This window comes from Canis lupus, chromosome 15, assembly GCF_011100685.1.
Source record: "Canis lupus familiaris isolate Mischka breed German Shepherd chromosome 15, alternate assembly UU_Cfam_GSD_1.0, whole genome shotgun sequence".
NCBI lineage: Eukaryota > Metazoa > Chordata > Mammalia > Carnivora > Canidae > Canis > Canis lupus.
The window spans coordinates 33,929,888-34,000,289 of record NC_049236.1 but is presented as its reverse complement, the minus strand read 5'-3'; the positions used below and the strand labels follow the sequence as shown (position 1 = coordinate 34,000,289).

At 40.1% G+C, this 70,402-nt stretch overlaps 2 protein-coding genes across 4 annotated transcripts; one reads left to right on the top strand and one right to left on the bottom strand.

The window, feature by feature from the left end:
• Positions 1 to 10,847: 10,847 nt before the first annotated feature.
• UBE2N (ubiquitin-conjugating enzyme E2N) lies at positions 10,848 to 45,380 on the top strand. The gene is given in 4 exon segments (NM_001252131.2): positions 10,848 to 10,937; positions 43,935 to 44,181; positions 44,391 to 44,531; positions 45,193 to 45,380. Coding segments are annotated over 4 exon segments (459 nt in total). The 5' UTR covers positions 10,848 to 10,907; the 3' UTR covers positions 45,234 to 45,380.
• A 7,094-nt stretch (positions 45,381 to 52,474) lies between these two features.
• On the bottom strand, positions 52,475 to 69,088 carry NUDT4 (nudix hydrolase 4). 3 transcript variants are annotated; one of them, XM_038558639.1, is made up of 5 exons: positions 68,879 to 69,088; positions 59,069 to 59,179; positions 57,763 to 57,807; positions 55,619 to 55,706; positions 52,475 to 55,359 (listed from the first exon to the last, which is right to left on the bottom strand). In XM_038558639.1, exons 1-5 carry the CDS (start codon positions 68,975 to 68,977, stop codon positions 55,157 to 55,159), a joined length of 546 nt encoding a protein of 181 aa, XP_038414567.1. In that variant the 5' UTR covers positions 68,978 to 69,088; the 3' UTR covers positions 52,475 to 55,156. The 3 variants fall into 3 exon arrangements, with proteins under 3 accessions (XP_038414567.1, XP_038414568.1, XP_038414569.1); XM_038558640.1 differs by having other exon boundaries at positions 55,619 to 55,703; positions 68,879 to 69,086; XM_038558641.1 differs by lacking the exon at positions 68,879 to 69,088 and adding an exon at positions 68,513 to 68,637.
• Positions 69,089 to 70,402: the final 1,314 nt, after the last annotated feature.

Sequence of the window (70,402 nt, the reverse complement as noted above, 5' to 3'; positions counted from 1 at the left end):
CCGTGTTTTCCTAGGAAGCATTTAGTGTTCTTCTTAGGAAGTGTTTGCTTCGCTTTCTTGGATGACGTGTGTACCTTTAAAAACACTGATAAAGGATCCCACCAGAAACTGCTAGATAATCTCCAATATCTCTTTCTCCCTTTCCTCCTTATTAATTGAACCCATAATCTTTGTCTGGCTATAAGACCGCTCAGAATTTAAAACCCCAGGCTTAAAAAAACAAACAAACAAACAAACAAACAAACAAACAGGCTTCCTAGCATCCCTTGTAAACATAGGTATGGTTATGTGACTAAGAACTGGCCGATGAGATGAGAGTAAATGGGTCTTGTAGCAGCTTTGAGTTTTTTTCTTGAAGACATCTGATATGCCCTCTGCCCCTTACTCCATCCTTTCTCCTGGAGTGTAGATAATTGTAGTCACTACCTTAGAACACTAGGATGAGGGCCTTGACTTTGCAATGACGGAGCAGTCAGCTAGAAGGAGTCTGGGTTTTTGATAACTTTGTGGACCAGATTTCCCAGTGCGTAGATTTCTGACTTAGGGATTTCATAAAAGAGAGAAGTAAACTTTTATCTTATTTAAGTCAGTTTTACCTTATGCCTCTTTTACTAAGTGTGGAGCCTAATCCTTCCTGAAATGACAGAATGAAAATAAACCGGAGGCTCCTGGTTGGCTCTGCTGGGTAAGCCTCCAACTCTTGACTTTGGCTCTGGTCAGGATTTCAGGATTCTGAACTCAAACCCCAGTGTAGTGCTCCCTGCTCAGGGGGAGTCTGCTTCTTTCCTCCCTCTCCCTCTGCCCTTCCCCCTACTCATGCACTCTCTCTCTCTCAAATAAATATTTTTTTTAAGTAAAAATTATGAGTCATAAATGAGTCAAGAAAAATAGAAGGGCACCTGGGTGGCTTAGTGGTTGAGCATCTGCCTTTGGCTCAGGTTGTGATCCTGGGGTCCTGGGATCGAGTCCTGCATCAGGGTCCCCACAGGGAGCCTGCTTCTGCCTCTGTCTAGGTCTCTGCCTGTGTGTGTGTGTGTGTGTGTGTGTGTGTGTGTGTGTCATGAATAAATAAAATTTTTTTAAAAAAAAGAAAAATATATCTAAAGCATCAGTATTGGTTAAAAAGTAAGGGCTTCCATAATAAGTACAATATAGACCATGAGTTATAAACTACTTTTCCTTCAAAAGCTCTCTTATCAATGCTCAATATGATTTTTATATTTATGTCTTTTCTACCCATAAGAGCTTGGGCTTCTTGTATATAGGCCCATCTTATTTCTTATCTGTATATCTCATATGCATAGTGTAATATTGAGGAGACAGTAGAGTGTGGAGGTTAATAAAGGGATTCTGAGACTCTCTCTGCCTAAATTTCAATCTTGATTCTCTTATTTCCTAACTCTGTTATTTGGGAAAATTTATTTTCTGAATATTTTTAAGTCTTAGTTTATTCTTTATAAAAGGAGGATAAGAATGATCTTCCCTACTGTATAAAATTGTTGAGTGGATTAAATAAAAAAAAAACTAAATAAAATACTTAGCAAACGTCATAAACACTCAATAAATGCTTGCAATAATTATACCTTGTAAGTGCTTAGTAAATATTCGTATAATAAATTTTTATAAATATCTTGTCCAAGGAGATTACTTATTTCTTAGGCATTAAAATGTAATCCTTCCCTTTTGACTGTCAGAAATCATTTAATGAATGTAATTTAAAATATGGTCTAAAATGGGCAATAATAATTTCTAGCTTTAAGCTGGTATGTCACTTAGGGTCACAGCAGAAAACAGATGACATACTCAAACTGGTATAATTCTAGAAGAATTTATTTACAGAGGGATTCTTAACAGAAGCGTGAGTAGAATTACAAGGAGGAGGAGGAGTATAATCCAGGATTAGTAGCACTGGGGGTTCCTTCTGGACCAGAAGGGACAAAGTGAGGGAGCAGTTACTGGATCCCAGGAGAGAATCCTATAGTTTGCTACCTTGAGAGGAGCAGTAATTTTCTGTCAAAGGGCATAGACAGCCTAAGGTGAACCTTCCAGGACTAGACTCAGTTTATTAATTAGTCTGACCTCTCCACCCTTCCCCAAACCCCCTCCACGAAGGGCTGACATTCAGATCAACTTCCTGGGCAGAGAGCAGGGTGGACAAGGTGAAGGGTAGATCTGAAGGAGCAAAAGGGAGATAACTGGCAGCATATCAGAGTAAGTTATTAACACATCTTTAGTGTTGTGACTGTAAAACCAGAGATTGGTGCAGAATCCAATTGGATGTCACTTAAATATAAGCAATGCGACTCTCCCATATTGATTGAATGTGAAAATAATTCGGAATAATTTCAAGCAATAAGTAGCTTTATTGAACATGTTGGTAAATCAAATGGTGAAACAACCTAGGTAAGAGGTTAGGGGCTCAAATTACACTAAGAATTAGGTAAATGTCTAACCTGAATTCAAGTGACAAGAGCAGTGAGATGAACCTATTCGGTGGGCATGGATTTGGAATTCCTATTGGCACAGCAACCATAAAAGAGGGCTCTGCTTCTCCCTCCAGGTCATTCAGAAGATGATCCCAGAAGTCTGTCCTTCCAAACTTCACCCTCACAACCAGTCTAGAAGGCACCCTCAAATTGCTTCTATAGGTAATCTCAGATTACTTGGCGGTTCCATAACGGTTCCCTTGGACATGACTTTAGTTCCTTAAAGATTTAGAATTAAGTGTAGAAATGACAAAGTATATCAAACCACCTATTTGTACTAGTTTCCAGTTAGATTTGAAAATATAATACATTTACAGACATGTGTATGCCATATTTATATTTAAGTATTTAGAAGATATAAGATAATTTGTGCGATGAGATATGGTTTGTGGCCTGTTGATTAGCTTTGTGATCCTTTTTTTTTCTTTTTTTTTTAAGTAGGCTCCAAGCCCAGCAGGGACCCAAACATGGGGCTTGAACTCATGACCCTGAGGATCAGGACTTGAGCCAAGATCAATGGTCAGATGCTTAACCAACTGAGCCACCCAGGAACCCTTGTGATCCTTTTTTTTTTTTTTTTTTTTAACCCTTGTGATCCTAATTTTTAAAAACGTTTTTGCTCCTCTTACAAATAGAATAAGATTTGCAGTTGAGCATGCAAGCTTAAGGAAGAGTTAGACGTTATTGTTACTTCAATAAATTGAGCATTTATTAAAAACTAATCTGTGAATAATCTCCTTTTCCAGGAAAGTTGCCTCAAGACGCAAACTTGCCTGTTTCATCATAAAGATGTTTTTGCCCTTTTTCTCAGAAACCATCCCCAAACACCAATGAGAACAAGGATGGAAAGCAGCCAATGCAGGATTGGCCCGACTTAGCAAAGTGAAGTCTGCTGGTTGTACCTAGGCTCAAATAATTGGGGGCACCAAGTATTTAGGAAGAGAGAATGAGGAGGGAGCTAAAAACTGATGGAACAGTTGAAAGCCAGTCTGAAGTAGTTAGCGCCCAGACTACCATGTCCATCAGCCCACCCTCGTTGGAAATGGCTCTTGATATCCAAGAGGCTCTGGACTCAGGAACATGATACCTGAGCGAGGGAAGGGGAGAAGTGTCCAAAAGAAAACTGGCCAGGTGGGTCCCTTTCTTGCCCAGCTCTAGAATGCCAGCACCCTCTGTATTTCTGAGCCTGGTCTGCAGCCTTCCCTGTGATCACATGAACTACCCAAGGTCCTCCCAATGTGTGCCTTTTCTGTTAGCCTGAGTCAGTTTCTATGCCTGCAACCATGAACTCTGACTAAAATAACATTTCACACTTACCTTGTATTGATTTCATTCATATATGTCAGCACCTGTTCTCCATAAGGGCAGTTCCACGTCTAATCTGGCTCATCATTTACCTGTAGAAACTAGTACTGTGCCTGGTACTTAAAAGGCACTCACTAAACATTTATTTATTTTTTGTTTTTTTAAAATTATTTATTTATTTATGATAGTCACACACACAGAGAGAGAGAGAGAGAGAGAGAGAGAGGCAGAGACATAGGCAGAGGGAGAAGCAGGCTCCATGCACCGGGAACCCGACGTGGGATTCGATCCCGGGTCTCCAGGATCGCGCCCTGGGCCAAAGGCAGGCGCCAAACCGCTGCGCCACCCAGGGATCCCCAAACATTTATTAAATAATTGAATGGATGAAACCTTCTCTGTATCTTCTGTATACTCTTCATTGTATCTTCTATATCTTGGTTATAGAACTTATCACATAAAATATATTCGTTTGTTTAAATATCTGTTTCCCATATTAGAAAGTAAGTTCAAGATTGTAGATCCTACTCAGTTCATTAAAAAAAACTGGCTCCTAGGGAGGGTCTAGTACATAATAGGTAGAGAATGAAGGAAGGCAGGAAGGCAGGAAGAAGGGAATATGTGTCAGGCATTAGGCTACTGCTGAACACAGAGAAAGAATAATATGGTGCTCCCTGCCTTAGAAGGGTACACAGCATGGTGAAGGAGCTCAGAGTGAGCATTTGTTAGAGCGTACTGTGCAAGATGTTTTGGAGAGGAAGCTGAGACCAGTGGGCAGATGAGGTGGGAAACCATGAGCGAGAAGTCACCCAGATGTGAAAATTAGGGTGTTAGAGTGTAGGTATGACGGATCACAGGAAACTCAAAGCTGAAATGAAATTAGCCAGACTGTGGGCTGAGACAGCCTCTGGGGAGTTGAAAGTAAGCAGTAGGTTAAGAAGATGTCAAGAGGTTTTGTAGACTGAAGCGAAGAGGAATACGTTTTCTGATTGGTGAATTTAAAATAATGAGCTAGGTCTGCTCAGCCTCGTCTCCTCTTTTCTTTCCCTCCTTTTCTCTCTCATTTCCTTCCTCCTCCTTTCTTCTTCCTTTATCTCCTTCTTCCTCTTCCTTCTTTTCCTCCTCTTACTCCTCCACCTTTTCCTCCCCTCCCAACTCCTCCTCCTCCTTCTCTTTCTTCTTCTTCAGCAGACTGTTTTCTACTCTCCAGCATTCCCAGCTCTGCCCTGGCTTGGGTTATGGGGCCTGCAGTGCTAAATGACTGGGTGGCTATGCCTGTAACTGGAGAGCAGGTTGGAGAAAAGTGAGTTAGCTCAAATCACTGCAGACTCAGAGTTGTGTTCCCCAATCAACTTTATTTGTAATGAGAACAATGTTCCAATCTCCATCTCTTGCGATTGGTTGTAGTTTCAGGAGGGAAAGGGGGTTTTATTTCTTGGCCTCCTCAAAACCCAACAATCTGGAATACTGAACACTTGGGCCAACTTGAACACAATCTGAAATATCTAATACCTGGACCAAGAAAATTAGAACAAGCAGAAGGAAAGATATGGGTTTGGGGGTCAAAAAGAATTTAGAAAAACAAGAACAAGAATAGTATAAGTCAAGATTGCTGTTGCAACTGTTTTCTCAAGCAGATCAGATAATATCGGACAGTGACTCTCAAGCTTTGGGGCTCCCAGTTATGCCTGGGAAGTTTGTTAAAAACACAGATGCATGGGGCCTGTGACTTGTGACTTGCACTCAAAGACCTTGGCTGGGGCCCCTGCATCTGTATGTTTAACCGGCCTCTGAGGTGTTTAACCCTCCAAAGTTTGTAAACCTCTGCTCCAGAGTTTATTGGATCCCCAAGTCATTGTTATCGAAAGCAAAACAGTTTTCAAAACATTTCTCATTATGCTGGAACCAGGTGGGTGGTTTCTGCAGAAAGCAAGCAACACCACTGGGAAGCATATGGGAAACCAATAGCAGTGAGAGAGACAGGTGCTGGCTGGGCAAGAAGAAAGGTGAAGGTATACCAGGTGGAGAGAAATGCAGGAACAGTTCAGCTGGTAGGCTGAGTGTGCAATCACAGGCCCAGTTATGCAGTGACTGAAGCCCAAGGTCATGGAATGCAAACAATTCTTTGGGAGCCCGGAAGGGTGGCACACATTTGCAGGGAAAAGAACTTGCTGTCAGAGTTTCTGTTCCAGCCATGCTTCTGGCCAAATGTCTTTTGAGTCACCATCCTCTGGAATAGTTTCCACTGGGAAATTGCCCAGAGAAAGGCATACCCCCTCCATCTACCTTTAGAGAGACATGGGGGAGTCAATGATGGGCTCTACACAAAGCCTCCAGTGGTGCATGCACTTAAATCTCCATGGGTGAGGACATTCAAAAATGCTTTGTAAAGCATAAAGCATCAAACAAAGGTAAACCTTATTGCTCAGATGTTTCTGGGTCTCATCTTTCCTAATGCCTTTCACCCTGAGAGAGTGTCCTTAAGACCCTGGATGATGCCACTCAGCTCCTTCTCCCAGGCTGGCATTGTGTTGGTTAACAGTCTCTATAAGTGCTCTGCTACTTGCATTGACATCTTGAATATGAGGCAGCAGGCATTTTTTTTTCTTTCTTCTTTTAAATCAGTGTGCAGCCTTTGCTTCCTCCCCCACCCACTTCCTCCCTGAGTCAGTGTTCAGGAACCCTCTTCTCAGATACTCCTGTCTTGATGGCCTACAAAACTGTTTTCATATGCTGCAAGAAACAATAGGGGTCCTTGCAAACAAATACTTCCGCCTGATGACTACCGCTCCTGAATGGAAACAGGGCCTCTATTAGGGGTGGTTAACCTACCATTTTCCAAACTCATCTACCATATTTTGTCTCTGCAAAGTGCAAGACAGTTTCTGAAAAAAACAAAACTGTTGCCCTTCAGGAAGTTGAAAGTTTAGGGATGAACATAAACATCCTATGCTTTCTGTAAGCATTCACTTATTGATCACGAATCTACGTGACCTATTCTCAAAGAGGTGTTTATTTTCCCCCCGTAGATACTGGCTCATTCCCTCGACAAACGTTTTTTGAGGACTATCCTGTAGTAGGCCCTGAGCTAGGCCTTGGGGTGCATTGGTGACCCAAATGGAAGAGATCCAAAATGCTGAGGAGCTCAGGTATAAACGTCTCAGGATATTACCTGCAGGGTAAATAGTTCTATGTATCTGCTAGTATAAGACCAAAGGATCTGGGATCCCTGGGTGGCGCAGCGGTTTGGCGCCTGCCTTTGGCCCAGGGCGCGATCCTGGAGACCCGGGATGGAATCCCACGTCGGGCTCCCGGTGCATGGAGCCTGCTTCTCCCTCTGCCTGTGTCTCTGCCTCTCTCTCTCTGTGACTATCATAAATAAATAAAAAAAAATTAAAAAAAAAAAAAAAAGACCAAAGGATCAAATCTGGAATATTTGGAGGTGGCGGTGAGGGTGGTAAAGGAACAGGATACAATAAATAGTGTTCTGGGAGTAAAAGCTTTGCATGGAGTGGAATTCCTGGAATTCCTCCAGTATAGCATTCTTGCTTGTTCCCTTCCTATATCATAATGTAAAGGCACTTGCAGTTTGAGTCCTAGAAGGAGCAGAGGCTGGAAAAAGACCCCAAAAAGCAAAACAAAAAAAAAAAAACCCAACACATTGTTGTGAAGCCTGACAAAAAGCCACAGAAGATTAATTAGCTGAGAATTCTGCATAGCACTATTCAGCTTAGTGGCACTATCTGGTTGCTATAACTTATTCAATATCATGGACCAGCTGCTTTTTGCTGAGTTTTGAGTGTATAGTATATCATCCTCGATCAGCACCGAAAGAACTTTGAATATATCTTAAGACTATTGATATTAGTGTATTATTTAATGTTTTAAATAGGTAACACATTCCCACAGTTCAAAATCTAAAAGGTACAAGAGTGTAAGTGGTATGTCTTTCTTTTACCTCTGTTCTGCAATCCCCAACACCTCTCCCCTGAAGGAATGATTCAATTACTTTGGTGGATATCCTTGTTTCAGCCATATTTTACAGTAAGTATTCTCCACTAGATTTCTAACTTTGGACCTCATCTTGATCCTGTGGCAACCTGTCCTTCTAAGACTATATCCTGTTCTACAGGACTTTTATGAATCAGAAGTTCAGATTTTATTTTCCAGATGAGTATAGCCTGAGTTGTTCTCAAGGGAGGAAAGAATGGGAAAGTGACTAGAGGAGACATGCAAAAATATACTTTAGCATATAAAAATAATAGTCCTTGCTAAGTACTATGTAGTGTTTTATTTATTCATTTATTTTTAAGATTTAAAAATTTTTTTATTTGTTTATTCATGAGAGACAGAGAGAGAGAGAGAGAGAGGCGCAGAGTCACAGGCTCCATGCAGGTAGCCTGATGTGGGACTCGATCCCGGGTCTCCAGGATCAGGCCCTGGGCTGAAGTGAAGGCGGTGCTAAACCACTGAGCCACCAGGGCTGCCCTGTAGTGTTCTATTTAAACTTCACAAGAATCACATGAAGTATGTATAGTTTATAGGTGAATAAAATGAAGGATAGATGAGCAAATGTAAGTTCTCAAACCTTAGACCAGAGCTCTAGTGCCCTCACTCTTAATTTACGTGATACTCATTATCTGTCCTAATAGAGAATAGCCAAAAGAACGCACATGGCGACATTTTTTTGTTTATACATTTTTGTTGCTGTTTATTCAAAATCTTTACTTTCAAATTTTAGGATCAAAATTACTCGTAATATTTAAATGCACATTCCCAGGTCTCAGCACTGAATAAGAGAATTAGAATCTCTGAGGGAAGGGGCTCCAGGCATGCTTATTTTAACCAGCACTTAAGAGTCACAGGCAGATGACACTAAGGCAGTTGGCTGTAAGCATAGTGAAAAATGTCATACCTGTGATGGTTTGTTTTCGAAGGCTAGCCACAGCCATATCTTCCAACACAGGCATCCTATGCTAGTTTCTAGAATCTCTCCACTCCCTTTTCAAGAGGTGGAGTCCATGCCCCATACCTTTGAAACTGGGTGGGTTTTTGTGATTAGTCAACCAGTAGATTATAGTGGGAATGATGCTATGTGACTTCCAGGCTAGGTAAAAAAAAAGACGATTCAGGTTCTGTTTTTGTTAGCTAGAACACTCGCTCTTGGAACCCAGCTACCAGGTAGTGAGACAGCCAAAGCTGCTCCAGCGAGAGGTCCACTCGGAGAGAAACTAATAGCCAGCACCAACTTGCCAGCTACGTGAGCTATCCTGGAAGTGGATCTGGGCCCAGTCAGGCTGCCCAGGTTGACACAGCACAGCATGGAGCAGGGATGTGCCTTCCCTGCCAAGCTCTGCCCAAATTGCAGATTCCAGCGGGAAGTAAATGATTGTTGTCATTTTAAATGGTATGCATGAGCTGCTTTGTTAGGCAATATGTAAGTGGAACAGTGCACTTCTAATATTCACTTTGCTTTCTTCCTGAATTCTGGGCCCTCTCTGAAATATTCCAAAGGTATCCTTGTCCAATGTCATTTTTCCCCTAGATTCTTTTAATCACAGAACCACTAATTTCAAACTTTTGGTTATGTGAGGTTCTTATTGTTACCTCTGAGGCTTGGTTTCTCATCTCAAAAGCAGTCGTAATAAGAGAACCCACCTCATGAACTTTACACTTAGATGAGATAATCCATGTAATCATCCAGCATTGTGCCCAGCACATAATATTCTCAATTTTTACTAGATTTCTTGCATTCATAGTCTCCATTTTAAAACTGCTATATTTATATATTAAGTGCTTTATTTATTTAAAAAATATATTTTTTTGTAGTCCGATGCCATTTACAGGCTATTTCCTATGCTTGACATGCTCTTCGATACTAGGCCAGTTAGACTCTTATTCATCCTTGAGGGCAACTCTTCTCCCTTGGGAAAGCTTTCTCTGACTTTTCAATCAGTTAATGCCTCTCTGGGCTCACCTTGGAGCAAACTCTACTATAGCCCTTAACACACTGGGCTGTAATTAATTACGTCTCTCTTCTCCATTGGCCTGGAAGGCAGTCACGGTCGTCTCTGTAGTCTCACCGTCCAACGCAACACCTGGCACACCTTTACTCACCATCCAGTCTGAGCTGTGCTGGGAAAACACCGCGGTTAAGCAGTTAAGGGGTCCTTGTTTTGGCAGACCAGCCCCGGGGTCACAACCAGCTCCATTTTCTCCTGCATGATCTTAGAAAAAGTCAGTTGACGTTTCTGAGCCTCATTTGTGGAAACACCTTCTGTGAAGATGACGTAAAGTAACACCCGCGGAAAGCCTATCCCATAGCAACCAGCAGTCACCAGAACGCCTCAAAATGCTTCTCCAACAATCCCATTTTCGGGCAGGGCCCTGCGCTCCACGGGGGTCCTCTCAGGGATTACTCTGGGCTCGCGCCTCATGCCTCCGGCTAGCAGCTCTGCCTTCAGGAGCCGACTCCCTGTCCCCTCAACTCTCTCTCCAAACCCTTGCTTTCAGCCTTCTCGGGGCTGAAGGGGCCCGATTTACGTGCGATTCAAAATTCAAAACTCTCCGCCCGGGGAGACCCGCATTCAGGAGTCTGGCCTCTGAGTCTCGGTCTCCCGCCTGCCTCCGAGGGAGCCGCCCCCCGCCGCGGCCGCGCGCAACTGCAGAAACGCTGAAGGAGCGAGAGCGACGGCGGAGAATGAATGGGCTGCGTCCGCCGCGGGGCCTCTGTGACGTCGCCCCCGGCGCAGGCGTGGCCGCGGCTAAGAGGCCTGCGGGGCGCCGGCCGCGCGACCCCAGCGGGCTCGGCCACGGGCGCCGGAGCCCCGCGCCGCCTCGCGCCGCCTCCCCCAGGTCCCTGCCCCGCCGGGGCTCGTCACTTCCGCCACCCGCAGGCCGGGGCTGTGGGGCGGGGAGCGCGGGGGAGGGAGCCAGCTCTGAGGGCAGCCCGCCCGCGCACAGGCAGGGACTACATTTCCCGAGGGGCCTCGGCGGCGGCGGCGGCGGCGGCGGCGGGCGCGGCAACGTCCCCCGGAAGTGGAGCCCCGGACTTCCACTCGTGCGTGAGGCGAGCGGAGCGGGAGTCGAGAGCAGAGGCCGAACTCGGGATCTGACAAGATGGCCGGGCTGCCCCGCAGGATTATCAAGGTAACCGCCCAGGCCGACTCCCGGCTCTGCGCTCGGCCGCTCGGCGGCCCCGGGCGGCGCGGCTCCCCGCGTCCTCGGGCCTGCGGCCCGCGCTGGGAGGCCCGAGGCCAGCGCGGAGAGGGTCTGGCCGCGGCGGCGAGGGAAGCCAGGCGCTGGGGAGGGGGCTCCGGAGAGACTTCCGGCCGCGGCGGGGCAGCCGGGCGGCGGGGCCCGGGGGCTGCCCGGTGGCCGCGCCGCGGGCTGGGGAGGCCTGGCCCGCACCCTGGCGGAGGGTGGGGCCGCGGGGTTGCGGGGCCCTGGGCGCGGGCCGGCGCGGGCCTCCGCGGCCTCTCGGACCACCCGGGAGGAGGCCGCGGTCGCGCGCGAATCCCGGCGGGGCCCGGACTCTGGGCGGGAGTAGCGGCCCCACGCAGCCCCTCGGCCCTGGAGCCTCCTCCCGGGCCGGGCGGGAGCGCGGGGGTGCGGAAGCCCAGGGTTCAGAATGAATGAACCAGGGGAGTGCGGCCGGGCGGGGCCCTGTGCCCCGGGAGGCGGCTCCGGGAGGGCCGCGCGTCCTGCCGCCGGAGCCACATGTCGCCGCCGGCAGCCGGGGTCCGCGGACCTTGGGCTCGGCGCCCTGCTGCCCTCGCTTTCGTGATCACCTCTCTTTTAAATATGTTTCCGCTCGTTCTCTCCGTGAAGTGATGTTACTCTGGTTGGCAAACTCTTTTGAGAGCTGTTTCTCCTCAGAGGAAATAGTTTAGCACGACACTGGGGCGGGGGGGAGGGGCAGCGCAGGTCTGAGGGACTTGGTGAAATCCTTTGCCTCTCGATTTTACGCGCTTTTAACTGTTCTTCGGCTCTTTGTGAAGGCTGTACTTTTAACAAATACACGTGTAGAACTATAGGAAATTCGACGTACTGCTGTTGTAAATTCTTTACGTAATATCAGGTCCTCAGATGTGCGATATTTCTTGCAATACACCGAGACAAACCTTGAAATTTTTTGTCATCTTTAATTTTTTAAAAATTTTTATTTATTTATGATAGTCACACACACACACACAGAGAGAGAGAGAGAGAGAGAGAGAGAGAGAGAGAGAGAGGCAGAGACATAGGCAGAGGGAGAAGCAGGCTCCATGCACCGGGAGCCCGACGTGGGATTCAATCCCGGGTCTCCAGGATCGCGCCCTGGGCCAAAGGCGGGCACCAAACCGCTGCGCCACCCAGGGATCCCTTTTTGTCATTTTTAATGAAGATTTTAGTTGGACCTTTGTGTTAATATGCGAGTTAAAGTGACTGAATTGCAGCATCATTTCCTTGATGTAACCTGGTGAACGTATTTTTAATCTGGCTTGTTGTAAAGTTTGGGGGTGGGGGGAGATGCATCCTAAGCCCAAGATCGTTTAACAGGTGATGTATTGTGTAGTGTGCTTCGTACAGTTACACTCAAATGTATCTGAAATGAGGGGACGTCTCTGACCTAGAGTTGCTTGCTCTGGAGAAATAAGACTTTTTATAAGGTAGAAATTCTTAGAAATTAGAGAAGCAGCATAGATTGTCATTGTGTGCTGCAGTCTAATGTGAAGTGTCATAGTGCACAGTTTGTTGTATTATGGGTTTGTCTCAGATTGTGTCCAAGGCGGTTTAATTGCTGTGTGTGTTGGATGGGCCTTACAATGTGGTTTTCTTCACAGGGCCCCAATCATGTTTATGGAGGCCCCAGTTGAAAATGAGGGATGGAGGATCTAGCTGCACACCAGCTGTCTTCAAATTTTTGTTTCTTGTGTTTAGGTTATCGACCACATAATACAAATTGATATTCGTAATAATTCCCCAAAATACATAGTGAACTAAAGACATTTTTTCCAGTTTTGATTCTGCGCGTAAAAATAAATTCTGTGAAACCTTGTTTAATAAAGTTACAGAAATGATTTATGGCAGTGAATTGAAGTCCTCATCATTCATTTGGCACACAATTTAGCTTACACTAGGCATTTTCGTTTTATTATTTTAACCAAGACGGTGATAATTCATAATATGGTCTTAACTTTACAGCCTCTTGTTGATAGCACCTCTTTAATAAAAGGTGACTTCATTTGGGTTTTATCTTGAAAAAGTTCGGTGGTTTTACTTTGATGCCTTTGGTAGCTTAGCTTAAAAGAACTGTATTTCCAATCCCTAGGAAAGAGTACAAGACTATAATGTGTTTTCTAGTGCCCTTCTTGTATTGTGTATGTTTTCCCAAAATCAGTGAAAAGACATTTTTTAAAAGATTTATTTATTTGAGAAAATGTATGCCACTCGAGCAAGGGGAGGGTCAGAGGGAGAGAATCTCAAGCAATCTCCTTTCTGATCGTGGAGTCCCAGGCTGGGCTCCATCACACGACCCATGAGATCACGACCTGAGGATAAATAAACCAAGAGTCGGACGCGCAACTGACTGAATAACCTAGGCACTTGAAGATGGTTTTTAATCAGAATTTTTAAAAAGTTTGCCTCTTTTTTATCAATCACGGTATAGGGTTCCACGTGGAATGTGGTGGTGGTACAGGGTAGGTAGCTGTACTGTTCTGAATTGTAGGAGCACACCATCCTTCATTGGACAGCTATTAATAGGATGCTTTTTACCTCCAAATGGTCATTATTTACACTTGCAAAATTTTTTTTTTTTTTTTAAGTTAGCTTTACATCCGATGTGGGGGTCACATACTCCCAACTGAGCCAGCCGGGTGCCCCTCCATTTACAAAATTCTTAAACCATATGATAACTTCTGGATCTTGATCTTGTGAAGTAGACTACCTTTTATAGCCGAGAAACGTATTCTTTTTTTTTTTTTAATTTTTATTTATTTATGATAGTCACAGAGAGAGAGAGAGAGAGAGGCAGAGACACAGGCAGAGGGAGAAGCAGGCTCCATGCACCGGGAGCCCGATGTGGAATTCGATCCCGGGTCTCCAGGATCGCGCCCTGGGCCAAAGGCAGGCACCAAACCGCTGCGCCACCCAGGGATCCCCTAGAAACGTATTCAAATGACTTTCTTCGAGGCTTAAAAGTGGCAAGGGACGGAACCGGATCTTGACCCAGTGTTACTTCCCCTTGCTTCTATATGTTATGATGAAATGACATTATGTAAATATGCTTTGATAACTAAATATACAAATGTAAGATAATTTTTTTGAATTACTATTCACCTATTTACTGTCCCACTCAGATTCCCATACATAATCCACTAGCAAATTCTCTAAGGCATCACTTTTTTTTTAAGATTTTTATTTATTCATTTAAAAAATTATTTATTCATGAGAGATACACAGAGAGGGAGAGACACAGGCAGAGGAAGAAGCAGGCTTCCATGCAGGGAGCCTGATGTGGGATGCGGTCTCCAGGATCATGCCCTGGGTGGAAGGCCGCTGAGCCCCACCCCGGGTGCCCCTAGGGCACCACTTTTAAAAAGAAGTCCTTAATCAGCTACATTTATCCATCTCTGAAACCACTGTTCAGTTCATCATTTGTTGCCTAGCCTACTGTTAGCCTCATAAGCAGCAGCTAGTGCTACTTTTTAAAATACAGATGTGTCATTCCCCTTGGAGCTCTACAAAGGTTCTCCATCACACATAGAATAAAATCTTTGACTTTTTCTCCGGTTACAAGGCCTTCTTTGTATCTGCTTACCTCTAAGGTTATTTGCATGACTCTTCTTGAGTCACTCTACCGCAGCCACACTCTTGGTTTGTTCTACCCTGAACAATAAGAAGCTAAGTTTGTTCCAGTCACAGGGCTTTCCCTCTCTTTACTATATTGCTTGTTTTGGTATATGTTCAGTTCTTGGCTCACGTCACCCTTAAAAAAGTCTGCCTTAACTATCCCAAAACAGTTTTCCTCTCCCCCACCCATAAAATTCCTCTTTATTCCCACATTTCCTCTTCTCCTTAGAGCACTTATCACTCTTTGAAGTTCTATTATTTACTGTTATCTCTGCTCCTACTGAAGCTTCATGAAGGCAGAGATTCTTAGGTGACTTGGGCATTGCTCTAATACCTAGAGGATGTAGTAGGCACTGAAATACTGATTAAATGAATGAATGTGCTTCAGTCTCTGGAAGAAAGTTTTAGGAGAGATATTTTATTTTTATTATTATTCATTTATTTATTCATGAGAGACAGAGAGAGAGGCAGAGGGAGAAGCAGACTCCATGCAGGAAGCCTGATGGTGGGACTCGATCCCCGGACCGTGGGATCACGCCCTGAGCCAAAGGCAGATGCTCAATTGCTGAGCCACCTAGGTGTCCCTAGGAGAGTTATTTTATTTTATTTTATTTTATTTTATTTTTTTATTTAAAAAAATTTTTGGAGTTATTTTATTTCATAATTTGTTGTTATTATATTCCATCTAAACCAATGTCTGAGCTGAATTAATCTCTGATTCATTAAAAATTCCAATTTTTTATTTTGTCTAATAGGAAATACATGGAGCATAGCATTTGAAAGGTTCTGACATGTACACAGAGAAAGTTAAGACTCTCTCATCTGTCCATCATTCCAGTTCCCTGCCCAGATGCCATCTTTTTAAAATTGTGTTTTCTTCCAGAAAGACCAGAGAGACTTAGTATGTATATGTTTGGCCTGTTCCCTTCCTCCTGGTACATATACGGTAATCTATCTCTCTCCCAACCAATATATCTTTGAGGGGACTCCTTTTTTAAAGGGATTCTTTGTGGAACCATGTGGTCAGACCATATTTTAACCAATTGCCTATTGCTGACTTTTAGATTGTCTCCAAAATTTTCTATACAAACAATGCTGTGATGAATAGTCCTATAGTTAGTGGTATTTTGAAGACATGTGAGTTATACTGAATCTTGGCAGTTCTATGATTTACTAAAATTTTTAGAATTTGCTTTTTTCCTCTCTTCTGGGCCAGAGCTCTTTAAGGCTCTAAAAGTGACTGAGCAATTAAAGCTTAAAATCATACAGGTTAAAAAATAAGTAAAATAAGAGGTCCTCCCTAATGTGTTTGTCATAAAGAATTAGCGTTACTTTGGGAACAGATAAATGAGATCTATAGTTGTGACCTTAGTCAATAATTTATTTCAGATTTACAGTTTACATGTTACATTAACTGATGTTTTGTCTTTTCAATTTTTTTTTAAGATTTTATTTATTCATGAGAGAGACACACAGAAAGAGAGAGGCAGAAAAACACAGGAAGAAGCAGGCTCCATGCAGGGAGCCCGACGTGGGACTCGATCTCGGGTCTCCAGAATCAGGCCCTGGGCCGAAGGCGGCGCCAAACCGCTGAGCCACCTGGGCTGCCCGGAGTTGACATATTTGATTAAAACCTGGCAAACCAACCTGCTGATATTAGATTTTCACCAGGCTTTCCTAGAATTTACTCTTCTGTTTGGTGAGGTTTATTTCAGATTCTTAAACACTCTATATGGTCTGACTCGGAATTGAGACTTGATTCCTACATACTCTTTTATTTTAATAGTTTTGATTTTTAAAAATACAGATATCACTTTTTTCCTATCACTATTTAAAAGCCATTCATTTGGGATCCCTGGGTGGCGCAGCGGTTTAGCGCCTGCCTTTGGCCCAGGGCGCGATCCTGGAGACCTGGGATCGAATCCCACGTCGGGCTCCCGGTGCATGGAGCCTGCTTCTCCCTCTGCCTATATGTCTCTGCCTCTCTCTCTCTCTCTCTGTGTGACTATCATAAATAAATAAAAATAAAAAAATAAAAAAAAAATTTAAAAGCCATTCATTTGATTTCTGTCCTAGTACATAAGGTAGTTTTTAGTAAGAAAATGATGCAGATAGGGTTAGGGGTTAGGGTTATTTTATTTTAAAGCCTTGAAGGTCTGACTGGTAGTTTTTTTTTTCCCATTTAAAAAGGCATGAAAGTCTTAAATGATTAGGATAGACTTGTTATATGTAATTAAAACATACTAAGGAAACTGATAAACCCTTATAGTAAAAACTTGACCAGAAATAGTATGGTTCTTGGCTTTTTTGGTTGTCCCAATTTAAGAATTTTCTAAGGTACCCAAGTGGCTCAGTTAGTTAAGCATCCAAGTCTTGGTTTGGCTCAGGTCGTGATCCCAGGGTCCTGGGGTTGAGCCCTGCTTCCAGCTCCACACACAGTGGGGAGCCAGCTTGAGATTCTGTCCCTCTGCACATACACACCCCTCCCCCCGCCCCCTGCAGTCTCTCTATCGAATAAGTAAATCAGTCTTAAAAAAAAAAAGAATTTTCTGACCATTCTAGGATAATAAACCGCATTTTTTTACATATGACTTCTGGGATTCAGGTTCTTGACAAGCTTATTTGTTGAATGCTCTTGGTCCCCATGGATTCTAAGTTGAGAATTCCTGGACTGCTTTTGGTAGTGATTAAATTTTCAGGCTCTAAGGATACTGTTTAATTTACTGCCTAATGTTTTGATTATGAAATGTGGGCATAATTGAAAGTAAATTAAAAATAGCAGTTGAATGTTAGTTTTTTTTAAGCTTCTCTTTGTTAAGTACTTTGATTGGTCCTGGATGATCAAGTATCACAATAGAAATTGAGTTTTGTTAATTTACCAAACATTTCCTATCTACCATCCTAATTAATTATGGTATCAGAAATATTATGCATTTGCTTTGCAGAAGTACTTTTTTCATACTGTGACCACTTACAGCCATAGTGTTTTACACATTAGAGAATGCCCATTTTTTTCTTTTTCTGATGAGTATGTAGGTCAAAGTAGTTGGATGACTAGGATTCTGCTACAAGTTGATAACTTTGCTTTTTCCCCTAAACTCTATAGGATGGTTTGTGTGTAAATGGTTTTGAGAAGAAAATAAGTTGTGCTACAGAGTCAGGTAGTATGGATTGTGAACATACATTTAAATCTGTTACTGTGAGTTATAGATATTTATGCACTGTAGAAATAAATACCAGAAACAAGGGAATGAGGGTAGCATCTTCTAGGGGCTTTGGGCATTGCAAGTGTAGTAATCAGTTTGATGTAGGTGCCTAATTATTATATAATTTTACTTTATAAAAACAACATAGATCTGAAAGGCATAATATATGTAGTAATTTTAAATCAGGAAAAACTCGTTTTTTTGTATGAAAGATGTATTGGACTGGTATTTAATCATTCAGTTGAAATTTTCTTTGCAAGTATATATGAAAGACATCAGCATTGATATATAAAGAGATGAAATAATAGGGCATCAGTTAACTTCACCTGAAATCTTAGCAACTTCTAAAAATGCCTCGTAAGTGGGATGTTTTTGTTTTTGAAATGTTAGTTATCTTTAATTTGTGAATTAGATAATATGTAGAATCCCATAGTTTGAGAACTGGCCCTAGCATCTCTGGTGGCAAAAACCACTATTGTGTGATTGGAAGAGCTGGATGAGTGATAAAGAGCCCGCAGTGAATCAACAGAAAGACTTCTTTATTATCCATTCTTTGAAGAGCTATATCACACTTTTTGGGGTATTGTATATTTTTAAAATTCTGGTTGTAGCCATTCTAAAATCCCCTAAGGATACTTAGAAATCAAAATTTTTATTATTCTGATTTGGCCTATAATTCAGATGTTTCTAAATGATTAGGATGCAGTTATAATTTAAAGTGCTTGTATTTTATTTATTGATAAGTAATCTTTATGCCCAATGTGGGTCTCGAACTCATGAACCTGAGATCAAAAGTCATGTGCTCTACCAGACTGGTGCCCCCAAAGTGCTTTTAGACCTTGGTTTCAGAATCTGATGTTGACATATTTTGCTTTTTGACTAATCTGTTCAGATTTTCAAACTCCTTTGATTTTCATTATGCCTCGATCAGTAATTTGGTCAGTTTTGGGCAAATCTGTTTTTATTTTCAAAGTCTTTACAGTCTAGTGATGGCATTGTCAGGAAAATACTAGAAAGAGGCATAACAGATGTTATCTTTGTGTCTTGAGACTATGGGTGCCTTTATTTCTTTACAACTTTAGATTTTTAAAATAATTTATGCTAAGGAAAATGTTATTCCCATAAGGTTTCTGTGTTCTTATGACCCTTAAGGACAATTGGGATTACCACCCCCTTCTCCTCTTACTATAGAGCAGGGACAAAAGTGACTTTACTAGTAAGAGCCCAAGGCCAAATTTCATACTACTATGAAATTGCGATTTCCCTGCCTTTTTATTACCCCTTCTTTTTTAAATCTATTCTTAAGACATGTTTCAATTCAGTTACGTGGACATTTGCTCGATGCATAATATGTATTTAGGACTAAGCCGGGTGAACAAGAAAGACATATCCATATGTAATGGAAAATTCAATCATGAAACAAGAAATTAAAGTGAGGTGTATTATGAGAGAAGATACACATGAGATTTACTGTGTTCTGAGGATGAAGGAAAGTAAGGATGAGGGAATGATTTTAAAGTTGAAGGAGGGAAAATGAGTTTTGGGTAGATAGAATAGCAGATAGGAAAGCTGGAAGGAGAAAAAGAGAGAGACAAAGAGTGCACAAAAGTAAAGCATATTTCAGGAATCCAGTATGTGTGTGATGGGTAGTGTCTTACATGATTATTAAGGTCCCATCAAGAAGTATTACTAAGTTTGGAGAGTTGGAATCAAAAACTGTTGGGCAAAGAAAGCATTGTTGAATTTTGAGTTGTTAAATTCAGACTTAGTGTATTAATCATTCACCAGTGCAGTGTGACAACTGTTCCTAAAGTGAGATGAATCATACAGTTTTTATTATGTAAGGAAGACATCTCTTATTGAGCATTTACTATGTGGTAGGCAGTGTTCTAAGCATGTTACATACATTAACTTATTTAATTCTAACAGCAACTCTATGCTCTGGATATTAGTATTAGCCTTGCATTACAGATATGGAAACCTGCACAGAGGGTTAAGTGGTTGGTGGAGCTGTGAGATGAGTGAACCTAGGAGTTCATGTGGGATGGAATGTGCCAGAGCTTATCTGCTGGTAGATAATAACTGTCAGCGTTTGTAATTTTATGTTTTATCATTTGGACAAATTGACGTGGAAAGACATGTTCATCACAGAATCTAAGTGCTTAGCTTTCTTGGTTTTCATCAGAAGTCTTCTTATTGTAGTTTAATTAGAGACTTTTGCACAAGTGAGTCTCCATTTAGTAATAGTTTCATTTAAGATGGAATAACTTTGATCTGGAGTAGTATATTCCTTTTTTTTTAAAGATTTTATTTATTCATGAGAGACACAGAGAGGCAGAGACATAGGCAGAGGGAGAAGCAGGTTTCCTGCAGGGAGCCCGGTGTGGGACTCGATCCCAGGGTCCTGGGGATCACGCCCTGAGTGGGAGCCAGAATCTCAATTGCTGAAGCCATCCAGGTGTCCCTGGAGTGGTATATTCCCTCCTGGATCCTTTGATTTGGGGAAGTTTGGCGTTCAGGTGAGAAGAAACTAAGGAGCAGCTATTCCTTTCTTTCCTGCTGTTTCTTACCAGCAAAATATGTTTGAGGTATCGCTGCATCAGAGTATAATCTCTCTAATGTTAATTTATTTTTATTTATTTTTATTTTTTTATTTATTTATGATACTCACAGAGAGAGAGAGAGAGAGAGAGAGAGGCAGAGACACAGGCAGAGGGAGAAGCAGGCTCCATGCACCGGGAGCCCGACGTGGGATTCGATCCCAGGGCTCCAGGATCTAGCCCTGCCCCAAAGGCAGAGGCTCAACCACTGAGCCACCCAGGTGTCCCTATAATCTGAGTGCTTAGTTCATGTTTGTGCGACAGAATTATCTGGGGTATTCATATACATTTGACATACAGCAGCCCAGGTTTTTTAAATTATATTTTAAGATCTCCAGATGATTTTTATGTGCATCTTGCAGAAACAATGGCCTTGTATGCTCAGCTTCAATGCAAAGATGGTTAGAATGTGGGAGACACAAGTAAAATCACATAGCCGTAACCTTCTCATATGTAGAAAGCAAAGATGTCGATGGGAATACCAACACCTGACAGTCCATGGTGGGGAAACCATCAAGATTGTTTTAAGGTAGATTTTTAGAGGGGTGACTTTGGAGCTGAATTTTGAAGGCTAAGTAGAAAAGTGAGGTGGGGGGTAAAATGTCATTCCAGGTTAGACACATCAAACTCCAGGAAGAGATAAGTGAGCAGTGCCATAGCTGTAACATGAATCAGCACTTCTTTGCTTGGACCACAGACCCTTTAAATGCAGTCTTAATTTGAAAAACTTTTCTTCTTCAGAAGTGTAGTTTATGAATGTGTCTTCATTATAAAAATTCAGTAAATATACCAAGTGTGTTATACGCTATAATCAAGTAATGTGGATGATTTTTTCCCCTTCATTTTCTTTTTTTTTTTTTTTTTTTTTAAGATTTTATTTATTTATGAGACAGAGAAGCAGAGACACAGGCAGAGAAGGCAGCAGGCTCCAGGCAGGGAGCCTGATGTGGGACTCGATCTCGGGACCCCAGATCACACCCTGAGCCAAAGGCAGATGCTCAACCAATGAGCCACCCAGGTGTCCCCCCCTTCACTTTCTTTTGCTATTTCTGTCTTCAATTCATAGATAAAATAGCTAAAATCTTAACTGAATATGAAGTAAAACATAAATCCTTCATTTATTTTTTTTGAAATATAACTCATATACCACAAAATTAATCCATTTAAAAAGTACAATTCAGTGGTTTTGATTATTCACAAAGTTGTATAACCATTACCACTAATTTCAGAACATTTTCATCACCCCGAAAAGAAACTATGCCATTAGCACTGCTGTACCCCCCAAGTTCCTCAACCCCTGAGAACTGCTTAACTTTCTGGTTTTGTCTATTTTGGACTTTTCATATAAATGGAATCATATAATACAGGGCTTTTTGTATCTGGCTTCTTTCAATTAGCATGTCTTCCAAGGTTCACATTATAGCATGTATTAATACTTTATTCCCTTTTAAAGTTTTTAGCTGAAGTTTTCTGAGTAAGTAACTTAAGAAATGACAATGGTGAATGAAACAAAGCTGTAGTTTTATTAGATAATCTATCAGTTATTCAAAATTAAGTCACATTTGAAACCTGCATTGCTTTAGAACATTTAAGAAATATTCTTAAGCCTTGTGAGCCATTATTTTTTAAAAAATTTGTGGTAGTAAATCTTTATCTTTGAAGATTAGGCTTGATTGCTGGACACTGAGAAAATTAAGCAAATGCTGATGAATAATGGTTTAAGGATCTGCACTAACTTTTATTCTTATCACAAGGACTAAGAAACTTTGTGGCCTTGGCCAAATCATTTACTTTCCCTGGTCCTCAATTATTTCAATTTTCTATGTTAAAAATATATTTTTTAAGAGTTTATTTATTTGAGGGAGAGAGCACAGGCAGGGGGAGCAGCAGGCAGAAGGAGAAGCAGGTTCCCTGCCAAGCAGGGAGCTCAGTGTAGGGCTTGATCCCAGGACCATGGCATCAAGACCCGAGCGAAAACAGGTGCTTAACTGACTGAGCCATCCAGGTGCCCCTCTAATTCCTATTTTAAAACTTAATTATATGATTCCTTTGGGCAAAATTTAAAACAGTGAGGAAAAGCCAGGATCGATGTAATCCCAGAACTTTCTCTTTTGGCGTTTAAACTGGCCCTTATGCAACAACCCCCTGACCTCCCCCCACCAAAGCACAAACGCTGAGTAGTTAGCAGTATTCTGAAATAAATGTATAGTTTTCCATTATAACTAATATGCAGACCTGTATCCTATCAGCTTTGATAGTTTTAAAGCTATTACATGTTTATGTTCTCCTGGGGTTCTGACCTTGGACCTTTTCATTATATATTCTGAAGATTTATTTACTTACCTGGCTTCAGTCCACATTGATCAGTGATTTCCAAACTCTAGTGCTGAATTTCAGATCTCCAAATGCCTACTTTTTATCTCCACTTAGATATCTTGCAGATATTTTTAAAATCAACCTTTTTTTTTTCCATGGGATGTATTCATTTTGCCGTCTCCTCTCATGTGTGTCAGCACTTTTAGTATTTCTTCTTTTTATTATATCAACATTAACCCAGTTGCCTGAGACTTACTCCTCCTTTTCCCTCCCCTTGCTTCTCTTCCACATTCAGTTTGCTAGTAAGTGCCCCCCCCCCCCCCCCCCCCCCCCCGTTGATTCCAGTTGTCTTTGTATGTGGGCCCTTATTCATCCTCTCCTGATTGTTTTTGCAGTAATCTCAGAACTCATCTCTCTGTCTTCACTTGTTGCCCACCCATCTCCTTCTGTTTTCCATGCCATCACATTATTAAACATTGATATGATCACACGGCTTTCCATTGTATATAGGGTAAAGTTCAAACTTTTATTTATTTTTATTTATTTATTTTTTTCAAACTTTTTTTTAAAGATTTTATTTGTTTATTCATTCATGAGAGACACAGAGGCAGAGACATAGGCAGAGGGAGGAGAAGCAGGCTCCCATGCAAGAGCCCGATGTGGGACTCGATCCCAGAACTCTGGGATCACGTCCTGAGCCGATGGCAGACGCTCAACCACTGAGCCACCCAGGCGTCCCTAAAGCTCAAACTTTTTAACTTGGCTTATAAGCTGGCCTTTTTATTGGCATCTTCTTCCTGTCTCCCCTTGTTTATATTACTTCTGATAGGGATACTGCTTACTAGCCAAAATGGTGTATTTTCCAACTTCTGATTTATGCCATGTTTGCAGGGAAGCATCCCTCATCAAATGTGACTGCCCAGCGTTCTGTATTGGTTGGGTTTGTTTCCTTTACTCTCCTGGGAAAACCTTGAGCGTTAATACTGTTTTACGTTCTTAATAACAAGTAGGTTGTGGGGCAGCCTGAGTGGCTCGGCGGTTTGGCGCCACCTTCGGCCCAGGGCATGATCCTAGAGACCCTGGATCGAATCCCACATCGGGCTCCCTACATGGGGCCTGCTTCTCCCTCTGCCTGTGTCTCTGTTGAATAAATAAATAAAATAAAAAAAAAAACCAAGTAGGTTGTGGCTTAAAATTAGAAATACTGTATTGTTATTTTTACAGGTTCTGTGAAAAGAAAATCAGGGATAAAATTTAGGTCATTTGCTTTATTTTCTGGGATCTTGTTAAGGCACTCTGGGAAACAAATGTTGGTTCTATTGTTGAGTCATTAATTATAGTGAAAAAGAAGCTTAATTTTTTTTTTGACAAATACAAACATATATTTAGGGTGTACAACATGATATTTTGATATGTGTATGCCTTTTGAAATGATTACCACAAACTTGTATCTGTTACTTCCCTTTTTCTTTTTTGTTGCAATGCATTATTAACTGTCACATGTGATACATTAGGTCTACAGCACTTATTTTATAACTGAAAGATTTTACTTTTTGATGAGCATCGTCCCTTTACCTCCACCTTTCAACCCCTATGGTAACCACTGTTTTTTGTTTGTTTTTAAGGATTCCACACATAAGTGAGATCATCATGCATATTTGTCTGTGTTTGGCTTATTTAGCAAAATTTCCTTGTCGCAAATGGAAGGATTTCCTTATTTTTTAAAGCTGATTTCCTTATTTTTTAATTTGCTCTTTGTAACCATTGGAAAAAAAATAAAATATTTGGCACTGCCTGGGTCAAAGTTTTGAGCACCATATATACTTTTTAAAAAGTCTATAGACCCTTGCTCTGATGGTTCACACACATAAATACTAGCTTTTATTATTTTCTACTGCTTCATTGATAATGGATTAGCCATGACAAGGCCGTAAAACAAAGGTGTTGGAAAATTCAGTTGCTGCCCCCCATCATGGTAGGGATTACTTTAGCAGATTTTCCTGTAGTAGGATGCAGCTGGGCTTGACAACCAAGAACCCAGTCCTAGTTGGTGAGCAGGCTTTTGTTCCCTATGCCCTACAGGTGTGTATTAAAAAAATCAGCTATTTAGGCCTGCCGTCAATGAAAAAATGAAGGTAAAATTAGGATATATTCCCATTTACGAGTAATCAAGTTATAGCAGGTTTAATATTCTTTACTCCAAAGTGCTCCTTTATTTCTTGAGTTGAATCATCAAGCCAATTTTGGTTATGATTTATGATGTTAATTTATTAAACATTACAAGTATTAGTATGTTTAATATCTCCTTTGTTCTTTATGCTCGTTATAGATCGTTCCCTCTGTTGTTTATGGCAGACTGAAAAAAATACTTAATTCTTTCTGATTGGTATATATCAGCCACTTCATTTTGCCATTAACTGGCATATGTAGTCAGAAAATGATTTAATTTAAATATTTTGTTTTAGTAAAAAGAAAGCAAATGTATGGCTGGAGCAGGAGCCGGAGGGAGAGGGTAGAAACACAATAACATTTAAGAAAAAGGAAGAAAGAAGGTTGTATTTTTTAAGACTCCAAACAAGCTGCATTCCAAGTCCAAAGATTCACTTTAAAATTATAAAACTGTGGGCATCTGGGTGGTGCAGTCTGTTAAGTGTCTGACTCTTGGTTTCAGCTCAGGTCATGATTTCGGGGTCATGAGATTGAGCCCCGCATTGTTTCTGTGCTGAGTGGTCAAAGTTTTTCTATTCCTCCCTCTGCCCCTCCATGCCTCTCTCGTTAATAACAAAATCTTTTTAAAAAATAAAAAAATTATAAAATTGTGGATGTTTCATACTGTTCTCTTTTATATCATAAAGCCATAGCTTCTTTTGGAAAACAAATATCTTGAAAAAGTGTGATTGATTGCAAAGTACAGAAATGTTGCCCAATTCCTTCAATATTAAGAGTCTTGTTCTTATCACTATTGAAAAAGCTTTATGATGGAAGTGAGAGAGATGGGGAAGGGATATTTATATCCTCTGGCAAGGAGATTGCAGGGATTGTCCCTTTCCTTAATCTTGTTTTCTGTAGGTTACCTTTTTCTTTTTTTTTTTTTATAAACATTTTTTTTTTAATTTTTATTTATTTATGATAGTCACAGAGAGAGAGAGAGAGAGGCAGAGACACAGGCAGAGGGAGAAGCAGGCTCCATGCATCGGGAGCCCGACATGGGATTCGATCCCGGGTCTCCAGGATCGTGCCCTGGGCCAAAGGCAGGCGCCAAACCGCTGCGCCACCCAGGGATCCCAGGTTACCTTTTTCTTTAGATTCATTTGACTCCCATATATGTGAAAGTGTTGCCTCAAAGTATTATGTAAGCTGTGTGCAAAATTGCTGTACCCTAAGTCTTCTGTCAGGAGTACTGGAGAAGTGTGGTTGGGGAGAATTTGGTTGTTTGGCAGTTGGAAGTCTCAGAAATCTTTCCAGATTTTGAAATTCTGTTTGGGTCATTCACACTTGGGTCTGGCTTACTTTGAGTATATTATCAGATGGTTCTCTGGAGAGCATCTAGCTGTAGTCTGCTACTTTGAAAAGTGAAGAAGGGTAGATCTTGGTATATTGGTCCTAATGTCTATGAAACTTAATATTGATATCGGTAAAACCACTTTTTTAAAAAATTGAAGTATATTTGACAAATAGTATAACAGTAGTCTCAGGTGTCACAGCATAGTTGAATTGGTCAAGTTTATACCTTATGCTGTGCTCACAAGTGTAGCTAGAGCTAGCATCTGTAACCAGGCATTGCTATTTATATAGTACCATTGACTATATTCTATGCTGTACCTTTATTCCCATGACTTATGTAAGTGGAGGCCTGTATCCCTCATTCCTCTTCACCCATTTTGCTCATCCCTTCTGGCAACCAGCAGTTTATTCTCTGTATTATCTGTCTGTTTCTGCTTTTTGTTTTTGTTTTTGTTTTAATTTCACATGAATGAAATTATATGGTATTCGTTTTTCTCAGTCTGACTTACTTTAATTAACATTATACCCTCTAGGTCCACCCATGTTGTCTCAGATGGCAAGATCTCATCCTTTTTTTTGTAGCTGAGTAATATTCCATGACATATACACACAAACACACACTGCATCTTCTTTGTCCATTCATCTATTGATGGATACTTGGGTTGCTTTCATATCTTGGCTGTTGTATAAATGCTGCAGTAAACATAGGGATGCATATATTTTTTTTTGAATTAGTGCTTTTGAGTAAACCACTCTTTGAATCCTGATTTTGATTATTTAATTTTAGTTATGGCACAATTCAAGTGGCTGGGTTCCCAGACATCTAGGGACCTGAGATGCTTGCCAGCTCTCTGGCATTTCCTTAACTGGCATAACTGCCTTCTACTTCCCAACTGTCCTTTTATCCTTTGCAGAGTGGAGGGCAAGGAGGGTTGGGGTAGTAGTCCTAGGTGGTGTGCATGCAGCTGGGCTTATCCTTACTGTGGCAGTTCTATGAACATGTGGGAGCTGTCATGTACATAAAGTTGTTAACTTGGGTGCTGAAAGGGTGAAGTGAGCTTTAAAGTATTGTGGAGGTAGACTAGGAAGCAGCTACCCCTTCCAAGTTTGGGAAGAAGACAGAGAAAAGATTGAAATTATTAAAATTGAGGAATTTGGGATGCAGAACCCCAACTGGGATGCAGACCTCCAAAGAGGGTCCCACCCTTCTGAGGGACATGAGGATTACACTGGTCCTCTCAGTGTGGGCTGAACTGCAAATTGAATGAACGTGCTGCAAGGAGGTTGGATGGGGCTCTCACAGGCACCCCAGATAGACGAGAAACCTGGAAGAGGCAAGTTTCCTCTTGTAGTTCCTCTTTAGCACCTCTCATCTGCAGTTTAATACTGAGTCCCTGGCAAAGCACAAATGTGGTTTGCAGAATCCCACTCCAGAATCACAAAGTGTAGGATAGGTGAGAGACAGTTACTTTACGTCTGACACAGAGAAATTTCCCAGTGTAGAGGTTTTAGCTAGAAAGCTGCCTGACCTTCTGGGCCAGCTGAAGATGGACAAGGAAGAGCAGAAACCCCTAGAGATATGACAGTATTTGGCTTGAATTAGGGATTTTGAGATTTTTAGAAAATGTTTTTGTTTTGATTAAGCTTAGGGTAAGGGGGCCTCTGCTGCAACTCCCCTCCCACATACGCACCGTTGGTCAGATTTTTTTTTTTTTTTTTTTTTTGAGTAAGCAATGTATGCCATTGAGAAATGCCTTTGTTCCACATCAGTTGAATCTTTCCCCCTCTTTTTTTGGACCAACCTTCAGATCTCAGGACAGACCAGAATTATATGCGTTCAAGCTAGGATGTTAGAGAAGAAAAGTAGGGAGAGAAAATACCAGAGGGGACAAACAGGCAAATGGTACCTCAGGAGTGTACCCTTGCCCCATCCTGGGTGACTGCATCAGCTCTGAGGACACTTCTTTGTATACTATTAGAACAAATTAAGAAACATTTTCTGTTTTTAGCTCAGATATGCTACTTGTAGTTGTAACTCTGTCATTCACCTGATGTGAATGTATAAGATGGAAAGCACTGCTGGAGGCTGAGGATTCCAAGTTCCAGCTGTCAATTATAAAAGAACCCTTGACTGCAGTGTGCTTCTTTCTAGCCCACATTCTGCCACTTGTGTACGTTTCTGGAGGTGGTTCTGAGGCTTAAATGAAACAACATGTGTGAACATCCAGGTTAGTTTTAAGGATTAATTCGGGTGTCATCCCTACACCTTGGAATTCTAACTAAATTTATCTAGCTTTCTAATTAATTGGCTTCTGAAAATTCAGTGTCCTGCCCAAGGTTTGGCCATTTTTCAAGGTCTTGAGGTTTTCTTTTGTCTGTGGTTCTGGGATTGTGTATATGCTTTGTAACCCAAACACACAGTTCAGCCCTTTCAACAGTTTCTGTAAAGAGTGCACTATGTAGTTGCAAGTGTTCTTCAAGTTGACTAATTTTTATTGGTGAGTTAGGAGTTTAGCATCCAGTGGTCATAAGCCATCTCATTGGCTCTTGGTGTTTTTCCTCTACGTTCTTTCCTCCTGCATTGCTCCACTGCTCAAATTCTCAAATGCCTGGTCAGTGTAGCTCTTGCCTCTAAATATCAACAAATGCTCAGGTGAATAGGAGCCCTGTCTACCCAAATTAAGACCCACTTCTTGCCCTCAATAAGCTCAAGACCTACACTACACTTTTTTTTCCTTTTAAATAAACTTTATTAAGGCGTAATTTACATATAAGTAATGCATCCATTTTAAGTATACCATTTAAGTTTTCACAACAGCTATGAAACCACCATCTCGTTAAGATTTGGAATATTCCACCCCAGCACAACACTTAACCAAGAGATTGTACTGTTTTGAAGTGTGTGTTTTCACTTATGTAGAAGGATATTTTTCTTTGGTGTTACATACTACCTTTACAACATCTTTTTCCCATCAGCTTTGGTGTGATCATTATTTCCAGAGCTGTGGTTTTGAACACATTCACAGTTTTTCCTTGGGATAAATTCCAAGACATGAAATTTTAAAGGTTAGGTTAGCTTCTAATCCCACCAGCCATGTATATGAGAGTCAGTTTTCTCCATAACAGTAAGTATAAATAGCATTTTCTTAAATCTTTGTCTATTCTGAGTTTTTTTTTTTTTTAAGATTTTATTTATTTATTCATGAGAGACAGAGGCAGAGACAGAGGCAGAGAGAGAAGCAGGCTCCAAGCAGGGAGCCCAATGTGGGCTTGATCTTGGGACTCCAGGATCACGCCCTGAGCCAAAGGCAGATGCTCAACTGCTGAGCCACCCAGGCATCTGTATTCTGAGTTTTAAGGGTTGTCTTGGTAATGAGACATTGTCACTTTCAAAATATGGTTACTTACAATGCTTATTCAATTTCCTTGAGTGATTTTATTTAAAATAAATAAATTTTAGTAAATAGTACTTGGACATGTCACAAAATTCAACAAAAGGATACTCAGCTGAAGTGTCTCCCACCTCATCTAATTGCTTTCCTCAAGAAAACCACTATTGGACCATTTAAATCTGTTATTTTGTAATTTTTGTTTGAGATTTTGTTATTTTTGTTTAGGTGCAGTTTTACATAATATATTAGTTCACACTGCTAGCAAGCCCCTAAGTTCAGCATTCATATTATGTTGTTGCAAGACTCTGGTTGTCCCACATGAAGTGGGTGAATGTGACCCAGGACTATTGTATACGGATCCTCTATCATATGTCTGCCTTAGTATGTAAATTTGTGCTTATTTCAGTTACATTAAAATCTGAGTTGTCTGGGTCATTTTCTTCTCTGGGTCAGTGGCACAGGACAAAATAGTCCTCTGAAATCACAGAAGAGTATTTGCTAAGTAGTTTATATACTTCTACTGGATCTCTTAAGATAAGACTTTCGAACCAGATTGATACTGTGTGAAATATTAAAATCTCTAATCTCGTTTTCATGAGCAATTTCATTTCAAAATCTTCCAAAAACCTTGAGGTAGAAGACTGAATCTTTAATATGTCAACTAGTTATTATCAAATGATCATTATTAAACTTGAGAAAAATGATTATTAGATTATTGAGGCTACCGGGGCAAAAGCCCGATACTCTGGTGCTTAGTGTTGGCCCTTTAAGTGAACAACTTGTAACGAAAATAGCAAGGGCAAAGTTTTTGAGCAAAAGTGTGAAATAGTTCATGAAGATTGGGCTTAAAACTTTAAAAAAATCCTTTTTTTTCTGCATATTCCCACCATTTATGGCCACTGTCTGGCTCTTTCAAGCCCTGGGCCTATGCTTTTTGGAAGTTCTTGAATTCCCCTTTACCTTCTCAGTGTTTTTCTTTCCTCTCTGGGGTTTCTTTGAGTAGTAAGTAAGTAGTTAGATCTGTTTGTTCGTTCAGCTGGTGTAGAATGTGAGGCACTTTGTGGTACTCAGTATTGAGGCTGCAAACCTACACCCTGGCCTTGACCTATAGGGACTGATGTAGCTGGGGAGTCAGACAGTATGGGGGAAAAGTGTGTAAGAGATAGCTTTCTGCAGAAGGTCACGACCCCTACTGCCCAACAATACTGCTTTTTTAGTCAGTAGCATTGTCAGTTGCTTACCTCTCAAGAAACAGTTGACTTTTCAAAATGGTAGAAGTGCTGCTTTGTGGGCAAAATAATGCTCAGTGTCTTAAATGCCTTAGATCTACTTAATTTTGAAGAAGGGCAAAAGGAATTTGGGAATGGGGAGCTGTTTGGGTTGTGTGCGTGGAGGAGCACAGAATGTGGGGAAATTTTTCTGGGCCTGACTTGTAGCTGTGCTAAGTACTAGCTTATACAGACCATTTGATCTCTACATCTTCCTTTTTCTGTTTAATACACTAATCTAGCTCTAAGGTGGTTGGGAGGGTTAGAGTGCAGAGAAGAGAGCCTGCCATAATACACTGAGACTTATAATATTATTACTGTTTTCTGATTTTGCAAAGATGCTGGCTCACTATAAATCTGGAAAGAATAAATATCATCATCTCAGTGTGGGTACACTTGTGTTCGTCAATTATGTGTCAATAAATGAATAACACAAAATGAATAACCTTTATGGGGCATGGATTTTTTTACAGCACAATGAATGCCCATTTAGCACCAGTGGGTAGGAAAATGGGATATTTGAGGTAAATAATCTGATTTTATTGGAATTACTCTTTTGATTTCCTTAGAATTACCACATAATCCATTTTCCATGAGTTTGACAATGATGTTGATTTGTATAGCTGCTAAACTGAAGTTTTATTCTTTAATCCAAAGTACTTGGAATTTTGCACTGCACAATTTCAGGGGGTGCCATTCATACAGACTGTGATGTGAATGGGCCCCACTTGGAGTGGTGCATTATGGCAGCCTTGCTGAAAGATGCTTATTTTGGGGGAGACAAAATTGCTTCCTAATTTATCTCATAGTTAGTATGCAGTGTGTGAAAAAATAATTTTTTCTTGTGGTTTGGATTTTGGACAAAATTGTGTCAGTGGCACAATTGGATTGAGAATGCAAATCTGGGGATCCGTGGGTGGCGCAGCGGTTTAGCGCCTGCCTTTGGCCCAGGGCGCGATCCTGGAGACCCGGAATCAAATCCCACGTCGGGCTCCTGGTGCATGGAGCCTGCTTCTCCCTCTGCCTGTGTCTCTGCCTCTCTCTCTCTCTCTCTCTCTGTGTGACTATCACAAATAAATAAAAAAATTTAAAAAAATGCAGATCTGGACCAACTATAACTTGTTTTTGTTTGCATCACTGAAATTTCAGCTGCTCTGCTTCCGTCCATCTTACCTATTAATACAAGCATAGGCCTTTCCTATGAGTGGAAACCTCAGGCATTTAGCATTTAAATTTTGTTGTGATTACCACATTTGAAACCTGAAGTAACTATAATCAAGGATTGAGTAGGTAATATATGGTAGTTGTACAAGTGTAGCCATTAGCTTGTAGGCCAATAAAAGTGACTATGCCACATAGTTTGCAATGAATGTTGATTAATTTACCTGTAAAACAACCAGGAGAGTGGGGTGCACTGGCACAGTAGATTAAAAAGAATGTAAAAGTATTAAAACTGCTTTTAAGAGCTGTTGTCTTTATCAGAATAAATATAAACATACTAAAATGTTAACTAGATTTTAGTTATTAGGAGTATAGCTACTTAAGTCGATATTCTATTTTTCTTTAATGAGCAGGTGGGAAAAATTTGGGGAAAACAGGTGGTACCATTAGCAACAAATTTTTTCTTTAGATACTGAACATTGGAGTAGATGCTGGGGATATAGTCCATAATACTTCTTCCCTTCAACAGGGAGGGAGGAATAGTGAACAGTAATAACAAAGTTAAAAGAGCATTATAGGGGTGCCTGGGTGGCACAGTTGGTTAAGCACCTGACTATTGGTTTCTTTTTTTTTTTTTTTTTTAAAGACTTTATTTATTCATGAGAGACAGAGAGAAAGAGGCAGAGACACAGGCAGAGGGAGAAGGATGCTCCATGCAGGGATCCCGATGTGGGACTCGATCCTGGGACTCCAGGATCACATCCTGGGCCAAAGGCAGGTGCCAAACCGCTGAGCCACCCAGGGATCTCCCCACTCCCCCCACTTTTTAAAGATTTTATTTATTTATTCATGAGAGACAGAGACCGACTCTTGGTTTCAACTCAGGTTGTGATCTTGGGGTCTTGAGATTCAGCCCCATGTTAGGCATGGATGGAGTCTACTTGGGACCTCTCTCCCTCTGCCCCCTCCCCCCTGCTCTATCTCAATTTTTTTTTTAAGAAAAGAATTATAAAAGGGGACCTTCTAGTAGAAGGGAGCATATAACAGTAAGATTTAACCCATTCCAATAATAAAATGTTCAGTCAATTTAGTGCTAGAGAGAACCTTTGAAATATTCAAGGGACTAAATTTTAAGATTAGGTAGGTTAAATGAGTGTGTATGGTTGTATAACAAATTGATACAGTTAGAATTGGGATTAGAGATGTTTTAGCTCCAAGTTTTTTCCCTGGTAGGTATATCAGGCCATATATTTGAAGTTAGTTCTCTTAATGTGAAATCAATTTCCTCTTTAAAGACTGTTCAACTATATAGAAGTTCTTTGATAAAGGGGTTAGCCAACTTTGATGTTCTCCTTTGACCTCATTTTATCCCAAAGAGATATTTAGCTTCTTAACCTCTTCATCTCCCCAACTCCTAGTCTGTTAACTCTTACTTTTTCTTCACTTTCTTCTTTATCTAGTTTAGCCTTTGTATTTTTAGCAAGCAATGGAGGTCAACTTTGGCTAGTTTAAGTAGAAATAGTATTTATTGAGTTATTAGATACCTCACATAATCTTCAGGGGTGCCAAAGACATTAGGCTCAGAATCACATCATGGTGGAGACGAGATGCTGTGTACTAGAACCTCTCCCGTGGTAGTCTGGAGGTAACTATTGCTATTATCTCCATAATGGATCTTCTGTATTTTAGCTTTGATGTATATACAGGTTTTGATTTAGCCTAGGTCTCACATGCTCAGTAGAAAGTTAGGAAATTTTCTAAGACTAAAGCTTCTGTTGAGGGAGGCATTATTCCCCAACAAGGCTGTCTGCCTGTCAGGTAGTATAAAGGAATGACGAACATCCACTATGAACCTCATTTTTCTTATGCTGCTAGGCATAATCCTGTGTGACTGTAGATAACTTTTTCTATTTTCTAACAATTACTTCAAACCTTGACATTCTTAAGCTCCGAATTCCAACATTACACTAAGGAGAGAGAGGGAAGATATGAATGAATGAGGAAACTTTACTATTGCTTAATAGTAGGCAAATGTGTAGACAGATGGCTGAAATTACACATATCAAGGCCTTAAAATGGATTATCAACTTCACCTAGTTGAAATTTTATGAAAGAAACCTACAGTCTAGATTAATTCTAACTTAAATGCTGTTTTAAGTACAAGTTCAGTGGTTTTTGCTAATGCATCACTCATAATTTTAGTTTTCATTATACAGAAACAGGCATTTTAAAAAATTGCCTATTTTCATTCAATATGAATACAGAAGACCTTTCCTCCCCCACCTACTAAATTGTATATTTCCCAGAATTTAAGATACGCAAGTTTTTAAAAAGCTTTTTGATGAATTTGTTAATGGTACTTTAAGGACCTTGTAACAGCAGGCAATCTCAATGAAGTGTTACTGTAAGCTAGATTGTCTCTCTCTCTCTCTCTCTTTTTTTTTTTTAAGATTTTATTTATTTATTCGTGAGAGACAGAGAGAGGCAGGGACACAGGCAGAGAGAGAAGCAGGCTCCCAGCAGGGAGCCCAATGTGGGATTTGATCCTGGGACTCCAGGATCACACCCTGGGCTGAAGGCTCAACCACTGAGCCAGTTGGGCGTCCCTAGATTGTCTCTTTATTCAGAGTTCTAAGACATCATTCCTAAGTCACAGAATTCATTAAGTCAGAAGGATGGGAAAAAAAAAAAAAAAAAAAAAAAAGGACGGTTGGTTATGTTATTCAGATCATTAAAGGAATATTTTAAATTTTTGAGCCAGTGCTAGAGAAAGTCCAGGCAGTGGAGTGTTTATATTGTCTATGAAATCAGAAGCCAAGGAAAAAATGGAGATGTTCACTTTCATGAATCTACAAATTACAGTGCTGGGTATTCAAAGGATATTTTTACCATCAAGAATTTCATGAATGTTTTATGATGGAGTATTTTTCATTGTCTTTACTGTGATACCGATATTTAGAAATCTTTCAAAAAACAGGAAAAAGATGGAGATGTAAAGTTATCTTTCCAGAAAACTTTTAAAATGTCTTTAGAATAACCAAGAACATAATGTGCTCCCAGTCTATTCCTGTTGTTCATGTAATTAGTATCCCTAATCACACCTGTACCTTCTTTAAAAACCTTGACATAAAAAAAAAACAAAACCCAAAAAACAAACCTTGACATATACCCCATTCGAAAATGCATCTTTCAAAAACTGGCTTTTATGTCTATTTTATACCCACAGTGAAATAAATTCTTAGGAGACAAAGGTGTACTGTATTTTATTCTTCCTGTGAATTAGTTGACATGACAATGTCATGTACAAAATAAACAATTGTTAGTAAATTCATATTTCACAGTCAGCATTTCAGAGCATAGTGGTTTCATGTAATATCAGAAATAGACACAGTAGCTTACCATATAATAGGTAATTCCAGGTCAAAATGGCATATACCAATTTTTCTGTCAAGCAAAGCATAGTTTTTTCTACTTCATTTATGTGGCTAAGACTGTATTCTTCTTCAATTGCCAGTCCCAAAGGATGAAAAGAAAAAAAGTGATATTGTGGCTTAAATTACCTCTTTAATGAAGCACTTCTTCATGATTATGAAGGACTGAAAAGAGAACTTCCTTAACTTCTGTGCTATTTACAGTCCTGCCAAACATTTGAGATGTACTGTTCATATTGTTAATTGTCTTTGTAGATAACATTGAAATTAAGAAATCAGGCTTTGAAGCCAAACTGAGTCCAGTTACCTGGATTTCAATCTTGGCTCTGCCACTTGCTAGCTTTGGTTATAAGTGGTCACTCTGAGTTTCTCATTTCCCTCATTTGTAAAACGGGTATGAAGATTAAGTGAGTTAATAATACATGTAGAGTCACTGTTTGGCACAGTTATTTTTTGATTTTTTACTGATTCTCTGCATATCTGAGCTCAGTGCTTGAGAATTGCAGAGTTCCTGCCCTTATGGAATTTAAGAGTAGTGTGGGGGTGGGGTTGGGGGCACAGACTATAGTACAACCTGATGTGTTTGGTGGAACTGAAGAATCGGGGGGGCGGGTGGTAGACAAGGAATTCAGCCTAATGGTTTTCCTTGTTGGTGGCACGCTTTGTTATTAGTACGATTTTCAGATTTTTGTCTGTTGTCAGTGATTGGAATAATTTTAAATGCTGTTCCTGGGTGGAAGTTACCCACTAACACAGTTAAGTATAGTAATGCATATCAGCTCTGTGTGGTGCCTAAGCATGGATACATTTATTCTTTGAACAAGCATGTGTTTAGCACTTGATCACCACTATATGCTAGCTGGAGTTTGCATCTTCAAATAGTTATTGTCCTAGCTGTATTGAGTAGTGGTAATGCCCAGGAAACTGTGGAAGTATAGGGGAGATGCTTCCAGACTAATTCAGACCTGAGAAACAAGTTGATTGAATATACTTAGCTTTTCAGAAGTCCTTCTGGCTTCCAAGTTTCTTTTTCTTTTCACTGAACTTAGTGGAAGTACTGATTTGGTCTTGGGTTGAGAGGAAAAAAAACAGATTTCTAGCCCAGGTCATTCTACTCCATCTCTTGGATGTTATTACTCAAAGTGGAATACAGAGTACAGTTGACCCTAAGAGAACACGCCTTTGAACTGCATGGATACACTTACACGAGTCCACTTGTACGTGGATTTTTTTTTGTTTTTGATAAATTCAGTACAGTAGTATTAAATGTACTTTCTCTTCCTTATGATTTTTTTAAAACATGTTCTTTAGCTTACTTTATTGTAAGAATACGGTATATAATACAAATAAAAAATGTGTTAATTGCCTTATAGGTAAGGCTTCTGGTCAGCAGTAGGCTATTAGTAAGTAAGTTTTGGGGGGGGGGGGATCAAAAGTTATGCTTAGATTTTCAACTGTGCAGGGTGTTGGTGCCCCTACCTCCTGTGTTGTTCATGGGTCAGCTGTACTTTCTTGCTGCTTGTCAGTCCAACTAGAAATAAAGCTTTTCATTAAAGGGATACCTTGGTCTAAAATCTTAAGATTTATTAGTCCCCCACACCTTTTTTAAAGATTTCATTTATTTATTCATGAGGGAGACAGAGACATAGGCAGAGGAAGAAGCAGGCTCCATGCAGGGAGCCCAACTTGGGACTTGATCCCAGGACTCCAGGATCACGCCCTGAGCCGAAGGCAGAGAGGCTCAACTGCTGAGCCACCCAGGCGTCCCAGGGTTTATTAATCCTTGGTACCTAAGTGTTTGAAACAGCTTCTTCCATTTTTCCTTCTTTTCAGATAAGGACATTGTGAGGTTTATGTGTGTGGCAGTAGAGGGAGAAAAAGAAGAAGGTGGAGGATATGCCTTGAATTGTTATTCTCATCTGACTTTAGGATAAACATTTAAAAAAATTTAGTGAATTAGGGTAAGATAATTTATGAGCCATTTGCAAAGGAAAAGGGGTTGAAATAAGTGATGTCTTTTGTCCACTAGGGGGTAGTGTGGACTGTAAAAAAATTAAAATGATTCTTAAAGGATTAACCCTTATTTCTTCATATAGTTGCCTTGTTTTAAGTAATTTCTGTCTGTACTATGTTTTTTTTGAAATTGCTACAAATCATTATTTTCAGACATAATCTTGTGACGGGAACAAACAGTAGCACCCACATTCCTGTTATTAGTGATTCAGATGTTGTAACATTACTGTTTGTATAGAATTTTTTGAGGGGAAAAAGGTGATACTTTTAAGTTTCTCTACCAGATTTTACTATAGGAAACAAATTATTTTAATAATCTGTGAGTAACAGTATAACAGGATTGTGTTTCACTGTCCTATATGGTAGCTACTAGCCCCAGGTGGCTATTGAGCAGTTGAGGTGTGGCTAGTTTAAATTGATACATTATAAGTATAAATTACTGGATTTTGAAGATTTTGGATGAAAAAAGATTATGAAGTATTAATTTCTATATTGATTACATGTTGAAATGATGCTATTGAAATTGATACATTATAACTATAAATTACTGGATTTTGAAGATTTTGGATAAAAAAAGATGAAATATTAATTTCTATATTGATTACATGTTGAAATGATGCTATTTGAATATATTAAATAAAATATTTTAACTATTTACTTTTTAATGTGACTAGCAGAAAATTTAATATATTTGCAGCTCATATTTCTGTTGGGCAGCACTGCTGTAGAGAAACATTCATCACCCATTTTTATCAAATGCTGTACACACCTCTATCTGAACTTCTGATTTTGTAAGGATGTGGTGTAGTGGGGAAATTAAGCACAGTTTTGTCTCTGTTTCTAATCCCAGCCAGAATAAATACAGTCAGTTCTGTTATAATGAGATCTATGTGTTCCTAAAATTCATTGTGTTAACCAGAATTGTGCAGTAAAAATCACATGGCTCATGGATAAAATGATAGGGACATAACACTCAAAAAACGGTAAAAATTTTTTTTTGAATGCCCACTTACTGTAGATGATGAAGTTGTAGATGACCTTAAGTAGTTTACAATCGAAAACTTGGCTTTTGCTGTATCGCTAATCCCCAAAAAGGAGCCTCTGTTTGTTAATATTTTAGAACTGCTTGTAGATGTAGTTAAGAGAGATTGGAGTAGACATGGAGTAAGCATCTCTCAGTTTGATAAGACTGATTGTGATAACAAAATTGATAGTGTTTTCAAGTATGGTCAGATGGCTCTTGGGTGAGATGATCTAAAAGATCCACAATTAACATTATTAGTAATACATTGCATTTTTGTGTTTCAGAGAATACACTTAACTGCTTAACTGTGCCACCTAGGTGCTGCCAGAGAATATTCTAAATGGGGAAAATCCTAATTGCTGTAGATATATGTTGGAAGTATATATAGAAAGTTACTAATTGAAAAAAAAAAAGTTACTAACTGGATCAACTTTTCTCATATTGCCTCTCTCTTTCTTAGAAGGGGGGAGGGGCCGGGGGGGGGAGCCTAGACTCTCAAGCAGATTCCCTGCTGAGTGTGGAGCCCCCACCTGGGGCTAGATCTCAGGACCCTGAGATCATGACTTTACTTGAGCCCAAATCAAGATGCTCAACTAACTGAGCCACCCCGGTGCCCCTGCCACTCCACTCTGTAAGAATACTATTTATTATCTAAAATTTTACTGTTCATAATTCAGTCATTGCCTTAAAAAATGTATAATAAAACTTAGATTGCTTAATAGTGACCATAAGTTGTTATTGAACTTTAAAATGGGACAAGACCTAGTTAATGGAATTTAGTCGACAGTCAAAGGCTACAGTTTACTGTGGTATAATCCTGGAATTTGCTCTTCAAGTCCCAGTAGATCTATTGATGAGTAGGTCAATTTGATGTTATTTAATTCCTTTTAAAAGTATTTAAACAAGTAGGATCATAATGCAACAAACGGTTATTCTGTTTTTTTTTTTAAACAAACTGCTATTTAATCTTAAAGTTTGTTATTGTGCTTTGTTCTTACATTCTTTTTGAGTTGGTTGTATGTGGCTGCTACCTTCTTATGTGATCTTATTTGTTAAGTCTTTATAGTATCTCTTTTGATCTTCAAAGCAACTCTGCATGAGAGGTAATCTTAATTATGATATAGATAAGTCAGCTGAGGCTCAGAGCAGTGTAAATTATTTGCTCAAAGTAATGGTTAAGTTAGCAATGCAGTAGGAATTTGAACCCGTAACTTCTAGACTTGATGAAACCCCACTGTACTTCGCTGTTTTTCTACCAGAGGATAATACAAAACTAGAAGGTGTTTCATACTTAACCATGTGTGAGTAATAGCAGGAAGGATTTTATTTCCTATCCACTTTTGCCTTTTTCGGGAAAAAAATTGACTTCAGCTTCTGTGGATGAGACTTGTTCCATTTGGTTTGGTTTTTATTCATTTTTCCTCCCGTGATTTAGGCTGTGGGTTTGTTTGGGAAGTCAGTGCCATGTAGTCAAATAATGATGCATCTGTTTATTATATCAAAATCCATGAGAACTTGAGAACATATGAAAACTATTTCAAAAGGTTTTCCACACCTAAAAGCTTATTCTAGAATGTGTTCTGATTAGATCTTACAATTGATTAGGCCATGTGATATGTTTAAGATACACAATTTTTAGAAAGACTCTTATTTTGAGGGGGAACTGAAGATGAGGAAGGAATGCTAAATCTGACAAATCTGACAATGTGTTCTAAGTGATTTTGAGGCTATTTTGGGATCTGATCTTGGAAACCCTTCTGGCAGCTTTTTATAGTTTTGTATAGAGCTGCTACTACTTTGTGTAACCAGGGAGTGGGGTTTTGGGGTTCCTAGACCCCAGCCTTTTTTTCCCCAGTCTCCCTCCTAATGGATTTCTAAAAATATTAAGTCCTGGGGCAAAACAATAGGAGGATGGAGATGAGGAGAGGTCAGAATTCAAGGAATTGTACCATCCAGTTTTTTTTTTTCTTATTCTTTTATTCTTATTGTTCATCCTTAATATTTTTATTATCTTTATTTTTTTGCTAAAAGTGAAGGCCAGCTGTTTTTTTTTCTAATTCCATGTTGAAGGACTTCCCACAGTGAGAGGCTTCATTACTGCCTCTTGAGATTTTTTTTTTTAAAGACTTTATTTACTTGAGAGAGGGAGAGAGCAAGAGAATATGAGGGTGGGGAGGGAGGCAGAGGGAGAGGGCAAAGCAGATTCCCCACTGAGCAGGGAACCCAATGCCGGGTGTGAACCCTGGACCCTGGGATCATGACCTGAGCTAAAGGCAGATGCTTAAGTGATTGAGCCACCCAGGCGCCCCTCCTCTTGAGATTTTTAATGCTCTGAAAATGTGTTACTTTGAACCCAAAGAATATTTAGCTGAAAGTAGTTTACAGCAGCTCAGTTTCTCATTTTCCCTTGCATTGCCATGATTAAACCAAAGCAAAAAGAAAAAAAAAACTGGCCTCTAATTAAAGTACTGAAGATATTTCTTTAAATGGCTATGGGTTTAACACAGTTTGGGAAAGGGTTTAATTTTTTATCTGCATCTTATGATTATTTCAGTATATAACAGGGAAATCTCTTTTAGTATGTGCCCTGTACACTGTAGAATGAAATGGTGTATAAGGTGTATGTTTTTTCTTAAGTGAAGGCAGTGTAAATACAATATTCTTATTCATTGTTTTTCATATCTAAAACTTTAGATATAGCAGTGTTCTAAAACTTCGACTGCACATGCCTATTCATAGAAGTATATTACTAATATATAAAATTACACATGGTATTGTCAGTTTCTTTTATTGTATGTTAACTATTTTGGGCTAAAAATAAGTTTATAAATAGAAATTAGATTATTTCTTCCCATGCCTGAATGGATCCTTTTGTCTTCCTCCTGTGATGTGCACATCCTGCTTTGAATAACACTGCTTTAATGTTAAAGATGCGATTCTGATAGTTTATTACTTGTTTGTAACATCAAATAGATTCATAATTCAGCAAGTATTTATTGAACATCTGTGGTGCCGGGCAGGGTTCCAAATGCTGAGGATATAGCAGTAAATAAAACAGTTACAAATCTCCTTTTATGGCACTTCCATTCTGAACAAAATAAGTGAGATATGTAATATGTTTGTAGCGCTATGGAGATAAAGTTGGGGAACAGGAATAGGGACAGTGTGGGATAGGGTGGAATGGGCTTTTGTTTCCATTATGGAGGCCTTGCAGAGAAAACACATTTGAATGAAGATCTTAGGAGTTCTGAGGGGGCAAACCAGATAGAAATTTCAGGGGGAAAAAAGCAAGAGCAAAGCCTTTGAGGGAGGAGTATGCCTGGCAGGTTGGAAAATTACAAAGCAGCTAATCTGGCTAGAGCAAAGTGCCACGATGGGAGTAGGTTGGGGGAAATATAGCTAAAGATGTGATAAAAGTAGCTAGAGTGAGGGAATCATATAAAGCCTTTTCTTGGGGGGCCATTATAAGGACTTTGAAAGGTCCGTGAAACACAGACCTAAGGGGGAGGGGGGCTAGGGAATGAGGTCAGAAGCAGGAAGAACAAAAGTGAGGCTACTGCAGTATGCCAGCTGAGAGCTGATGGTGGCTTGGATGAGAAGTGGAGCCGCAGGGGGTAAGAAGGCAGTCCAACAGATTTTGAAATTCAAGCCAACAAAATATGCCGATCAGGTTAGATGTGGTGGGATATGAAGGAAAAGATTTGATCAGTTGGAAGGATGGATTTATGGTTAACTGATATGAAGAAGGCTTTGAAGGAAGAACAAGTTGAGGGTGAGGAAAGTCATGCTAAGTTTGGGATGCTTATTAGACGCTCAAGAGGAGCTGTTGAACAGGTCATTATGGATAGAAGAGGCATGATCCAGGGGTAAGATCTGTGCTGGATATGAATTTGGGGAGATGGTCATATACAGGGTGCATTTAATATTTAGATTCATTGGACAATATGGGATCACTATGAAGCATATAGATAGAGAGGCCCTAGGACAGAGCCCTGGTGCACTTCAGTGTTGGGGAGTCAGGGAGGAACCAGCAAGGAGTTTGCAGCCAGACAAGTAGGAAGAGTCAGGAGACAGGAGAGCTTGGCTACAGGAAGCTGGGTGATGTTTTGCAAGGAGGAGGGCAGACCAACTGGGTAAGATGTTACATTTAGGTCAAATAAGATGAAGATTAAGCATTGACTATTTGATTTAACTGTGTGGGAATCACTTGTGACCTCAACAGGCAGGTTAATGGCTATACCCGGATTGGAGAGTTGTGTTCAAGATAGGGGAGGACAAATATTGGAGACAAGCAAATAGAGGTAACTTTTAAAGAGCAGCAAAGCATTGGAGCTTTTGTTGGTGGAGGGTGGGGGAAGAGTAAGGTCAAGATTATTTTTTGCTTTTATGGGGAGAAATTAAAGCAAGTTAGTAGAGTTTGGGGAAAGATCCAGTGAAGAAGGGGAACTGATGACTCAGGAGAGAAAAGATGCTTGAATAGGTGAGAAGAAGATAAGATCCAGTGTTTTGGAGGAGAGATCAGTCTTAGCCAAGAGTGACAACCATTTCATCCACAGGACGACAGGCAAAGCACATGGGCACACCGTTGAAGGTGGGTATACAGGTGCTACAGTGGGAAATTTAAGGAAGTGTCTGTTTTCTTGTGAAATAGAAAGCAGAGTCATCAGCCAAAAGTGAAGGTGAGGATAGAGATACTGGAGGTTTGAAGAGAGAAAGGAGAAAGATTGAAAAGAGAACTAATGGTTGTTGGGAAGCAGATAAGGGTCCAGGTTGTATATATTTCTCTAGCCCTGTTTAGGTGCCCAGGCAATTGGCCCCCCTACATTCTCTCTTCTGTTTTTCAGAGGAAAGATTTTCAGTAACTTTTTAGAACTAATTTTACTTTTTAAAAATAATTAAAATATTTCATTTTTAAGTAATCGTCACACCCAACATGGAGCTCGAATTCATAACCCCAAGACCAAGAATTTCATGCTCTGCTGACTGAGCCAGCTACGTGCCCCTAATTTTATTTTTTAAACAGCTTGGTTTTGGTAGTTCCAGATATGTTATTTTCTTTTTTTCTCTTCTCTCTCTCTCGTCTCCTCCTTACCACTCTTCTTCACTTCTCTTAGTATAAAATCGGTTTCATTAGTCTAATTTTTATTATCAACATATTTTCAGACGTTTGTAGCTGCAGTGTATATGTCATCAGTATTCACTTGCAGTTGCATTCAGGTGACTGGGATTATTTAAGTAGCCTTTTCTTTGAACTTCGAGTTTTATAAAACAAAAACCCTTGGGGAGATTGGAGATGTTCTGTTAAGTCCAATTCCAAGAAGTGAACTTAATTTTTAACTTGATGTTTAGCAAAGTAACGTATGTTTCATAAATGTATTATGTTTTTCTGTTATAGGAAACCCAGCGTTTGCTGGCAGAACCGGTTCCTGGCATTAAAGCAGAACCAGATGAGAGCAACGCCCGTTATTTTCATGTGGTCATTGCTGGCCCCCAGGATTCCCCCTTTGAGGGAGGGACTTTTAAACTTGAACTATTCCTTCCAGAAGAATACCCAATGGCAGCCCCTAAAGTACGTTTCATGACCAAAATTTATCATCCTAATGTAGACAAGTTGGGAAGAATATGTTTAGATATTTTGAAAGGTAAGTGTTACCTTTATCAATATGTTATTAAGATTTCTAAAAAAAAAAAAAAAAAGATTTCTCCTTTTTTTCGTAAGCATTCCATATTGAGAATCTGAACATTGAAAACTTGCCTTATATAAAGACCACAGAAATCTGTGGGAATGAAATGCAGTAGTTCTGGGGCTGTTGTTTCATGCTTGATCATTCTGGGCCTGTTGCCTTCATAGATAAGTGGTCCCCAGCACTGCAGATCCGCACAGTTCTGCTATCGATCCAGGCTTTGTTAAGTGCTCCCAATCCAGATGATCCGTTAGCAAATGATGTAGCGGAGCAGTGGAAGACCAACGAAGCCCAAGCCATAGAAACAGGTATTTAATATCCATTCTCCTTTGCACCACTTCTACTTTTTAAAACAAATATATACTACTTTTTAAAAAACTTATTTTAGAGTCTTAACAAAAAACAAAAAATACATTAAGGGGGATAAGTCATCCACTTCTAGTATGTAGAACCTCTTAACAACAGATATTTAAGCTCTATCTTAGGGCCTTTGTGACCCCCCAAATGTAAAGGCAACCTATAATTGGGAGCTCTTCAACTCTTGTGTAACCTATACCTGGTTTATCAAATACTGAGTGTGTACCATTCATCTAGCAGTACATAAAGATAATGGAAAACTTTTAAACTCTTTTGAGCTGCTTTTGTAATTCATCTGATTAATAAAACTATGTCAGTTTATAGCTAGGGAATTTGAAATCAGTAAGCTTCTTCCTGTTACAGAGTTTAACAAAATTAGTGGAGAGCATATCTAGAAATGGAGGCAAAAGATAACTCTTTTCATCCTGAATTTTGTAGAACTTCTGGATTACATTGTAGTGTTTTGGTAATTAGATATACACAGTCTTTTTGTCTGATTCAGATGATAGAAAATGGCATGAATTTAACATAATACTGCTTTATTTTTATAGAGTTTAGAAAGTAACATTGAACTAAGTGAAATAATAATTGCACGTTTGTTTTTGTCTACAGCTAGAGCATGGACTAGGCTATATGCCATGAATAATATTTAAAACCGATCTGATCATCAAGTGTGCATCACTTCTCCTGTTCTGCCAAGACTTCTTCCTTTTTTGTTTGCATTTAATGGACACAGTCTTAGAAACATTACAGAATAAAAGCCCAGACATCTTCAGTCCTTTGGTGATTAAATGCACATTAGCAAATCTATGTCTTGTCCTGATTCACTGTTGTAAAGCATGAGCAGAGGCTAGAAGTACCATCTGGATTGTTGTGAAACGTTTAAAAGCAGTGGCCCCTCTTCTGCTTTTATTCATTTCCCCCATCATGGTTTAAGTATAAAGCACTGTGAATGAAGGTAGTTGTCAGGGTTAGCTGCAGGGGTGTGGGTGTTTTTCTTTATTATTATTTTTGAGGGGGAGAGGTAGTTTTATTTTAATTCTATGGGCTCCTTTCCCCCTTTTTATGGTGATCTAATTGCATCGGTTAAAAGCAGCTAACCAGTTCTTTAGAATATGCTCTCTAGCCAAGTCTAACTTTATTTAGACGCTGTAGATGGACAAGCTTGATTGTTTGAACCAAAATGGGAACATTAAACAAACATCACAGCCCTCACTAATAACATTGTGACTTTGCTGTCAAGTGTAGAATCCTTCCTTCAAGAAAAAGCTTGTGACCATTTTGTATGGCTTGTCTGGAAACTTCTGTAAATCTTATGTTTTAGTAAAATATTTTTTGTTATTCTACTTTGCCTTTGTACAGTTTATTTTACTGTGTTTATTTCATTTTCCCAATGTGACAATCGTATTTAAAAATTAAAACTGATGGAACATTCTGTTTTGGTCTTCACCATCTGACATGTTGAATGGCAAGAGGTGGATTTTGCCAGTTTTTTTTCCACTGATGCAAACTTGTGTTAGGATATCACTGAATGGAGTATTTATAAGTGGGCCCTGAGCATGCGTAAAGCATCGGTATCTGCTATTTTTTTTACCTCCTAAAATTTTGAATAAATATGTTTGTGTTGTCTGATTAGTTAGATGATCATTGGTATCTTGCCATGATCTTTGAAACTTACTGTACAGGGGAGTCACAGTAAAGCAGCAGTTGTGACCGACTTTGTGTAGGACTTACATGTTGTGCCACATTTGTTTGTGTCTGGCATTTGGGATATGACCTTTTTCTTAGTTCTTGTCTGAAAACTTCATGTGTAACCACTGGTGCATGCTCTTAGGAAATACCAATGTGATAATCATTCGAGGTTTGCTGAGGCATTCCTTATAGATCTGAGGGGCAAGATCTCAAGCAACCAGTTTACGTCAGTGTCATCTGTAAGGTTTCTTCCTCTGAGAGCATCAAATCCTCAGTTAGTGATTCTTACTTTCATCCTTCAGTATTTGCTAGGGGAGCTCCTATTGTTTGATAGTAATTTTTTCTGCATTGAGAGAGTTGCTCCCCTCAAAAAACTGTTCTTTCCCTGCCTTCTCCATATCGAATTCCTGGTCCTTGTCATTGTAAGTCATCGGTGTAGCCAGTCATAAGGATGTACGTGTTAACCTGCGGGTTGGAATTTTTGTCTCTTGCAGTTTAAGGTAATGGATATTGTAGCCCATCGGAATTTACCCCACTCTTGATTCTCATAACTTCTGGAGTTCCTTCAGAATGTGGTATATTATTTTATTGTGCTCCTATGTAAGATGAAGAATTATCTATTAAATTACATTTTCAACATATGAAAGTTTTTGATGACTGGTAACTGGTATCCTTCCAAATAAATGCATTGCTTGGAAACAAATGTTAGTTTAATTCAGAATAAAATTGTTCATAACCTTAATGTTGTAAATTTAAAGCTCTTAAGAGCAGTTGTTATTTATAACAATTCTTGTGCTGTAGAGGGTATCTTGTAACCAAGGGAATTGAGTTGCACTCTGGGGCCCAAATGAACGCTCAAGCAGTTCAGTAGAGATCAGCTTTATTCAGTGCAGGTGGCACTACCTGTGATGATCACTTAGTATTCTAAGTCCTAAAATTCCAGATTTAAATCCACTGTACCACAAAAATGTCTAGAGTAAGACTCTGATGTCTACTGAATTTGAGTTCTAGAAGTACTAAAATGGAATAACTGTTTTTGTTTCAAATACGTGAATTCCTGATTTTTTGGCATCCTGGTTTTTCCTTTCTAAGTTTGTTAAGAGCCCTCATTGTTTTGATAAGACTTTCTCTACCGGTGGGCCAGTTTGTTGACTGAACTTTCTTAGGAGTAAAGGGGCTCTGGGAGAGTCCAGGGTAGATTTCAAAAACTGGCAGCGACCTTTGGCTTTTGGGCCCATTTTCTTTGGTCCACACAGTGTGGTTTGGTTAAAACATTTTGAATTCAGTGCCAACATTTTTAAAAACCAGGAGATTCACTTGAAGAAAATTCCAGAATTCTGGTAACTTAAATCATCTGAAGACCTGGCAACTGCAGGCATGACCAGCCTTAGTGCATAGCACCTTCTGGGAGGAGCTGGGTCGCAGGGGCCAAATAAGAGCTTGTCACCCTCTCCTCGTTCAGGGACTCTCCAGGTGGCTAGAGTTCTCTTCCAGTCCACGTGCTGCTTTATGTAGTCCCTCTTCCCTTATCAGCTTTTAATTTTATAACCCCTAAGCTTAAGGAAACAATTTGACAAATGAAAGTATTCTATGTACCCAACACTGTACCACTTGGGGATGACCAGGTGAATGAGATTAGCCTTTCCTGCGGACCTTCTAGTGGGGGAGGGGCGCAGACAAACTGCAGTTTCAGCTCTGTCCTGGAGAAGGGAGGGAAGTATTTGGGAATGGCTGCTTTTCTGGATTCAAGCCTGATGAACACCTCCAAGCCGGAGGAACAGCAGGTGCAAAAAAGCCCTGGGGGAGAGGAAAAGAATCTGAATGTGTAAGTGGCTTCTTGAAAATGTGTTCAGCCCGTTAGCTTTTCTGAAATCCTGAGGCACTGACAGGAGCTTTATGTTGTTCATTTGATTTTCTGTTTTGTAGTCTACTGTTTTGATTTGTTCCCACAGTATTTTCTCTTGGTCCTGCCTAGTAAGATCTTAGATCTGAAATGTGTAGAACTTAAACCCTGCTCTAGACCAAGAATATACTTTAATACAAAATTTCAGAAGCATTTAAAAATGAGCTTAAATACAAATCGGTATGTAAACAAGCCACAGGTGCTATGGTTTAGCACCGTTCAAGGAGGAAATCTAGTATCCTGCAAGACGCCATAAACACAGTGTTAGTGAGATGTAACTAGTGGTGTTGTAAGAATGATAGAAATTGGCTTTATTTTTCTATTTGATGGTTCAGGAATCTTTTTTGGCTATTTTCACCATATCAGTTTTTGTTAGTTGTTTGTAGCAAAGGTTTTAACAAAGTAGCCTTATCTGGAAAAGCTGGCCAAAAAACAAAACAAAAAACAAAAAAAAAACAAAATTGCCATGATTATAGGGCAGCTAATTCATCAGTAGATTTAAGAAAAGTGTAATATCTCATTGGAATAATGTATTTTTGGGCTGGGGGTAACATTTCATTTAGCTGTTTAGCATGCTGCTTAGTTTAAGGAATTATTTCAGGGGTTTATTTTTTAAATGATTTGATGATCACAAAAGCAAAACATGTTGAATGTAATAACTTGAAAGAAATACAAAGAATAAAAATCTGTAATATTCCACCCAGCTTGGTGATACTTTGTTTCCTTAACTGTATGCCCCTGTGTTAATTTCCATTTCTCATTGATGTTGGAAATTGGGAGGATTGTTCCAGGAGTTAGCTTTGCTACAGCTTTGTTACAAATTGGGTGAAGTTCCCATTGGCTACAAAACTAGGAGTTGGGCAACAACAATGCTGTTAAGTGCAGCATTCGGCATGAAGAGTTCCGTTCCTGTCCTCTCTCCCCCCAGTTACATCTTCGCCATCCTTCAGCAGGTCTCATTTCATCTGTGCCTGTTTTGGCATTTCAGGTGTGAATGTAAACTTGCTACACAGCCAAGCAACCCTCTACTGACTTGATATAATTGTTTCAGTTTCTGAATTGGTTGTAGAAGCAAAGTAATAATTGTCTATCTCGACCTTGCTTATTGTCTTGCAGCAGAGCAACAATTGAAAGCTCTTTTTAAAGATTTTTATTTATCTGAGAAAGAGAATAAGCAGGTGTAGGAGCAGACAAAGAGGGAGAACCAGACCCCCTGCTGATCAAGTTGCCCAATGCGATGTGGGTCCAGATTCCAGGACCCTTGCCATCATGACCTGAGACCAAGGCATACGGTTAACCAATTGAGCACCCAGGCGCCCCTACAAATGAATTTTCGTCATTTAGGAGTACATTTTGTGGTGCTAATTAAAGAAAAGATTGATAACCTCATCTCATTTATAGACGGTAACTAGCAGGTTTCCTTTTTACATGCTCTGATCCATTCTTACCCACCAAATGACCTGTTTGAAAGTTCCATGATCTAGATTAGTAAATCCCAACTAAATTTTATTATCTAGCAAGTTTACAAAGTATTCTGGTTTAAATTCATGAATAGACTACTCTAGAGTTGTCAGAAGCAGTCTAGATAGGGTAGGTTGGTTGCACTAGATTTGAACTTGGTACTGTTTTCCTTGTTTTGGCAGGATGCATTAGGACTATGAGTAACCAAGGGAATGAATAAGGCCAAAGTCATTTTTTTCCCTTCTCCCTTCTAAAACTAAATATTTGGGGCTTTGTGGTACATGGGTCTGTCCAAGTTACTCAGCTCTGCCACTGTTGGTGAGAAAACATCCATAGACAGTTTTAAATGGTGGGACATGCTGTGCTATTTTGAAACTTGAATTTTCACATTTCACAAAATATGTTCAACCACTGAAAATAAAGTTCTAAGTGTGTGAGCTGTACAAAGACAGGTGGGGGTTAAGGTTTGGACTGTAGGTTTTTACCCTTGAACCCTTTGGCTGTGATTATTCACTGCTCTTGTATTAGAACCAAATACTGTGCCCCCCCCCCCTTAAAAAGTAATGTAGGTTTCCTTTTCTCCCTGTTAATATGTACATATTGATAGTATGCAGATCGAGCATTTATCAAGCCCAGTTTTTCCATGCAAGATTGAACGTGTCCACACTGAAAATTTCTTCGAATGCTAATTTTAATATTCTACAGGGTTTTTTTTTTTTTTAAGATTTTGTTTATTCATGAGACACACAGAGAGGGAGGCAGAGAGGTAGGCAGAGGGAGAAGCAGGCTCCATGCAGGGAGCCCAACGTGGGACTCGATCCCAGGACAACGGGATCACGCCCTGAGCTGAAGGCAGACGCTCAACTGCTGAGCCACCCAGGTGTCCTAATTATACAAGTTTTTAAAAATCCTACAGGTTCCTTTTTTAAAAGTGACCTTTACCAGGTAATGCTGTATAGTTGTGCTTTTTTAAAATGCGTTGTTTTACACTTGTGGCATTACATTTCTTTGGTATCCATATAGTATCTATTGATTGTAATTTTAATTCCACTTGCAACATTTAAATTGATGCCAGTTTTACAAAGTCTGCAATGTACATCTTTAACCATATTTTGATTGTGCAACTTGTTCTGTTGACTAGATTCCCAGAAGTAGAACTCTTGGGTAAAAGGTTCACATGCACTTAAGATTTTGCTAGATAGTATTTAGCCCTTCTCCAAAAGGCATACTGATTTATATGCACAGATCCTTACCTGACCTGAATGTCAAATTTTGTGTCTGCTTAATATTCCTTTACGTGGATTATTAGTTGACCATTACACCTTTAGGTGTGAGCATGGTATTTCCATGTCTCACTTTAGTTGCTTAATCTTGGCACATAAATCTTTGTCCACATTCCTGGAGCGGATTTGGATTCCTAGCATAATTTGATCAAAAGGGATGTTTTTAAGGTTCTTGATAACACACTAATGGTCGAAGTATTCTTTTCATTTAAGAAATGAATTTGATTAAAAATTGAGAAGAAGTTAAGATTTACCATACTGGCAGTGGTATTTAATCACCCAGAAATCAACGTCCAGAGAGTAGTTAGAGGAATTTAAGACTGGCTTCTGGCAAAAAGACAACTTGAGCCTTTGAATAAATTTGAGTCTTTGCTATAATGTGCCAGGAGAGGCCTTAAGGGCCTTTTCACCTTAATGTTATGATTTAGCCAATACAGGAGTCAGGAAGGTATTAAAAATAAGGGGGGGAAGTAGACATCACTTTTCAACCTGATGTTTGTTCTACAGCTCAATGTAAAATAATATGCTAAATGTTTGGGATGAGAGGGGCACATTTTAAAATAAAATGTTGCTTTTGAAGGTGGTGCCTGGAAGTTAAGAAAAAGTTCTGGGCAGTCCCCGTGGCTTAGCGGTTTAGCACCGCTCAGCCCAGGGTTTGATCCTGGAGACCGGGGATTGAGTCCCACGTTGGATTCCCTGCATGGAGCCCCTGCATGGAGCCCCTGCATGGAGCCGGCTTCTCCCTCTGTGTCTCTGCCTGTGTCTCTCATGAATAAATAAAATCTTAAAAAAAAAGTTCTACCACCTTGAGTTACGATGTATAAACATCTAGAGAAGTCACTTCTCTCTACTGCACTAGACTATATAAGCTATTCTTAGAGATTTTGAGACCACACGTCCTGAAACACAAGCGGGGTGGGGGTGGGGGGACAGAGGGAGAAGCTGACTTCCTGCTGAGCTTGGAGCCTGAACCCAGGACCCTGAGATCATAATTTGAACTTAAGTCAGATACTTAACCGACTGGGCCACCTGTCCTGAGAGCAGAAACTTATTCTGTGCTGTGAGCAACAATGCGGGGCATAAAGTAGATAGATGTTGATTGTTGTGCAGGAATTTAAAGTGTTAGTTGAAAACTTCATGTGAGACAGAATCAACTACATGACAGCAAGGTAACTACCCAGTTAGCCTTTCCAACAGCTATAATAAAGTGACTGTAGAATATAGTTATCTGCAACATGTTACAGCAAAGTACTTACAGAATAAAGTCTGGAAGAGCTCTTGAAAATTATTAAAAATAAAACCCATTGAAGAGCTGAACTAACAAGACAATCCTAGGACCCCATGTGACTCATATCTGATAAGAAAATATCCATTTGGGAGAGTAAAGGCAACACTTTACTGGTGGACAGTTTCTTTTAACCCAGTTAATTCTACTCGTAAGGATCGTATGTGGGAAGTGTATAAATATGAGATTATGTATATGACCATCTGTGGGAGAAGAGTACAATTTTTACTGTGGAATGCCAGACAAGTTTTCCATTTGGACAATGTTCAGTTATGTTTAAAAAAAAAAGGTAATTTATTTCCATTTTTATTTGGTTTCCAAATATAAAAAAAAGTCAAGATTCTTACACCAATTATCTCAAATGAGACCATGCAAAGCCATTTAGAATATACAACAGTCATTCCCCCTGCCCCCCTTTCAGTTCTGCTGCTTTATACAACTGATTGACAAAATTGAATGGCATGTGCCTGGTTGGGAAATTTCACCTGTTTATTAAAACACACACACACACACACACACACACACAAAACTCCCCAAAAACAAATATTCAGAATAGTCTGCTACTTTGTGTCTGCAAGTCAACTTATAACCTAGTTATTTCTTTTATTTAGGAGGCACATGGGACTGAAATTTAGCTGCCCAATTATATCCATCTACCCCACAGAAAGCACAAATGAGTCCCAACACTCTGTAAACTTTGGAGGGTTGAGATAGTAGACACTATTTGTTATCTGTAGTAGACTCAGCTGTTGAGCCTGAAAATGAAGGCTTTTTCTCCTTAACAGAAATCTCCTTATGGCCTTTCCTCTAATTTTGCTAGAATGGGTTCCAGAAAAAGTGAAGAATCCCTCGTGTGAAATTCAAAGTGTGACAACTGTACTCTTGCTTCATACAGATTTTTGCTAGTTGCATAGACTAAAGACAGTTGGTCTGCTAAATGGCACTGAAGAAAATCCTGACCCAAGTGGCACTACTTAGTCCAAATGTTTTTGACCCCCCCCAAAAAAAAATTTATACAACAATATTTATAGGCTCACTTTTAAGAGATGGCTGACATTAATACTGTACATATTTTACATGTCAAATACATAGTCTAAGAGTTTATAAAATAAGTTCATGCATTATTACCTCTAAGAATATCATGTACAAGATACCCCCCTCCCCCAGACTTGTGACAGCATTTCAGGTGGACAGTTTTATATACAAAATCCAGTTTCTCTGCTGTGTTAAGGTATATAATTCAAAGAAACTTCAAAGATTACTGAGGAAAAAAAAAAAACCTTAGTCCATTGAAGATTGATTGAAAGTGTCAACCTGTGGATTTATAAATGTTTCCTTTTTAAAAAACACCCAGGATGCATAACCTCTGTACAAAGAAAAAAATATAAAAATTCTGGATGATCATACTACATAATTTAGAATGAAATGTCATTGGTTAAAAGTTTTTCTACTTATTCCTCTGACAGCATTAATTTGTGAACTAATTTATATTTAGTTCAGCTGCATTTATGGCACAAGATCTTTCAAAACAGTGGCACCAATTTTCCTCAAGTGTAACAGCACTCTACTTTTTAGCAGCAATTACATTTTTAAAGGTTAACAATTGTAGAGCAAATGTACAACGATACTTTCTACTCCATACTCACCAGTTACAATATTTACAAGGCTCACGTCTACATACAGAATCTTTCACTTGCCCCCCACCCCATGGCTTACTCAAAGGTTTTGTCCTCCTGTCTCATTTCAGAGCTGGTTGGAGAAGTACAGGAGTGTTAGACAAGGTACCTATGTGTTTGTCCATGGGATTCTGGATTCTAAGTGAGTATAAAGAGGACAAAATAATTCTTAGTTCAGGTATGTTCCAGTCCCCCAATAGTTAGTTATAGGGTAAACAGTCCTTATTGGCAACCTATAAAAGAGGAGACATTCTAAGGTGGCCTAATAATCTAAATCTGTAACAGGTGAACAGCAAAAAGGTCATTTTACTCAACTGTGATGCAGTCACACCGATGGGCATTTGAAGTTAAACTCTAATCCTGTGGTTACTACTGGTAACCAGTTTAACTAAAGAGGGGTCAGTAAATTAAAAAACTGGAAATCTATTTTGAAAAGAAATTTACCTCAAGGGAATTCTGGTTCTCAAGTATTCTGTGTAAAGAGATTACAGACAAAGGGAATTGGTGACTTAGCATGGTAACTCAAATCCCATGAATATGGTTTTTCGTGATGATGTATTTACTACATGCGTTTTTCTTATAATACCTCTAAAAATCACCAACTGTATATGGGTAAACTTTGTGTTAAAGAAAGGACTACTGAGTTATAGGGGGTAACTGGCCATTATCATGTAGCTAATGACATCAGTTGTGAAAATTTAGACAAACGAGTTGACAAATTCCTGAAAATAGCAAATTAGGTCCTTTGTCAAAATAGTTATTGGACCATACAGAAACAGCCCAAATCTGGACTTTAGGAATTAAAACTGTGATCCTATGAAACAATTTTTCAGATGGATAGACTTTAATATCAAGAATTATTTTTGTAAATTTCCACAACAGAAGAATTTGTTGACTATGTTAATGTTGGGATGAGAAAATAATTTAGAGAAAATATGCCCAACAAGGAAGCTGATCTGACAAAAACCACAGACTGACGTCAAATGGACAAAAAAACTGAATGAAATGCTGTGAAAAAAATGACAACTAAACTGGGGGGTGGGTGGGTTGGGTTGGGGGGCACAGTTAAGGCATCTAAAAAAATTCCACATGGCTTTGGCTTATTAAAATATTTTACACTTTTTTTAAAGAGATTTGAAAACATCTGAAAAACATGCAAAATTGTTTGAAAATCCTGCATGGCAAATTCAGACAGTTTGCAAGCGTCATTCAGATGTTTGCCAAGGAAAATAGACTTCTCCCCATAGACTGCACATGGGAGTCCTCCCAGCTCGCTCTATCTTATACTGGATGGTAACCCAGAGGTCTGTGCAGCAGTTACAAACAAGGTGTTGTTATCTGGAAGGGAAGGGACTGTGGAATTTCCATTGGTTGGAGAACAACCCAGCTTTAGTTTTTCCAGATACTCTGCATGTACAGGCTTATGACACTGGAGAACTTTGATGGCATCTTCTACTTTGAACCACTCTCTCTTCCTTCCTAGAAAGTAGTAGGACATTGGTCACTATAAAGTCAATTTTAAAAAGTAGGCCATATACTTTAACAATGCCCTTCACCCTCTCCCCCCACAGATAACTTTGGTTTTTTTGGAGTGGGGGAAGAGTTTTAAGATAATTCAAATGTGGACATACATACTGATCCTCTTAAAAAAGGTAGCCAAAAGTAATTTGAGATGAAAATCGTATACAAGTATGTAGTACTTAAGAGAATCCAGATGGCAAAAGGAAAGGGAACTTACCTATATTAACAGAATCTTCCCAATCTTCTAATATTTCAGTGACAGTAAGAACATAAACATATGTTCTATGCTTTCGGTCTTGGTTCTGCTTGAATATAAAAATAAAAGCATTTTAATTTCCAGGAGCTAGCCATTATACATTTTTAAGGGGAGAGATTCAGTTGTGTCATAGTACTGAGTGGCACACAGGCAAGTATAATCCAACTGTATAACCCAGCATAGAGGGGAGTTTATGTAATGCAAGACATTTAAAATGCTGCAATTAACTCTCCATAGTAAATTTTTACACTTTGATTTCAATGCATGTGTTTAAGAGACATTAAATACGTATTGATAGTTTAAAAGCATCCAGGTGAACTATGCACAGCCAAGGTTGAGAATGGGTTAGCCTATTTCTGGAATATTCAGACTCAATTTTTAACCATATTAAAACTGCCACCTTATTTTTTTCTAGATTCAGAATTAAACACAAGTTGGTTTTAAGACAAAGGGGCTCACCTTTCATTCAATTAAAGTTAGCCTTGTTTACTATAGTCTAGGACTTCAGATAATTGCCTGATTAAAAAAATATATATATATTTATTTAAAGTACACCCAATGCAACCCCAAGAGCTGCAAGCTCTAATGACTGAGCCAGCAGGCGGCCTGATAGTTGCCAGAGTTTTTCCACCACAAACAACTTGAGTAATACACTCAATTCAAATAGCGCATTAAGTCTTTGGTAAGGAACGGGAACAACAAAAAACGAGAGGCATCTCTCACATAAAACATTACTGTTCCTTATTTTTAAGAATTTATGTTCTTAAAACTACTATAAACTGCTTTGTTCACAAACTGACTGAAATCACCAGGTGAACAGGCAGGACAATTCTAATTTTCCCTTATATTTTCCAAGGGGAAAGGAACATTGATTACTATTTTCTGTTCAGATTCTATGAAATTTAAATAGCATTTGTAAGGCAATACTATTACCTTGTATTATATAAACTTTACTTATAATGTGAGAAGTTTTCTTCAAAAATCTTGCCAGCTTATTGACAGTGTGCTATTTGTACCACAGCCACTCTGCATTACAAAAAACTCTCAATATATTATTCAGCTTAACCAGGAGATGGTGCTATTCAACAGGGTAAAGCAAGTGCTGAATTCTGGGAAAGTTTGAATATTAACTTAAGAACTTTACTGTTAATACTTAACTGTATTCTAGGAGTCATCAATTTTACCAAGTGTTGCACAATAAATTTCTGAATTCCATAAAAAGCTTTTTCTAAAAAATTTGTTCGTTTATTTATTTATTGAAAGAGAGAGCAAGTATGGGCAGAGGGAGAAAAATCCCAAGCAGACTTCTGAGCTGAGCACCTGATGACCCTGAGGTCATGACCTGAGCCAAATTCAAGAGTCAGCTACTTAACTGACCAGGCCCCCTAGGCGCCCCTGTGTAAAAAGCCTTAAAAATAAAATTTTATGGTTCTACCAGAAGGACTAAACTAACCCTTAAGTAATATCCTGAAGGAGGGGGGTGGGAAAAAGTCACAATGTGTCAGGTATACCATGTATCTATGTCTGACTCCTGGATGAAGAAACAGCCTGTATCTCATGATCCCTTACCTTCCAGAGACTACCTGCCAATTCCAGATTCCCTCTCCAAATTCCATTCTGCCTTTAGTATAACAGATTGTACAAGAGAATTCTATGCTTTTATAGCATCTATTCTTCATTCTGAGTTTTTTTTAACATTCATATAGTCCTGTAAGAATAAAGTCATTATTTATCATCTAATGTTATGTGCTAAAGGCAGTGAGTCCATTTCCAGGCAGTATCCACAAGAGACCTAAGCCCTTAGAGGGGATACTGAGGACACTGTACCTTCTAAAAAGTCTATGCTTAAACAGTATATAGTGAACCAAGAGATAGGTCTTCCTGTATCAGCTCCACTGTTCTGTCATATGAAAGTAATTACTACTGTAATAATGCTGTATAAAACTGATGCACAGGAAAGTAACTTTCACTTTCCTCCTCCCTATAACGTACTTGTTTACTGACACTTAAGAGAAACGTCTAGCTCACGTTGTTGCCAGAGTATCTGGCTGATTAGGAAAGAATGGTTAATTCTATTACCTGACAGGATTACTTTTGTTACTCACCTCAAATATGCCCAGGAGTCTGCCTAATTTTCCTTTGACTCCAGCCTGTTAAAAAAGGATAAAATGTAAAATTGTTACCTTTCATAAGAAAATTTACGTGAGTCATTTTCTGGGTCTTTCAACTCTTGGATCTAAGTACACTAGGTCCTCCCATACCAAGCCTGCTTCTGTGAAGTTTTTTTGGCTATACCAAGATCCACGACCTGTGGGGTTTGCTATAAAACATGCCTTAATTTATTCCATGTTCAAGTTCTGACTGATCAGATTGTCATTTATTTTATAAGAAATGACAGGGACTGACCAAAAATTAGACTTTCTACTGATTCGAGACAAACTTCATGAATGAAAACAGACTTTCTATATGAACTGATAAATCCCCTTCTTAAAGGACTGTCTTCCTGCTTTCCTTTCTCACATGGCTTAGGAGGTGCAATTCTTTATGTTATCCTTCGACCGCAGAATCCTCATTACGTTTACCCAGTACTGTCACTGACTGACGGGAGCTTTAGTGTGCCCATTCAAATTCACACCACAACTAACACATGGTATCCGCTACCTCCTCTATCTAGGACGTGTTCCTTCCTCAGGAAGCTACTCATTCTTCAAGACCCATCTTTATGAAACCTTTCTAACTATACAACAAGCAAGACCCAATGAGTGCATTAGCATTTGCTTCCCATCTAACTTGCTCAGTAACTCTTACAGCACTTAACCTGTGCGTGTTTTGCCTGGAGTAAAAGCCAAATTGTATCTATCATCAACTGTTATAAGACAACCAGGCTATGTAGTATGCTTTTGTGCTTATGTGTATCTCGTTTTACTAAAGTTTAAGACAAAATGAGTAAAATAAAAGCAATTTGCTTATTCATTTGAACAAGAATTCTAGCGCACGATTAACGTCTCTGTGCATTGTTACAGCACATTCCAGTGTATTATTAACCTTGCTCTGAGACAAGGCCACCATACTAATATATTGATCACTGATTGGGTTATTGTCTGTTATAAAACTGCATGTTAAAAAAAATAAATAAATAAAAAAATAAAACTGCATGTTATACAATTCTGGGGGACACCCCAGAATTGGTTTTAGCTCTAACTTACCAGGTAGAAAAAATACCCGGTTAGCAAAATGCTAGTTGTACTTGCCTGCTTAAAAATGCTGTTACCAGACAATCAAAAAAGAGCACTCATGTGACTTGCTTTGCCGCCTCTCAGTGCATGTAGCAGTGCCACACAGAATACTGTAAATCCTCAAAGAACCGTGTGTGTGAAAGGAGAGCAAACAAGCTACTACTGGTCATCTCACCTCTTCATAAACCTCCCTCACGGCAGCGCCTCCGGGCTCCTCCTCTGGCTCCATTCCTCCTCCAGGGACAATCCATTGGTCTGGGTACCGGCTGCTGCTCACCAGCAGCACCTGCAGGAAGGAGCACACCTGTACACTCCTGAAGCCCAAGGAGACCCACAGCCAGAAACACCAACACCACCTGCAGGCTCTCACTCATGGGCTGGGAAGCCCTTCCAGGTAACCTGCCTTTCAGTGTCATTACAATTAGGAGGGGTGTGCATTCTATCAGAGAAAAGCAGCTGACAGCTTTTGTACACACCGTATTTTGGAATTCAGAATTCAACAATCACATGCTGATGTTACTATGTCTTCTGAACCTAATGAAGTCACTGAAACTACCAGATCCAGTTAGTGAAGCTCTCCAATTCTTGGAGACTAACAAGAGATAGAAGCCTAGTCTTGGTTTATGCACTCAGAGCTGTATGCACTTAGGTTTGTGGTTGTAATATCCGTTTCTTGAGTTACAGAATCTTATTATTCTCCCAAATTTAAGGATATGTGACCCCAGGCACGTCACCCTGTTCCTTCACCTATAAAATGTACGAATACTTAAAAGATAACCAAGACTGAGAAAGGAATAGGGAAATTCATGTAAAGCCAGTACTCAGTATAAAGTTCCTATTATTTTTACCCTTATGATTAGATGGAAGAAGGTACCCTTCATATTCCAAACTTCTATAAACAAGCAAAAGTCACTTATTTTGATAACAGGCAGCTATAATGTGATCTAGAAGGTTGGCAAGCTACAGTGTGCTGCTTCTTTTTGTACAGTCTGTGAGCTAAAAATGGTTTTTATATTTTTAATTATATGAAATTCAAATTCCAGTGTTCATAAATAAAATTTTATGAGAATCCAGCTGCACTCATTCATTTTTTACGTGTTGCCTATGGCTGCTTTCATGCTGCAAGCAGCCGAGATGGCTATCTGTGACAGAGATAGCATGGCCCACAAAGCCTAAAATATTATCTAACCCTTTACAGAAAAAGGCTACACACCTCAATCAAGAGTAGCATTAACTGTGAACTGTGCAAACACTTTTTAAAAGAACTACATTATCAGAGTACCCTAGAGGTTTCACTATTTTAACAGTAATTGAAATAAGAATTATATATTCATCTTAGTAAATGAAAATTTGTGGGCTAGCTTAGGTTAAAATTCACCCAAGTTAAAGCAACAACAAAGGCTATGATAAATAACCAAATGATGTTTGTGAAGTAACAGGTGTCTTAACCAACTCGAACAGAAGTATTTACAAAATTACCTTAGTATACTGCCTTCACGAATGTAAAACATTTTCACCAGATAAATCAATCAGCCCAGAGCAAAGTTTAGTCCCTGATGTGTGTACTGGTTTTTTGACATGCATGCCAGTAGTTCTATCTGCCCAGCTCCCTTCCTACTACTAGAGCAACTGCTGGCATTGAGAGTTCACAGCCAGCACAGGATTCGCCTCCCACTGAGGAGGCCAGTGTGAGGCTGCCAGGAACTCCACCTTCCCCAACTAGAAAGTTCCAGACTGACGTTAAATAGTTCAGCAACTGCCACCTTTCCCCCAAACCTCTAAGATACTGAGCTGGAAGATAAGGGAACACCTATTCAGGCAGGTATCCTCTCAATTTGAAAACAAAGCAGTAAATTTTGGCCTTTGGACACACCATCGCAGAGCGGCGACCAATCAACGCTCAAGGGGTCTGTGCACTATTTCTCTAATTCTTGATCCAGATGGGACTCTGTTGCTTCTACTGGCTTCATTCTTTCGAATGAAAAACTGGCAGAACCCCGCAAATCCAGAGGAAGCACTGTAAATTAACAGCTGATAAAATCTAAGCTGAAATACTAATGGCTGACACTGAGGGTACCACCAGTCCAAATATACCAATTTTGGTGAAATGAAATGTAAGCCTTAAATTTAAGCTTTCTTAAATATTAGCAAACAGAGCTTACATATCAACATTAGAAACTAAAGAGAATAAACAAATATAGCAAGAATTAGAAAACACTGGCTTGAACTTGAAGATGTCTTGCAACTGTACAGATGACAACCAAGGTGTCTTTCATTCCTGGTGCACACAACGAGGGCTGCTGGGCTACCTTTCAGTGCACTAGTGTCATCCTCTGTAAAAGCAAGCACCCATCCCCGTAGGGCTGTTTAGGGTTAATGAGAATTAAATACCTTAAATCCTGGCCTCGTCACTCACTTGTTAGCTATTACTGGCTCTTCTGCTTTCTCACTAGTCGAGTTGAATCAGCTTACCAAGAATTAGGCCTTTGCCAATTTTGCCACTTGTATTTGTTTTATAATTATTGAGAGTTAATGATGAAATGAAGGCAGAAAGGAATTATCAAAAAGACTTGCAAAGATTAATTAAAGGTGGGTCATTAAAAACTACTATCAAATTAAATACAGATGAGAGTACTATAAAACACTGGAAAAAAATTTAAAAATCCAGAAAGGGCCTGTAAGAGTCTTCAAAGTTCAAATTCTTTAAACAAAGTGAAACTGCAATCAGATTTCATTTTTTATTTTATTAAAAAAGGAAGCTTACAGAGGATCTCTGGTATTCCAAGGCTTTGAGTTATATTGAGACCAGCAAATTAAGTTTTTAAGTTAAAACAAAAATGCTTACTGTATAAAAGCATATGTCTAACATTAAGGGAAAAGTAAATCATAACTACTCTTTCTGACTCCAGAGATAGAGGTCTCTTTTCCTGGTCACTACATGCTGGTTACAGATAATCTACTTTTTACTGCCTGGATGAAATTCTTACTACCCAATTCTATGCTCCTAAGCAACTTCCTTGATTACTTTCACAATGGGACAGGACACTGCAGGGCCTAACTACTGGACAAGTCCATCCTTATTTAGTAAACAGGGAGTTTCAAAGCCATTGATATTCATAATGATTGAGTCCTGAAAAAAATGAAACTCAGTGTCATGTATCTAGGTCAATGATAATTCCCATTTGTCTCAAGATAATCTTGAAGAGATAAATCACATAAGGTTAATAATGTTGAAAACCCATTAGTAGAGTCTGTCTGCTTTTCTGAACTAACACTTATGCTTCCAATTAAAACCAAGTCTTTAATCTGCCATCTACAGGACATCATTCACATATGACTAAACTTGTCTTCCAGAAGTCAGTGACATGGAATCCCTGTATGCTTCAACATTTCCCTTCATAAATTACTTCTTAGAAAAGTATGAAAACAATCTGTATAGTTTTGGACAAATGATTTAGCAGAATCTCAGAACTTATCATTACAAGAGTCCCTTGACATTCCAAAATGATTAAATTTAATTGATAAAACCATTAACTTCAAATGTATCTTTCCAAAATCTAATAAATTTAACAAAGGAGTAATTAATACCTCTGGTATAGAAATGATCAGCATCTACACTACTAGCTTAAGAAATTTGATGAAATTAATTCGGTGATGAAACTAATTTGAAAACAGTGTTTTCCATGTATTTGCCTACTCATAGAGTACTTCATCTGGAGTTCAAATGGGGTCAAGGCCACATTTGTATGTTTGTTGGGTTATGTAGGGGGAAAGTGGTGGTGGTGATTACCTACGAGGGTATAAAAAGTGAATCCGAATAGCATTAAGTAGAGACAAAGAAGATTAAAATCCCTCCTACATACTACAAGAATCTAAACCTATATAGAACCACAAATTATTATTCAGTATCCTAAAAAAAGAAAAAGCCATCTAACATTTGTACAACATCCCCAATCTACTAGATCTGTAATATAGCTTTAGCACGCTTACTAATGCTCTAAAAACATTATTACTGAAGTAAGAAAGAAAGGTTATAAAATCTCATTCAGTTAAGATACACCAATAGCTGACAAATCCATACCTGGCTGTTCATAGGTTTTAAATTCTTCTCAACTACCTTTCTAGGTATATTACATTTTGTCTATCCAACAAGATGACAGTCTGCCACATTACTGACAAAGTGACAGAGATGAAAGCAGACATCCAACCTTCTAGATAAGCCAGAGCTGAGACCAAAGGAAAGATTTTTAAAAAGGAGGTGAGCCAACACACCAGGCTGCAGAATTAGACTTGAAACAAACTCAACCTCAAAGCCATTACTGCTAGTGAAAAGTGAAGACATTTCCTTGATTCAACCTGCCCACCTTCATATAAGCATTCCTGCTACTGTACCATCAACCTCTCCTTCCATGTATTGAACAATTAATCAGAATACACCACCATTCTCCTATCATTGTTAAGCCATTTCTCACACTTCTTTTTCTTAAACAATGTTTTAAGCATTTGGAATGTAAGTACTTCTCACTTTAACAATAGTATAGTAATAATGGTCTATTTGGAACCAGCCCTGAGTCTTACGGGGCAAAGGTTTGTCTATGAATTGGAGTAATCTACAGTGTAGATTCTATATCCTGTATCACCTGTTAAGTCCTCCTCACTGGGGGGTAAGAGCTTATAAACTAAAAAATGCAGTTCAAGGTCTATATAATGCAGTTACTTGAAATTCTTAGCACTATATACCAAGTAGCTCCCAAATATCCTTTGTGTTTCAGCTTTTACCCTTATAACTGCTCTTGGTCACAGCCTGCTTCTGGGAACAACTGGTCATTACAACTGACTAATTCTTTTGTGGGAGGGGGTGTGTACTGCTATCCAGAGAATCCCCCAAGTGATCCCTAAGTCAAAGAATGAAGTTTTATTTTGTGAATTATAGCTATTTAGAAGCTGTATTGGAGTTTTTGTTCTTTCTTCGTTATTATGAACCAGGATTAATGAATGGTTAAAACTACCTCTACCACAGTTAATTATATTATAGGCATTTAGCCAAAATTAGGCCAGCAAGCAGCATATTAGGAATACCCAGAATGCACACATTTTAATAAAAGACCTTAAGTTACAACAATGATTATTGTATCCATTAGCCAGCTACCTACTGCTCTTATTAAGCAAATTAGTACTACTTTTTGGACTAGAGCCACAGTGCTATATAGGAGGATCAGAAATAACAGCTCATTTTGGAAAAATGTGCTTAACCCAAATTAGATTTGCTAGCTCAGAAACAGGTCAAAATTCAAAATTCTTGGTACTCGTTCTACTGAATGCTTATCACTTTTCTACCATCATAAAGTTGAAAAACCACAAGTTGAACCACCAAAGTCAGGAACCATCCGTATGGGATTGGTAGACTGATGAATGCTAAGTTGGGCTGATAATGGCATTTTCTCCTAGCATGTCAATGTTTTGAAGTGATGGGTAAGCTTTCTTTTACACGTTACAAAAAGCCTTAGTGATATATACCGAAAGCCTGAAACATACAAATTATATAAAAGGGTCTTCCCTTGAAGGAAGTGGCTGGTTGAGTGGCCATAAAGCCCTTTAGGTTTGGGAGAGCTGCAGGCATAGATGACATTTCCTTATGTTTGGATAAGGCTGGGGTGCCTGGGTGGCTCAGTGGTTGAGCATCTGCCTTTGGCTTAGGCCATAACCCGGGGTCCTGCTTCTTCCTCTAAGTCTCTGCCTCTCTCATGAATAGATAAAATCTTAAAAAAAGAAAAGGCTGCCTTTGGATAGTTATTTAATTTTTTAAAAAGTGGTCTCCATTTGAAGCAAGTATCTTCAAGGACTTAAATCTAAAAGGACTTCTACAGAAGTAATAAGCAGTCTGCCTATTGATCCCAAGTGTACAAACATTAGTAGAGATTTACCTGGACTACTGTTTATTACTAAGATTGCTTTTATTAGGGCTCTGGTTTTGGAGTTCTGCTTTCCCTACCAAGGCTTAATTTTAGTGCATGACTTTGTAGAATTCAGACATTTAGTTAATACACATTTGGCAGTTAGACTGTATAGAATGCAGCCCCTGGCTTAGGGAGCTGAAAAGTTAATCAGTGCAGTTAAGTCCAAATGGAAGAGTAGTGGGCAGTCTTTAAGACTGTTTTGTTAGTGTTCCTCACTCACAACTGTGCCTAGATTCCACCCAGAATCAAGTCATTTCTATTTCTCTTTTTAGCACTCTATCCTATTTTGCTGCCAGATCATCCTCAAGCTTGAATACATTTAAAATGTAAATGTTCCTTGTTCATAACTAAGTGTTCCTTTCTTGCCTAGCAACTCCTCAATCTCACATTCAAGGAGCTCTTTTCAACCATTATCTGTCCTATGCTATCCTAAGTTGCAGCTCAACTAACCTATAGCCCCAACACTTGCTCTCTGATGCTTGGTCCTTCCTCTCTGACTGAAATCCAGCTCAGTGGATCTTAATCCTGGAGCATGTGATGGTACATTCCCCTCACTTTATTTCCCTTTATAACAGTCATTTGTCTATCCTCCTGCTAGAGAGTATGTTTCTTACTTTCCATCTCTGCAACTGTTCAAACTATCATATATGCAAATATGTTCAACAGAATCTATTTTTTGGGGGGGATACCTTTTGTGAATGTACTGTCCTCTTTCACTGTACAAACACAATATCTTCTCTACTCTATGGGATGCTTATTTGTGGGCTTGTATGGAAGCCCAACTGCCAGAACTAAGGGTAGTCGTTCCCTACAGAAATAACTAGCTGGAGAGAGGATCAAATGAAGAGGAGATTTAGAAATAAAGGACCTGGGCTCAAAATTATCTGCCAGCTTTTGTGACCTTGGGACAAGTTACTTCTGCTGCCTAATTTCTTCCTGTACAAATGCTAATGCTTATTATTTACCTCACAGGGACCAAAAAAAAGGGGGCAAATATTAAAAAAACCATCCCCAAAAGAATATAGACTGTGCTGTTAGAACAACCTTCTTGACTAAAAAAATCTGTTCTCAACTATGGGCTACTGAGAATTTCTTCAGTACAAGGAGAACCATATTGGAGCACTGCGTAACTTTTTGTGGCCCAGCAGCAATTACTATTTTATTTCAATTTACATTCTGTAAACACTACATCCTAAAATAAAGCATACATTTAAACCTTCCAACCAGGACCTAGGTGTTGTTAATCCAGGAGGGGGAAAAATTGTCACCTATTAGCTAAAGAGGTGTATTCAGGGTGTTTTGTATCCTATCCTTAGAAGGCTACCAGTGTAACTTCAACAGAGTGGGAACAAATTCATAGCAAAACAGCAAAATGTCCAGGAAAGCTAATAGGGTTCATTTAGTAACTATCATATAATACAAAGAGCCCCAAATATACACAACTACAGAAACACATATCCTAAGATAAACCACACATTACAGTTGGCTGTGCTTTTACTTAGAATTCTAGAGCCTAAAAAAAAAAAAAAAAAAGAATTCTAGAGCCTTCCCTTAGAGCATATTCTGATTTGGTTTCTCAATCTGCACTGTACCAGATTTACCAAGTTTTACATAACAGATTTCTCCAACACTCCAGTGCTCCTTACTTCATTTTATCTAAGTGGCAGTAGTCTTTTGATTCGACTGGAGGCTAGGAATATAGCATTTATTACAATAGGAACAATTTCCAAGCACAAAAATAATGCACTGACCTACTAAGATGATTTCTGAAGCACTCTCCAGGCTTTACCATTCAACACAATACAGATCATTCAATTTCCTCCCATTTCCTATATTTTCCCCTGGGAACTGTTTTTTTTTTTTTTTTTTTTTCCTTTTCTACAAAGCCTGAATTCCAAGTTCAGGTTATGGCAAGACTTCAAAGTCATCACTTCCAGAAAGGCTTCCAAGCTCAGCCTCTGAAAATCTCTCATTCAGCAAACAGCATGCACCCAACTGCTAAGGAGCCCCGTGCCAAAAGCCCAGCATCAGAAGGGACTGGATCCTGAATTCTGACTCTACCACTTCCTAATTACGTTATTTGGGCAAAGTATTTGCAACTGTCTCTTCACCTATAAACCAGCCCTAAAAGGATTAAATGTAACAAACTTAGAGGTCTTCAGGCAGGCCCCACACATTGTATGTAAGGGCTCAACTAAGAAAGTGATGATTACACAATAGTGACGAAACCAGACAAGATCCCTGACCTATCTTCATCACTTTGGGTTATATTCTTTTATATCCAAAGTTTGTTTTTTCCTAACATGGACTTCTCTCAATGATTTTCTAGAATCTTTTTTTAATAGAAAATACTTAATGCTTATTGACTGTTACTCTGTAAATGCTAAAAAGAAAAAAAAACAAAAAACAAACAAACAAACAAAAAAAACCCTTTCACCTTCTACTTTCAAGCTTTCCTAAGTGAGTCCAGGTCACAAACATAGACCTATTTCTTTTTCTTCTTCTTCTTCTTTTTTTTTTTTAAAGATTTTATTTATTCATGAGACACAGAAGCAGGCTCCCACAGGGAGCCCTATGTGGGACTCCAGGATCAAGCCCTGAGCCAAAGGCTGGCGCTCAACCGCTGAACCACCCAGGCACCTCTAGGCCACTTTCTTCTGAAAACTCAAGAATTTAGTCTTAACACTTAAAGGCTCCTAGCTGAGCACTAAAAGGCTTGGTTCCTTTCAAAAAAATAAAGGCAAAACAAGAGTTTGAAGAGCACCGTTTTGAAGCACTTTGATTTTTCTTATAATAACTACGCTGAGTGTACACTATGTCATATGCATCCTAACTACATGGATTAGCAATAAGGAAGCCATTAAATTCCCGTCTCCAGGTTTAGCCTGGTATTTTATTGGACACAATTGGTTATGGAAGCAGAAAGGCTGTTAATTTTTCCCCTGTCTAATCATTTTAGGAGTGGCAATGCTCTTATAAAAGATTTTCATGGCTACCAATCAACTATTATTGCCTAAAGCGAATTTAAAACAGTGAACCATTTCTTAAATAAATGTGACTGAAATGAGGAAAAACTGCTCTCCAGGAAAACCTCAAGGGCCTATCAACTCAATGCAGGAGGGTACATTAAAGAGTGACTTGACTGCTTACTCTTAGAACAAGAAAGGCTGCTCCTCTCCAGATGTCAAGCCAAACACAGCAAAATAAAGAAGCCTTGACAAATATGCTGAGAGCTAGAGATGACGCTCTGAAAATGGCAACTTTGACCACCTCTAGTCCATCTTTCTCCCTCTGGCGTTATTCCCCATTTTTCACTAGCCATCTTTCTGCAGTCAGAAAACTTTTAAAAGAGGAGGCCTTAAAAAAAAAAAAAAAAAAAAGTATGATCATCCCAAGAGCTTGCGAGTTAAAGGATCCACTAAAAAGTGGGATCTAAAAAAAAAAAAATATATATATATATATATATATATCAGACCGAATGGGGTTTTATTTTAAAGCACGGGGTCTGTTTGGCTGTTATTCCACAAACGTCCCTAGATTTAATCCGAAACCGCAAACTGCCGTAACGTGGAAGGAAAATGTAACAGAGGCAGAAGAGCTTGGGCTGCAACACTCGCCATTTCTGCCGCCTCTGTTAGCACTCGGGGTTTATCTGGCTTTACCTTCAATTCAAGTGTTAAGATGGTGACTCCCGCCAGAAGCGACCTACACGGCCCGGGACCTTCCCGCGGGCCAGGAGGCGCCTCGGCCTCGGGTCCTCAAGACGGCCCAGCAGAACCCTGGGCTGGGCCAGCCCCTTTGTCTCCTCTATCAACCCAGAGAAAGGAAGGAAGGAAGGAAGGAGGGCGGGAGAGGGAGGGAGGGAGGGAGGGAGGGAGAAAGGGGGGGGGGGGTTGCTCATCCCTCCCGTCCCCGGAGCCTTAGGCAGGGTCGCGCGAGTGGGGAGGGGCGAGGACCCCCGGCCCGGCCCCGCGCCCCCGGCCCCGCACCCCGCCGCGGAGGGCCCGGAGCGCGCTGGCGGCCCTCACCTCGTCCTCCTGCTCGCTCCGGAAGCACAGGCACGCCGCCCGCTTCTTGAAGCCCTCGCGGTCATAGGTCCGCGTCTGGTTGGGCTTGAACTTCATCATAGAGGCGGGCTCCTGCTCCTGCTCCTGCTGCCGCCGCCGCGGGGGCCCGGCCGCCGCCACCCCGCCGGGGAGTTGGGGCGCGGGCGAGTCGGGGCACAGGGGCGTCGGGAGGCGAGTGGCAGCGAGGCCGGTCGGTCCCGGAGCCGGCGGCCGCCTCGACGCGGGGCAGGGCGCAAGCGCCGGTCACTGCAGCCCGGGTGCCGGGGAGGAAGCGCCGCCTCTGCCCGGGCGTCCGCCGCTCTCCATGGAGCCCGCCGCCCGCTCGCCTCCGCTCCCTCCTGCTGCCGCTGCTGCCGCCGGCACCGCCGCCGCCGGAGGGAAGAGCGAGGCTCGAGGCTCGCGCCGCAAGGAGACAGTTGAGAGAACTCGCGGCGTCCCGACAGCAGCGCCGCCGAGGCTTCGCGCCGCCCCCACCGCCCCTCTATTTAAGGGGGCCCGCGCAGCCCCGCCCCCCCGCGCGCTCCCGGCCCCTCGCGCGCCTGCGCGCCTGCGCGCCGGGACCGTTGCGGCGGGGGAGGGGCGGCGGGGGGCGGGGCCTCGGCCGCGCGGCCGCGGGCGTCCCTCAGAGCGAGAGGGCCGGGGCTGCCGCCCAGCGCGGCCCACAACGCCCGCGGGTGAGGAGAGGCCGAGACCCCTCCCTGTCGGTAAACCCCGCTACTTGCCCCGCGGAGACCTGAAATACCGTCTCCCGGAGAGGCGGTCTGACGCCGTACAGCCTCCCGGAGTTGCTCTCGGGTCAGGCAATGCCCGGAGGCGTGGAGCGCCGGCCGCCTCCGCCGTGACTGACGCCCGGACTTGGCCCGTGAGGTGCGGGGACACCAGAGGGTGAAGGCCTGGGAAGGGAAGACGTTCGCCGTTTCGTTTGTTTTCCAGAGGAAGGCGAGAAGGCACATTTCCTTTTTCCTTTTTTTTTTTCCCCTTAAAAAAAAAATCTTTGGTTAGGGAGTCGTTTGTATTCTTTCGTGAGTCCGTTCAAGCGTAAATATTTCTTTGAAGCCGTGAGTAACGTCTTGCACTTTGTTCCACCCTCCGCAATGTCTTCACTACTACTGGCCATGGATCCTATTTGCGAAGTAATTTGCCCGTGTGTTTCATGCTTAGTAGCAGGCACAGCGAGGGGTGGGGCCACAACACTAAGTGTGATAGGATTTCTGCTCCCTGGGGGCTTCAAGTCTTCTGGGGCCTCGGGACAAACAGCCTTTACATTTGGAGAGTGTCACTGAGGGTTAGGGTAGGAGCCTGGAGGCCCCCAGGTGGTATGGAAGCGGACCCAACCCATCCTGCCCCCTCCGCGGAGCCTGGGCGACCCAGTTCCAGGCGCCTGTGACTAAGGTTTTCGTACCTGGAGGGCCTACTGTGTGCCTGGCACCGGCGTCTCAAGCCAGCTGCTGCGCTTCCAGGCACCTGAGAGCAGCAGATAGAGTC

Excerpts from the sequence above, each read along its gene's own strand:
- NUDT4 (XM_038558639.1), bottom strand. The coding sequence starts at position 68,977 with ATGATGAAGTTCAAGCCCAACCAGACGCGGACCTATGACCGCGAGGGC. Across the intron at positions 59,180-68,878 it reads GGAGCGAGCAGGAGGACGAG|GTGCTGCTGGTGAGCAGCAG; the intron begins GTGAGGGCCGCC and ends TCCTTCCTGCAG. Across the intron at positions 55,360-55,618 it reads GGAAGATTCTGTTAATATAG|GAAGGAAGAGAGAGTGGTTC; the intron begins GTAAGTTCCCTT and ends ACTACTTTCTAG.